The 72,089-nt window shown below is 35.9% G+C and overlaps 1 protein-coding gene and 1 pseudogene across 1 annotated transcript; one reads left to right on the top strand and one right to left on the bottom strand.

Moving 5' to 3' along the window:
* The first annotated feature begins 54,640 nt into the window (after positions 1-54,640).
* Positions 54,641-55,802, top strand: LOC149154362 (galactan beta-1,4-galactosyltransferase GALS1 pseudogene; annotated as a pseudogene).
* Positions 55,803-66,412: 10,610 nt separating this feature from the next.
* LOC149154361 (uncharacterized) lies at positions 66,413-67,095 on the bottom strand. Its single transcript, XM_089445685.1, has 2 exons — positions 66,662-67,095; positions 66,413-66,551 (listed from the first exon to the last, which is right to left on the bottom strand). Exons 1-2 carry the CDS (start codon positions 66,773-66,775, stop codon positions 66,429-66,431), a joined length of 237 nt encoding a protein of 78 aa, XP_089301811.1. The 5' UTR covers positions 66,776-67,095; the 3' UTR covers positions 66,413-66,428.
* Positions 67,096-72,089: the final 4,994 nt, after the last annotated feature.

The raw sequence follows: 72,089 nt of genomic DNA, 5'->3' as shown, positions 1-72,089 counted from the left end.
GGAAAATTGTTTTATTAGATAGGGTTTTATTAAAATATCTCTTAACATAATTTTATATATATATATATATATATATATATATATATATATGATTATATATTTTTTATTTTCTTAACTTAATATAATTATAAAAACATTTTGATATTTTGAAAGATTGATAAATATTTAGATTATAATGATAAATAACAAATTATATCAACTTAATTTATAAATGTAATAATTATTAATAAAATTTTAAAACCAAAACTATGACATATCCTCATCACTTTACAACATACATCATGTTTGAAAAAAAAATGATGTTACACTTAAATATTCTATGACAAGTGACCTTTATTAATCCTTTCACTTCATTGCTATTTTACTCTAAGCTCTATTGTGTTCACCTTTGTTGTAGGCTACAATGTGCCTCTCCTCAATAGCAATTTTGTTCCACCTTACTAATATAATACTTTACCTAGGTTTTTCTTTAAACCTATCCTATTCGTATTTCTATTGGTCCTTATTATCCCTACACCTTCATTCTAAGATTTACCTACTTTCTAATCTTCTCTATTCAATATTCACTAGTTTGGAGGCTTCTTATTGTCACTAAGTCTTCTTCTCTCTCTGCTTACACTTTTCTCTCCTTCTATTTCTATCATGGAATCTTCATATCTTTCACTTGCAATATTCTTCATGAATAGGTTTCTTCAAGTTGATCAAGGTCTAATAAGACACTTATAACTTTGATTTGTCAAAATTAATTGTTGCACCATTGTGGTGGCTTTCCTTTTGACTCTATAAATGCTTGAATTCTACTTCTCTTACCAGAAAATTATAATAACATAGTTACAAATCGAATGAGAAAATGACCTAGTACCCATTTTTTTGAGGTAGTAGAAAATCATTCGATTTTGACAAGTGGTGATTCAGAATAAAGAAATTTTTTTGGAGCATATTTTAGGCACTTTAAATTTTCTTATGTGTCAAGTATGAACTTTTTTTTTGAATGTTAGTGATTTTCATGCTGATTTTGAAAATTGTTGATATAGCTGTCACACGGAATAAGTCGATCTTGCGGACAAGATAGACCTTCCTAGAATCTAAAGAAGACCTAATGACAAGCAAACCAACCAGACACTATCTTTCTCTAAATATGCTTTGATAAACAATGGCAAACAAGTGTTTTTTAGGGCCTACCTTAGGTCCAACGCAAGCTTGTGGATGCCCTCGCTCCTTCGATCCAAATGAGCTCCTTTGTCACGAATCTGCAAACACAAACAAGGCAAACAAATTAAATAGCACCTGAAAAGCCAATTGCATAAAACATATTTAACATGAAAGTCAACAAGTCCATGAAACAAATAACATGAGATACTTGTTGAGAAAAATGAGTTTGATTGTATTAATTCAAAAGAAGAAGAACTTTACAACCTTTGCCTTGACGCTGTACAAGCTCCTCCCAGGGTCTAGCAAGAAGTCTCCTCTACTTTGACAAGTTTCACTCACTCCCCAATGAAGCCAAAAAGGTATGTGATATCTCCTCTTAAGCTCAACTAGGAAGTCTTGATTTCACCAGCATTTACCCTCAAAAATGTTCAGCTTCTAACCTCTCCAGCAACCAGCCCAATGCTTGTATTTATAGTGCAATGGAGGGAGGTTACTAGGTCCTCCTTCAAAGGGATAAAGCCCTCCTTCAAAGGGATAGCTCCTCTCATCAAGGTATTAGCTCCTTCTCTTTTGGGATGCATGAACCACCTCAGAGCGAACAATCCACGTCAAAATTCCTTCTAGAAACCTCTAGAATTAACATAAAGTGAGTTTTTTAAGATAAAACTTGCGCCTTTTGACTTTCACAGGGGCCACACCTACACCGTTAGGGACAGAGCGGGCAGGTCTGCAGCTTTTGTAAATAGAAGGTGCAGGATCGCAGGTGACAGTGAGAGAAAGTGTGGAACCAGAGTTACATTGATTTTTAATGTCTTTCTCTCATTTCCAAAGCTTGACTTGAAGAGCTGAGGTCTGAGACTTGCTTAGGAGGACAATACAAGTGATGATAGACCCATACTGACTGCAAATAATCATGGTGACGATATTTTTGTGTAACAGATTGCCCCCTAAAGTGTGAAGTTTGTAGTAGATGAGGATTTCATTGATCATTTAGGAAGAGTGAAGTACTTTATCATTTCGAGGATCATCTTGTGGACAGCCCGGTTGGAACCTGTAAAAACATTCAATGCAAGATATATATATGAGATCATATCATCGCTGAGGTAGGCATTCCCATACTCAGATCAAAACTAACTACTGCTCTGATACAGGAATGATCTTGTAATACATCACAAGTATAGACTAATGTGGACACAGTATGGATGCAACCATCTGTTTATGAATAGTCCATTGTATAATGAATACAAAATTCCTCGCAGCCTGGATTGTGGAAACTAGATCCAGGGTCTTCATTTCTACTTCCCGAAATAGTACGATTCTATCCATGCGAATGAATGTGTTGATGTCGAACATGGTAGAAACCACTTGATTACCAGTCAATGATGTAAACTGTTAACAAGTGTGAGAGAAACCACCAGTGATGTCAATGGCTCTCAAAGTACCCAGTACAATCCATGAGATGCGAATAAATGTGTTGATGTCGAACATGTCACGGAATCCTTTGATCGAAGGTCAATGATGCAACCTGTCGTCAAAGGCGAGAAACCTGCCATTGAGGCATGCAGATCTCAAGGTACTGACGATTTCTAGATCATCTTTCTAGATAATGAGCTGAAGTCGATAGAAAGCGATCTGTCGTAGGCAAGCCCACAACACGAAATCATAGATCAAGTTGAAGAAATTTAGTTGCAAGGACTGACTCAGGGATGGTCAAGATGGATGACAGATATTTTGCAGATGAATGGCTTATTGGCAGTGACCTCTTGAACACATAACGACACGACAGATGGCTTGGTGACAATTGACCCAAAGTTAATACCCAGAAACCGGTTGAAGACTTTCAATGTGGTTTGATGAACTGTTAGGCAAAGGATTTCCCAACCCAGGTGTATAAAAGTGTCGTGTTCAAGAGTGGTTACAAAGTATGACAAACAGACTCATTTCTCTCTCTTTTCCCCCACCATTTCTGGCAAGTACCTCTTTATTTTTGACAAGCTTGAGGAGGATAACATTTGCTTGATTATAAGCTCATCCTTTGGATGAGTCCAACTTAGTTTAAATTTGAACCCTAAGAAGGAGTGGTTCGTTCCTGTTTGTAATTGAACATGTCCTTTACTGTGAAATTTTAACGAGTCCAGTATAGGAGAAACTCAACGTTTTTCAATTTTAGAGAGTCTGAAAAACTTAAGAAGACTCCAAGGTTGACCTTTTTCGTAAATTTGTGTATCCCAAGCCCGAAAAAGTATAAAATAATACTTGAGAGAATCGCTTGATCTTTTACGACCAAGGAGTACTTTTTGTCATTAGTGCCCTTGATCTGAAAAAGTAAAAAAGCGATCAATGACACGTCGTTTTATAAACGATATCGAATTTGAAATGACAAAAATCCGGCAATCTTTTCATGTTTTTACGGTCAGAAAAGAGCTGTAAGTGGACCGTCTTTTAATTCCGTTTTAACGAGTTTAAAAGAAACACTCGACAATCTTTTCATGTTTCAGGAGTCAGAAAAGAGCTTAAAGGTGACTCTAAATGTTTTTTCATCGAAAATGATAGATTTCGCCTGAATAATCCGTTATCCTGCACAAAAACACAAACATTACTCACACCTGTTTGAAATAGATAAAAATGTCGCAAAAATACCTTTTCAAAGTGAAACATAAACAAATTTGCAAATTATTTACTCAAAAAACTTATAAAAAGGGCCTTTGTCAATTCATTTTTACTGTTTGAGTTTGGGTGAGAAAATAGTGCTTTTGCTCAAAAAACTTCCCGTGAAGATTGCGGAAAATCCAACCGTCGGAATCGAACACCGTCTTCTCAAGGTAATCCACATCATCCCACTCTTCATTTTTAACCATTTCATTCTTTGTTTTAGTCATTTATTTCATTTTTGGGAGGGTTTTTAGGCATAAAACCCGCGCGCGGGGGCCCGTAGGTTTACCACTGCTGGCCTGCGGACCCCGAATTTTTCTCCATTGGGAAAAAGCTTGGGGTTCGCACCTTCCATATAGACAAAGTGCGGTCCCACGCACTGTGTCTAACCCGGAGGGTGCAGTCCTCGTCGCAAGGGTTTTTAACCCAAAAATTCTCAAAAATGGACCAATCAAAATAATTTCTAGCAATTTAGTTTATCTTTATACTTGATGCAGAGAGTACATCATGCTAGATTGGCGTGCACGAGAGCATGAGGACGTGGATGCTGCCGCATGGAATCATCAACCTTCACTTGATGCTTTGAGGGCGTGCGGCTTGTACAAATTCTGGGCCATTCCTGGCATGAGGGCTCAAGTGGATTTCTTATAGTGGATGGTTGACAGATGGAGCGTACAGGACCAATGTTTCTTCATTGGTGGCCACCAACTCGAAATCAAGCTGGCGGACATATATTTCTTGACTGGTTTGCCTAAGAGAGGCGAAGACTTGACTCTATTTGGGGCTAGGGCAGGTGGCCAGTCTGTCGATAGCCTCAGGCTAGAGTACTGCAACAGCCAGGCTAGAGACAAAGGGATAGACATAAAGACCATATCCCGTCCTGAGCTCATGGTGATTGCGTTCACTGTCACCAGACTTTGCGGAGCTGCCGCATTACATATTGCCACCAGATCCCAAATGCGTATGGCAGTTGATTGCTTTCGAGGCACCATCTTCAACTGGTGTGATGCTATGTTGGCCAATGTGAAAGGCCAACTGACCAGGGCCAAGAACGGACGACTAAAGACCTTTGGTTATGGGGCTTTGGTCGTGAGTTTTGGCCTGGAGAGGGTTCCTATGCTGATCCCGCGGCACCTTACTGTGGGAGCTGGGCTTCCTCGAGAGCCCAAACTGATGCGATGGGTCGCAATTATGGCTCGTCACCCGGACGAGAGGACAGAGGTTGTTCGATTCAAACCTGAGTATTTCCAATGGCTGGAAAACCAGGTCTTTTCTATTCATGACTTCCCTTACACTGGGATAGATTTTCGTGGTGACCCAGACATGGTTCTTCCACCAGGAGAGCAGTGGGATGAGTAAGGTAAAATCCTTTTCAACATTTTTTCTATTTTAATTTTTTTTATTTTTCCATCGTCTCAAAACTGATAGTAAAAAATTTCAAATGCAGATGTGGGTCCACAGCGACCAGCCGCTCTCCGGCCTTACCAGAGGAAGCAATTAGTTGCACCCGCGCTAGCCCCACAGGACGAATCAGCAGAGGTTTTGGCCGAGTTGGAGGGTCATCTCGAGCGCTCGACAGGAGATATTCCTGAGACCACTATAGATGACATTCCTCGTCGACTTCAGCGCTATGTGATTGGGGTCCCGAGACCTTTTAGAAGGTTCCTTTGCAAGGTGGCCCGTGCAGTGGTTTCTTATAGAGATCATCACCAGTGATAGGATGATCGCCTATTGTGGGCACATGTGACATTTTTGTTTTTTGTACTTATCATTTTTCCCGATCATAAGGTGTTTTTCAACCTATGATCGAGGATGATGTATTTTTTGACACACTCCTATATATATATATCACTATTACCGGCTTATCTTGTAAATCATGTTATGGAATGGTTTTAAATTTACATGTATGATTATTGCAAATGTCTATTTAACATTCGAGAAGCAATTGCATCTGCTAATGTATTTAAAGATCTTGGAATATGTTGATATTCAATATAATCAAATTCACGTTCCAAGAGACGCACTCTCAAAAATAATCTTAATAACACTGGATTTCTAATGGCATACACTCTATTAAGATGTAATACAACGAGTTCAGAATCTAACCTCACTATCAAACTCCGAATCCCAAATGAAATAGATTCAGATAATAACTAAATCACTGCACTATACTCGGCAATGTTGTTCGTTGTTTGACCGAGGCTTACCCCATGCATAGATACTAACTCGTCAGAGGTCGAATAGATAACCCAAGCTGCGGAAGAGATGTTCCTTGTATTACGACAAGCACCATCAGCGAAACCAATGTATGTTTGGAGAGGCATCGACATCTGAAATATCAAGAGTAAAACCAAGATAAGCAGGAATAATGACGAAAAAAACTCTCTAAGCTAAGCACACTGTTTAAACTAAAACACACCAGCTAGAAAGAAAAACTATCCTAACTAAAAATCTCCATACCCATTGTTTTAAGCATAATACCTCTTCAAGTAAAGGCCATTTCGGGGTTTACCCAAAGAGTCCCCGTCAAAGTCTACCAATTCATAGGCCCCTTTGGCTAGCTTTCGCTTGACAACATAGGGACCATGCCACATAGGAACGAATTTTCCAGCGCCTAATTTATCATTAGCTTGATCATAAACTAAGACTAGATCTCCTTCCAAAAAATTTCGAGGGGTCACATTTCGGTCATATTGAGCTTTCATTCGTTTTGCGTGAGTCTCGGTCGCCAATGCAGCATCACGTCGATTCTCATCTAATTGAGCCAAGTATAACAAACGTTTTTCCTCTTCGGAAGTGGCTAGAAGTAACTTGATGGCCATTTGCAGTGACAGGATTTCGCATTCAATGGGTAACACAGCTTCCAAACCATAGACTAGTTGGAAAGGAGTGAACCCTGTTGATGATTTTACTGAAGTTCGGTACGCCCAAAGTGCTAAAAATAGCATGATGTGCCAATTCGACCGATGAATCCCAATGATTCGTCGGATCATGATAACTAAAACTTTGTTGATGGATTCAACCAGACCATTAGCTTGTGGATAATAAGGGGTTGAACTATTGTGACGTAAACCAAGCTGGCCTGTAAGTTCGGTCATCATAACGTTTCGAAAATGACGCCCATGATCAGTCATTATTGCTTGCGGGACACCAAACCTAGCAATTATATGATTGAACATGAAAATTGCAGCTGTCTTGCCATCTGCCTCAAATGTAGGCATCACCTCGGCCCACTTAGTAAAATAATCTACCGCAAGGATGATATACGCATGCCCCCAGGCCGAGTGAGGGTTACATGTAATAAAATCGATACCCCATTTGGCAAAAGGACCAACGGAAATTATAGGGTGGAGAGGAGCAGGTGGAGCACGCATCTTACGATAAAAAATTTGGCAGTTGTGGCATTTTAGGACCGTCGTAATACAATCTTTAAATAAAGACGGCCAGAAGTAGCCAGCGCGCAATATCTTTTGGGTTGTGGCAAACCCAGAAATATGACGGCCACATGCTCGAGAGTGACAGTCATTTAGAACCCTTTCATCTTCCTCGTGACTTAAGCAACGTCGAAAAACAGAGTCCGCCCCACGGCGATAAAGAGTATCTCCAATAATCCTGAATTGTTGGGACTTAAATTGAATTTTTCGACATTCTGACCTTGAAATTTCTGGCCGAAAGGATTGGGTCTGGAGATAAACGATGATATCCCCATACCACCGATCTAAAGTGCTGATTAGAAACAAGGATTCGTCCGCAATGGGCTCCTTCGCCACAGTTTCCGTGTCAGCACGCGGGAAGTCACACATTAATTCCGCAAAAACTAAAGATTTCTTAGACTTAGATTTCTCAAATTCCAAGTCGAACTCCTGCAGGATAACGATCCATTTAGAGTACTTGCCCCCTAGAAATTGCTTGGTCAAAATGTAGATCATAGGGTTGCAATCCGAAATTACCGTAGTTTTATGTAGTAAAATGTAGTGACGAAAACGTTGGATAGCTTGAATAGCTGCCAATGCCAATTTCTCCACATGTGAGTATTTTAGCTCAGTTGGATTTAAAGTTCGACTAAGGTAATATATCACATGTTAAGTTTCGAATTCATCTTCCTTAACTAAGATCATTCCAAAGGTGGAATGAGAGGCGGCGAGATACAAGAAGTAATCCTGGTTGTAGTTGGGAGGATGCAACAACGGTGCATGGGTCAATGCGTGTTTGAGTGCATCAAAATATTTCTCGGCTATCTCATCCCAATAGAATGGAGTATTTTGCTTCAACAAATGGGTGAAACCCTTTGTAACCTCAACGTAGTTAGGAATGAATCATCGTAAAAAGTTTGCTTTCCCCTGCAAACTTTGGAGTTGGCAAAGACTCGAAGGAGGAGGCAATTTGATGATAGCTTCGACCTTCGAGGGATCAACGTCAATGCCAGCTTTCGAAACTACAAACCCCAGCAATCGACCCATTTCTATACATAAGACACATTTGTGTGGGTTCAACCGAATACGATAGTGCCTACACCTCATAAAGATTGATCGTAAATGGACGAGGTGATCAACTCGATGTAATGAATGAGCAGGCAAGTCATCGAGATAGGGTTGCACAATGTGCTTGATGTCATGAAACGCATAAGACATCGCCCTTTGAAAAGTTGCTCCGGCATTCTTAAGCCCAAAAGGTAACTTGCAATAAGCAAATGTCCCCCATGGACAAATGAAAGTCGTTTTTGGTTGATCAGCAGGTAGAATATTGATTTGATTTTATCCGGAAAAACTGTCCATGAAGGAGAATATTTCGCTGCCGGCACAATCATCAATGATTTGATCGATATAGGGAGTTCGGTAATTGTCCTTTGGACAGGCTTGATTAATGTCCCTATAGTCGATGCATATTCTTATTGTTCCCTGTTTTTTGTTAACTGGAACAATATTCGATACCCAATCCGTTAACGGGGTCGGATAAATGAAACATGTTTTCAACAATTTTTCAACTTCTGCTTTAATTGCAGCAGCTTTTTGTGGGTGAATTTGACGCAAACGTTGCCGGACAGGTTTAGCGTTCGGGTAAGTCGTGATCTCATGAACAACAATCGCGGGAGCAATTCCTGGCATTTCCTCATAAGACCAGGCAAACACGTCGCGGAATTCTTGAAATAGGGCCTTATATAGCTGAATTTCGTCATATGTACACGAGGCACCTATATGAATGTTCTCAACAATTCCGGGCTTAATCGAAATGTAAATAGGAATAGCTCAAGAGATGTTTCCCAAATTTAACTCTGAATCGGGATGTTTCATTGGATTTTGAGGTTCCTTGACATATTCAGTTGTAAAAATTGATGAGAAATCATTTTCAAAACGATCATCCTCAGGTAAAAACGAAGATCTGTGATGGATATCTTCCCATGGTAAATCATCTACACATAGGATTTCACGAATTTGCTCATCAGAGTGAACAAGTTCAGAAAACATGGTTAAATCTGAGGTTGATGTGAAAAGTGATTCCTCACGGACCACATTCATTAAGTCATTTTTGGTTGAACATGGGTCGGTAAACGACTGCACGGCTTCATAGGCAATTTCATATGGACTCAAAGGCATGGCATTACCAAATGAGTCTCTCTCATATTCAGAAGGAACGATCCAAGGATCATCATAAACAATGGTGTATGATGTAATCATATGAATGGTTGCAAATGAAGATGATGCGTTGATCGGAGGAAAAGGAAAAGTTCCCAGTAAACCGACATCTTTAACTAGCCCTACTCCAACATCCTTATACGGGATAGTCATTTTACCGACATGCTGAATACTCTCTGAAGAGGCTAGGTCGGATGAAAAGTAAGCCAGCTGGTCTATTGTTACGATCTTTCCATTATGTGGAAACTTTATTACTCAAAAGACCGATGAAACGACCGCTGTCATAGCGTAAGACCAACTTCGACCCAAGAGAAGGTTGTAATCTAGAGGGGCATCAACCACCTCCACATCTAGACTAATGGTTTTTCCTTCAACCCCTATAGGAAAATCCTATAGAATGCCAAAAGGATGAAACCTACGGCCATCAAAGGCCTTTAGAATTGCCGGGGATTGATTTAGCGAAGGAGAACCAAGCGATCTCCAACACTGTATCGACATAATACACGTTGAGGCTCCCTCATCAATTACAGTCCGATGAATAGGCCTGTTTTTTGACTATCACTGGTATCTGGAAAGCCATTTGATGAGGCAAACACGGTGTACTATTTTCTAGATCGAAAATTATTAGGTTCGAGTCCTGAACATCAACAACTCCTATAGCCGACAAAAGTAATTTACGTTGTGCTGGACATGATTGCAGCACTTCCAAAGCCGACATTGCTGAGGGTGAAACAGCTAAATCCTCAACAATGTTATAATTCTGCGCCGCTCTTGCATGTGGATTGAAAGCTGACTTTCGAAGTATACCCTTGGCAGGCGGTTTGATTACCAAGTCTGGATTAGGTTTCTCGATCTGTAGTGGATCGGAACTGGGAGCTGAGGTTGATGGATTAGAATGAGAAGATTCTGCTTCTTTACCATCAACAAGAATTTTACTACCATAATCTTACGATCGAGTCGCAATCCTAACATGGGACATCATCAGTATGGGTTCTTCATTGGCATTCGAGGATGAACCTATCATCTTACTGTCTTGAGCCGGAAAAGGATCCTTCAAAACAGCAGGAGTTTGGGAACCCTTGACAATCTTCGCAACCTCTGCACGATGAGGGCAGTCTCTTGTAAAATGTTCATCGTCACAAATGAGACAAGGATAACGAGGTTTGCGCTTTTCATCATTGGATTCCGCCTTTTCGGGTTTCTCCTTTGAACTTTTGTCTGTTTGATTCTTCTTCTTTCCTTTCTTCTTCCCACCGGATTTTGTTTTGGCTGTAGATGACTCTACAACGTGAATATCGGCGGAAATCTCTACAGAAGAATCTCCTGTTGGGGAATCAGGCAAGGTTATGATAGGGGAAGAATTCTTGGAAGACTTCTTCTTACTTTTAGTGTTAACCGTGCCAATCATACCATCGACGGCATGAGATCCCGAAGGAGCTATAGTGATTTGATTTTGCTTGGGAAGATCGGGGATTTTTTCATGTAACGTACCTGACTGAGTATAGACCAAGTCAAGGTACTGTGCTTGAGGAATTACTTGCTCCTCAGTAACAACTCCGGCTTTAGCAACATCTTCAGTGATCTTTGGCAACAAGGATTTTACAAACCACTCGGCCAAGATTTGATCCGGAATAAATACCTTCAGTAAACGTCGTCGACATCTCCACTCATGAATATGATCTGAAATGTAAGTGGATGTCGATTGTTTTAGCAAAGTTAACAATTCTGTGCCATTGTCATATCGGACTGGCAACTGAAAATGAGTTAAAAACGAGGTAGCTAACTGACTAAAATTATAAAAAGTGCCTCGCGGTAACTCAATGTACCACTTGGCCGCGAGACCAATTAGAGTGCGCTGGAAAAGTCTAAGACGGATTGAATCATATGTAATGGATTTAGACGCACACCAGAGCTGGTAATTCATCACATGGTTCGACGGGTCCTCTCCTGATTTACCTTCGAACTTGGGAATGTCACTGGGCAACTTATTCGACATTGGCGGCTAAAACGGAAGATAATTAATGGGATCGTTCATTAGGCGCGACAAGTCAGGTAAGTCCAAAGTTGCGATAAACGGTAACTGCCGATTAGGATCCCTAAAACTCTGGGCCATAAGACCAGCCCCAGGAGGAGGATATCCAGGATAACTAGGAATAAGAATCGCGTTCGGGATATTGTATCCTCCCGGAAAACTAGGATTAACCGGACCGTACTGGGGTTGTTGAGGTTGTTGATAAGTGTACCCAGGGTATGGTTGATACTGATAGACTGGCTGCTGCACAGCAGGACCGAATTGGTACTGTCCCTAGTACGGTTGATAAGTAAATTGTGGTTGACTTGTGACAACCGTACTTGAACCAGTTTGTCCACAGGTATCTGAATCGAAGTTTGAATCGTAGATCCAGACAGTGGTAAAGATGTCTGAGGAGTAGAAACAGGAACAATAGAAACCAGAGCTGTTGATACTCCAGAAGTAGGTGGGGTAGATTGAACAGATGTTGCGACAGTTGTAGCAGTTGTTTGGGGCGGAGTACAAGGCGTACTAGGCCCAGGCTGAGAAACTACCAAAGATACAGAAGTTTGAATGTTAGACTGGAATGGTTGCTGGGGTGTACCAAAAACGAAGGGTTTTCCAATTTGAGATGACAACTGTACACTTGGCTGCAACACCTGTTGAGTTTGCGATGGATCCCACACTATATTCATCCCGGGGTACTAACCCATAATTGGTTGAGAATACTGAGGACCATAACCGGGTTGAGGGTAGGATTGATAATTGAAAGGTACATTTCTCGTTCCTTGTACATACGTTTGACCGGAGGGTGGTTGGAAACCGTGGTTCGAGTATTGACCTTGGGGTTGATACCCTTGAGGCACATACTGATACTGGGGTTGACCTTGAGGTATAAATTGATACTGGGGTTGACCTTGGGGTACATATTGAGTCTGGGGTTGACCTTGAGGAACGTACTGTCCCATAGGTATGTATTTTCCTTGAGGTTGCCCCTCAGATGTAAATTGTGTACCTTGAGGTTGCCCCCCAGGCGTTAATTGAGGCTGCCCCCCAGGTGCTAACTGGCCACCTTGAGGTTGAGGATTGGGAATAGAACCTGACATCATAAGAATGTCTTCTACGCTCAACGGCTTAGTACCATTGCTTCCAGTTAATAACCCTTGCTCAATGGGTTGAGGAGATGCTCCCGAAAAAGTACCAGAAAGTGACTGATACCCGGAGGGAACAGAAGGACCGTCGTACAAAAAGGATTCGGGCGATTGAGTAAACATGGATGACTGTCCTGACATATTTATGGGAGTATAAAAACCTCTAGGTGTTGGGTGACAAGGAGCGCGAGGTGGTGAAAAACTTAACCATGAGTTTTCTAAAAAATTAGTCAAAGAAAGATACCAAGAACTGCTCCTAGGTGGACTGTAAAAAATTGATTCACGCTCCCTTAGTTCAATAACAGGTTGATTTTCAGGGATAGGGATGCCTACCTCTTCTTCCGGAGCAAGTTCTTCAATAGCAATAAGTCCAGAAGGAATATCTTGGGTGATTACTCTTTCTACCCTAGGTGAACCAGGACCACTAGAAGTTGGAGAAACAAACCCCGATGTCAGAGTAGCAGCAAATTCACTTTCAGGCTTGGATATTTCAGGTTCCTCACCTATATCACTAGTAGACGAAAAGCTACCAGTAATTTCAGAAACAGACACTGATTGTGGATTATAATCTGCCACTAACGGTTGAAAATCAGGATGTATTATTAAAGAAGATTCTCCTTCCTCAAGTGACTCAACTCTACTGTCTCTAGGAGTTACGAGGACTTTCAAGCCTTCAAGCTGGCTCGGTACTTCCTCAGGAGGTTGGCCCCGAAGTCTACGGGACTTCCTCAGTAACTCAGCCACGTTTACAAACCCAGGAGACTGGCCCTGAAGTCTACGGGACTGCCTTGGTAATTCAGCCACAGTTGAAAACTTTTAACTACTTCACACGCAAACAAAGTAAAATCTCAATGAAAAGCACCTAAAGTCTCTAAAGAACCAAACAAATTTAAATCACACGCCTAAAGAATCTAGGAGATCAACACACACAAACAGTAACATTTCGTACTGAAAACACTAGTTGGTGATGAAATCCAACGTCATAGAGTTCAATACAGAAATGGCGGTTGGAACAGTTACCCTGGCAACCTGCTTAATGAATAGACTGGCACAAGTTCCTCCACTTAACCGTCTCGATTGAAGATAACTCCCCAGAAAATCCAAGTGAGTCTAGCCGATGTCTGCTCCAGGTGCAGTGGGATCTTCCCACCACTGTCACCTTAGGAAGAGTCCTAAAGAATATGGCCACTAAGTTTACCAACTGAGACAAATATACCTAGGGGAACAGTCTACGATCCGATACGCACGCAAGGGCAGAGTAGCAAGATCAATCCCCTTGAAGGATCCTTGACATAATCCAAGGTTTACCAACAAGTGACCCCAGGCTCCTCGACAATGGTTAATCCGAGGTTTACCGTTTTTAATACGTAAATATCTGGCGTCGTTCCCAATGACGAAGGATTGATTCCCACACTGGTTCGGACACGATCTCGTGCTTCTCCTTTAAGAGGAGATTTCCCAGAGCATAAATGCAACAATTGGATTTCTTACCTACCACAAGATACAACTACTTGTTTGTTTCTACTGTTTTGGAGAGTTAATTACTCTCCTACTCCAAGACACTGGCCTAAGCTAAGTTGGTGTATTAGAGCCCTAGAAATAAAAATATTACTAGATGAATTTTACTTTAAGCATTATTTTTTATTGGTTTTTGTTTAAGTCCAAAGGCATGGAGATGAAACTCGTGGTATGAAGACTCGACTCAAAATCACTAAAAATGCACCTAAGATGATTTAAACAATCTTTTTCTCTTCGATGAACTTCTAAACTAAGAAAGAGTTCGAGAATGCAAATACTTTGTAAACACAAATCTTTCTCAATCAAACAAACTAAAAAAAGAGTTTTTTGTCCTTTTCCAATGCACTCAAAACGAGACAACTAGTTATTTCACAAAAATTTCCTTTTTTGTTTCAAAGCACTCAATCACTACAAAACAAACTTTTTCCAAAAGAGATTTTTATATTTTTTAATAAAACACTCAAAACTATGAAAATGACTAACTTTGAGATCTACAAATTATAAAAACCTATTTGAAGTCAAAGCCCACTAAAAGTCTTTTTAAGGATGTTTTACTTAGCTAGATGTAAGCTAAGGACCAATTTATGCAGAATGACAAATAAGTCAAGAACAACCAATTTTGTTTTCTTTTTGAAAATGAAAATCCAAACTCTCAAACACAAGCTTTTCGAAGTTTTGTAAAGAGAAAACTCAAAGCGGATTTCTCAACAAGGGGAGATTTCATAAATGGTCAGACTCATAAGAAGGCTGGTAGACACTAAGGTGATATGAAGTCCCTACAGCTTCTAAGCTCAGAGCCACTACACAGCCAAAATGAAAAACAAACCCAACAAGCAAAACTCCTAGGAATTTCACTTAAAACCCTAACACTAACGAAATCAACCTAAGGAAAGCTTCTGACAAGTTATATGCAGGTCTGGGCAGTGGATAACAATTTCTAAACAAACACTAAGCTGACTAACAGAGGAAATCTTAGGCTTTTTCAAAATTTTGACAGGGTCCGCAGGCCCACAGTTGACACAGGTGCGGTCCCGTTCTATGCTAAAAGCCAAGCTGCGAGTATGTATGCACTGTCTCAAATGGCTAGGGTGCGGTCCTCTCCCAAAGCTATGAAAAACAAAAAATAACCCTGGATCTACAAACTCTACCCAATTTTACACACAACAAGCTAAAAACAGAAACAAAACACAGTTTCTCAGGTCAAAGTAAAAACAAGGAAAACAGTCAAGTCCCCAGTGGAGTCGCCATTTTGTCACATGGAATAAGTCGATCTTGTGGACAAGATAGACCTTCCTAGAATCTAAAGAAGACCTAATGACAAGCAAACCAACCGGACACTATCTTTCTCTAAATATGCTTTGATAAACAATGGCAAACAAGTGTTTTTTAGGGCCTACCTTAGGTCCAATGCAAGCTTGTGGATGCCCTCGCTCCTTCGATCCAAACGAGCTCCTTTGTCGCGAATCTGCAAACACAAACAAGGCAAACAAATTAAATAGCACCTGAAAATCCAATTGCATAAAACATATTTAACATGAAAGTCAACGAGTCCATGAAACAAATAACATGAGATACTTGTTGAGAAAAATGAGTTTGATTGTATTAATTCAAAAGAAGAAGAACTTTACAACCTTTGCCTTGACGCTGTACAAGCTCTTCCCAGGGTCCAGCAAGAAGTCTCCTCTACTTTGACAAGTTTCACTCACTCCCCAATGAAGCCAAAAAGGTATGTGATCTCTCCTCTTAAGTAGGAAGTCTTGATTTCACCAGCATTTACCCTCAAAAATGTTCAGCTTCTAACCTCTCCAGCAACCAGCCAAATGCCTATATTTATAGTGCAATGGAGGGAGGTTACTAGGTCCTCCTTCAAAGGGATAAAGCCCTCCTTCAAAGGGATAGCTCCTCTCATCAAGGGATTAGCTCCTTCTCTTTTGGGATGCATGAACCACCTCAGAGCGAACAATCCACGTCAAAATTCCTTCTAGAAACCTTTAGAATTAACCAAAAGTGAGTTTTTTAAGATAAAACTTGCGCCTTTTGACTTTCACAGGGGTCCGCACCTACACCATTAGGGACAGAGCGGGCAGGTCCGCAGCTTTTGTAAACAGAAGGTGCGGGACCGCAGGTGACAGTGAGAGAAAGTGCAGAACCAGAGTTACATTGATTTTTAATGTCTTTCTCTCATTTCCAAAGCTTGACTTGAAGAGCTGAGGTCTGATACTTGCTTAGGAGGACAGTACAAGTGATGATAGACCCATACTGACTGCAAATAATCATGGTGACGATATTTTTGTGTAACAATAGCATCAACACAAAATTTTTAGAGGGCTCTTTTTGACACTTTAAATTTATTTATGTATCTAGTATGAATATTTTTTTTTTGTTAGTGATTTTCATATTGATTTTGAAAAGTGTTGATGCAACATCAACACAAATTTTTTAGAGAACTTATTTTTGACACTTTAAATTTTTTTATGTATCTAGTATATATATATATATATAGTGATTTACATTTTGATTTTGAAAAGTGCAAATGCAATATCAACCCTTTTTGTTTAGAGGGCTTATTTTTTACACTTTAAATTTTCTAATATTTGAAGTGTGGATATTTTCTTTTTTAATGTTGGTGATTTTCATGTTGGTGAAAAACAAAAAAAAAATCAATTAATTAATTAACTTGTAAAAAAAAATGAAAAAAAAAATCAAAAATTCAAATATTCAAAAAAATAATAATAATAATAAAACACACAAAAAATAAAAAAAAACAAATATTAAAAAAAATAGAAACAATAAAAGAAAAACACAAAAAAATAATACAAGTAATAAAACATAAAATAAAAATAGAAACAATACAGAAATAATCAAATATATAAAATATATAAAAAGACAAAAAATTCTATAAAATGTCGAGAAAAAAAATATTAGTAGTAAAATTTAAAAATTTAAACAAAAATAAAATACAAAAATTAAAAAATTGGAAAATATTTAAAAAACACAACACAATTAAAAAAAACACACACACACAGATTTTTTTTGAAGTTAAAAAAATAAAATTAAAAAAAAAATTAACATTAAAAAAATAAATAAATAAAAAAAATATTAAAAATGAAACATTAGAATATAAATCATTTTAAAAAAATTAAAAAAATAAAAAATAAAAATAAAAAATGGAAAAAAAAAACAATAAAAAAGGCCTTGGGGTGGCAAGGGTCGATTCCGGGAATCGACCCCTACCACCTTATGACCTATTGGGTTGCAGAGGTGGGCGGAGAGGGAGATAGGCCATGGGGGTGGTAGGGACTGACTCTGCGGTGGTGCGTGGGGAAGGAGCTGAGTCGCGGGGGTGGTAGGGGCTGAATACGAAGTCAACCCCCACCACCCTTGGGCCGGTTGGGCCACAGGGAAAAAAACGAAAAGGAAAAAAAGAAAAGTCCCTGGGGTGGCAGGGGCCGATTCTGGGAATCAGCCCCTGCCACCCCAGGGCATTTTTTCGGTTTTTTTTCCAATTTTTATTTTAATTTTGTTTTTTTGTGTTTTTTTTTTTAAATCAAACCTTGGGGTGGCAAGGGCGCCCCTGCCACACGAGGGCATTTTTTTTTTTGGTTTGTTTGGTTTTGTTTTTTTTTCAATTTTATTTATTTTTTTATTTTTTTTTAAATTGGGCCTTGCGGTGGCAAGGGCTAATTTCAAGAATAGGGCCCTAGGGTGTGTCATGAACCTCATAACAAAAAAAAAATATCTTTTACATTTATAACCATAGTAAAGCACTGGTTTTACCATACAATACGATCTAAAGTTGATGTAATTGTTATTTCTATTTCTTTTTACAATATGAAATATCATATAGACATTATGTCCTTTTTTCTTATTCGGTACAACTTTTAATGATTTGGAAATTACAAAGGTTATTAGTTATGCAAACATTACTATAACAAATCCTTAAGGTACATTTATTGATTGCATCGAATCTGAATAAATCTATTGCCAATCAGTTGTATTGTAGATTTTATTGAAAGTTTAATAATGTTAATTAGGAGGTATAGGTGTTAACGCCATTTGTTGTCTGTTAGGCGGTTGACCGCCCTAGGTTACTGGACCCTCTCTGGAGTGTTCTCTCATGGCCTCCAATTGTACTCCGCTTGGCTTCGATCCCGGTGCGCGATTGACGGTGATGCTTAGCTCCTCCAATCAGATGCGGCTTTAGGCAGGACTAAACCCTGGGAAGAAGGGTTATCTCATCCTTTGTTACACTTTCCATTTCCTGGCTTTCTCTCTGTAAAGGGTATGACACTTCCTCCTTCCAGTGAGTTCCGAGTTAACTGTTATCGTTTGATGGGTTCAATACCCTGTACACCAATTATTATTGTAATCAAGGGTTTGCTGTTCATTTCTCAGGTCTGCAGTTATGTTTTCCCCTACTTCAAGTTGCTTCTTTCGGAGGGTTTCTCCATTGAACCAAGTAACAGTTTCCCTTATACACTATTCTTGGATAATGATGGTTGTCTTCCTTTTCCAATTCTCTTTAGTTGTGTTTTAAAGTTTTTCTTTGTTGATGTCTTATAGATTCATCAGGCTCGAAAGCTGAAGGGTTACTTGGTTCAGCTCTTCCTGTCAAAAGTTCGGACCTTGGCACCCTTAGCTGTTTGAGTATGCACAGGAGTTCTAAATTATTGTCCGAAAGGTGTAATGACCTCGATGAGAAACATTATGAACATAAACAATATTATCTTTTTGTTCGAATTTTAAGAATGTATTTAATGGGAACTCCTGGCCATGAGCTGTGCATCTTATCGACTGTTTTGATATTCTAATGGAGGTCATTCTCATTAAGCGACATGGATTTTTACTGTTTGTAAGGTCTAGACTTGTTCTTTGTTTTGGAAGAGGCTATAAAATATTGGGTTTATGTCATTGGTTTAGGGAAATTGCAAACCCTTGTAGCTTTAGCCATAAGCTTGAGTTTTTAATGGAGAAATCTTCGGTTCATTCTATTTATTTTCTAAATTATGCAGTAATGGTATCAAGCTTTTTTTTCGTTTATTGGTTGTTAAATATGAACTTGTATGTGGAAGTGTTCTGAACTTTAGTAGTCCTACTGTATATTATTTATGCCGGTAAGCACATTCATTGATGATTTGTTTCAACAGTCAGTTCTCGCAGGGTGTTGACTCCATAGCCCTAGATAATATGCATTCAAATAAATCATTTTCTTAACTAGTTGTTAGTTAATATGGTTTTCTCGTACTTGCATATCTCAAATTTATGTTTACAGTTCCTCGGCCTGGTTCTTTACTAGTGATGCCGAAAGGGTTCTATTCCTTTTCTTTTCTAATTTGGTGTTTTTCCTATTTTACAGAAAACTACTACGCATTCTTGCGTTGTTATACTTAGCTATCTTTTCAGTAGCTAGCTATATAGTTATTCTAGCTATACTTAATGATGGAATACCGCTGTAACTTTGCCGACAAAACTTTACATTTATTTATTTAATGTTTACCTATCTTAACCACTAGCATTATACACATTTATACTGATACTGTAATTTAACTTATTAAGCAGTAAACAAAGCATGCATTTATACCATTCAGCAATAAACAAACTCATTGACTAAGGTTCGAGTTCCAGATTATACTCATCTGGCTTGCTGAACTGGAAATATCTTTATCTATTAATTTTCCTCCCAACCTTGAGACTAGTGCGCCTTCGCTCTCTGTCTCCCCCCGAGCCACCCTACACAGGGTTTCTCTTCAAGAACCTGGTCTTGAGTAGTAATGACTATCTGGTCTTCACCAGACTTAGCCACTCCACATTGTCTGTCCTTACAACACAACAATGTTTTTCCTCAATCTTTCCCTCTATTCCTCACTGATCTCAGATGCCTCCCATCCTCTTGATCTTGGAATAAATTTCTCATGGAAGTAGTTAGGGTTGGGTAACTGCCCAGCCCAACTGTTTCTTGAGAATCAAAACTGTCATACTTCAAACAATTCATTTTAAATTAAGTAATTACTGCCCTTATTCTGGCATTCCACTTTTTCAGATATTTAAACCAAAATTAACTAATTATTTATAAACTTAATCAGTTTCCAATTTGTAAAATATGTAATAAATAAATATTTACACATATGAGGGACATCATAAGGTGGCAGGGGCCGATTCTGGGAATCGGGCCCTGGGGTGGCAAGGGACCCCTAGGCTTCTTTTTTTTTTGGCATATATATATATATATATATATATATATATTTATTTATATTATTTAATAATTTTAAATTTTTCTATTGTTTTTATATATTTTTTCATTTTTTAAAATTATTTTGTTTCTACTTTTTTATTTTTTTTACTTAAAAAAATGTTATTTGTTTTAGTTATTTTATTTTTCTTAAATTATGTTAAATTTTTGAATTTTTTTTTTTTTACTTTTGATTTTTTTTACAGTTTTTTTTTTTTTTTTTTTTAAGGTTTTATTACTCATTATTATTTTTTTTAAATTTTGTTTTTTATTTTTTTGCAACATTTCAAAATTTGTTTTCTTCTATTATTTTTTAATATGTAAATTATATATATATATATATATATATATATATATATATATATATATATATAGATATACAAGTTAATTTTGTGTTTTGTTTTAACTTTTTTATTGTTTTCATTTTTTTAAGGTTTTTTAGTCTTTTTTTTTGTTTCCATAATGCCATGTTTGAAATATTTTGAAAACTGAATTTTTTTTTTAGTCATAATCTTTGGTTCTAATTCCATGGTTGAAAAATTGTCAATATTTTAATGGTTTTCTAAGTCATGAATATTTTATCTTTAGTGCTATGGTTGAAAACAGTTATAAGTATTTTTTTGTCAAGTTCATGCTTGAAAATTGTTGGAAATTTAAAGATTTTCATAGTCATGATATTTTCTTTTTTAACGTCACTATTAAAAAATGTTGAAAATTAACCCTCAAAAAAAAAAAAAAAAAAAAAAAGGAAGAAAGTACTCCATTGGTTTTTACCACCATTTTAAAAAAAAATGTACTCCAAAAAAATTGTTATTTCAGCATCAACACTTTTAGTTTTCAACCTGTTTTTTTGGGTTTTTGGGCTAGAGTACCCGTTTTGAGGTAATAGTTCTCGTTTGATTGGTAACCATGTTTAGTGACTTGTTATAATTTATGGGGTGTCGAGTACCACTAATCATACACCTTATTACATACCAATAACTTCTTACTTGACTCCTTCAAATTTGACTTTGATGTAAAAAAAAGAGACTTTCAATGACTTTAATCTTTGTTTCCAAATCCCAACTTTTCTATCTGAATTTTTATTCCATTTAACAACATTATTGACAATTTATGTTTCCAAAAATGACATTAACTCGATTTGATTTTAACATGACCTCAACTCAAAATCTTAAAGCTCAAAGCTCAGGTACATAAACCACCATAGTATTCGGACTCCAAACTCAAAGTTTTTGAGCTTCGTATGTTCTTAAAAACCATGCATATAAGAATAAAAATACCCACTTACTTATAAATACAATTATCATTTAATTTTCCTTACAATTAATATTTCGATAAATTACCAAAACATTTTTGTGAATCACCAAAACTTCCTCGTATCCATTTATCTTCTAATTACAACTTTTTACTTTTCGTACCAAAATATCATGTTTAATGTTGAAAATATATTATCACTTTACTTATGCCATATATGTCATAAAGTCGCATCTTCAGCGATGCTTTTAAAATTATGCTTTATGAAATTCTTTATGTCAATTAAGTTGACCTTGAATGAGTGCACAACCATGTTATATGCGTACTAATATTTATTAGTATTTGCACATTATGGAGCAAAGGGACGGGAGTGGGATTACGGTTGACTTTTCAAAATTTCACGTGGAGGATCTTGTTGGCCTTCCAATCTCTACAGTGTTACCTCACAATAGAAAACACCTACGGCGTAATAATGATGAAGAAATAAAACAAAATTCAAAACATTACAATTATTCGCCTCAAAGGTGGGGTTCCAACTTTCAACTTCTCTCCCCGGCTTTCCTTCTGTGTCGTAAAATTTTGAGAGAAAAACTATTAATATTATTTTTGTATCTTCATTCCTCTTCTTCATTCTTATGATAACTTACTGCGCACCCAACCCTACGATAGAATACAAGAAGAAATCCTCCAGGAGGGAAGTGCATAGTAGTGGAAGAGAAACGAAACCCTACCTGCAAAGAATAAGGCATTGTCAATAGTAACTTTTGTTTGTTGCTTCATCACACATAGTCGGCGCGTGACCTGAACCAAATGTGGAGGTCCCGCTCATTTCGATCCAGAATAATCCAATCTAATCGTTCATGGCCGCAACTGATATTTGAATTTGATCCAGACTCTCGTGCAAATATTTCTGTGATGCTTCCAAAGGATGTAGAGCTATGTGTGATTCGAACCGGAGACAACGTGCAAGGTTAGGTTTTGGTTGCACATGAAAAATCTTGTCGGCGTACGAATCTCTAGAGTGTTACCTCACAATAGAAAAACACTTTTAGCGTAATAAAGATAATTCATGCTTACCATAACACTTCCTTGACCATGCCGAATAGAGAGCAATCATTGATGAGGATCATTGGAATGTGTAGATCACTTTATCGAATCCATCATCCCTTCTTTACACGGGCATCTCTGCATTAAAAAAATTGGATAGAAAAATGGTATGTGGATAGTAGCATACTTGTACATTAAAGCAAGGATTTTACATGTGCGTGAAAACAACAATGCCTGTTTAACCGATTAAAATATTCAAAGTGTAATTTTTTGGATTTTTTTTGAATCTGGTGGAATAATTTGAGGTGAAATTTTGATTTGTGTTATTTAGAATAGTTTTTTGACTATATATATTTGAGAAAAACTCCTAGGAGATTTGGATTGTGCAGAAATTACCCATAAAACTTGTGATTTGAATAAATTTCTACAGAAATTAAACTGGAAAAAACCAACAGAAAAACTTTCAAAATATCTCACTAAAAATAACTCCATTGTTATTATGATACATAAAAAGTTATGTTCAGAAGCCTGGGTAGCCGGATTGGATGGATCCCCTGCTAGTTCGTTGGCGCTCTGTCTTCGGGTTCGCTCGGGTTGGGCTTCGAAGTAAAACCTACTGGTGTGTGGCTAATACTTGCCATGGCACCATTTTCTTGAAAAAAAAAACCAAGTGATGGTCCCGTCAATCCACTATTTGACCACGCTCCATGTTCTGGTGACTATATTCCCACAATCCAATCCAGTCTTAAATAATGGTTTTTTCAAGGTTTTGTGAACCTTATTCAATTGCGAGAAAAATCAATGCACTAAATGACTCATATTTACCTACTTAAGTTTTCGTTGTCCAGGCGACTCCATGCAACTCCACAGAGTCTCGTGCTTTTCACACGATCAACCACAGAGTCTCGTGCTTTTCACACAATCAATAATACTTCATTTTGTCCTGAAGGAAGATAAACATCTGGGGATTCTTACATACTAACCGCTTTCTCGGCTCACAAATGATTTCATGGTTTCCTCTCCGATTTCTCCAGCATAGTCGCCAAAGCATCTGTGTGTAGTAGCCACTAAACTTACACAAGGATCTCTGTGTGGTAGCCACCAAACTTTCATTTCTAATCCTCTGGAGTAGAGCAAGAAGTCGAGAGCATAGCAGCCACGTTGTGGGCAAATACTTCGAACACAAATAGTATCGAATGCAAATCGTTGCAGAATGTTCTGCAAAGCCAACACACTTCCGCTCTCGCTAGTATGGTGTAGAATCAGAAACAAGGGGATTTGTGGCCTTTGCACCACCTTCATACCAAAATTTTGCAGAGAGCGGATCTGGCAGCCTTTCCCTTCACCCTCCAGGCATCGCCGTAGCAATTGAAGAATGGCGTATCCTCCCCTCAAACATCGGGCTGAACAGTTACTGTTATAGAAATTTCGTTTGGGAGGTTTTCAAGTTGAAACCGAAAATTCAAATTCTAATGAGTGTCACCCTCCAGGCATCGCCGTAGCAATTGAAGAATGGCGTATCCTCCCCTCAAACATCGGGCTGAACAGTTACTGTTATAGAAATTTCGTTTGGGAGGTTTTCAAGTTGAAACCGAAAATTCAAATTCTAATGAGTGTCCACTAAATGTCGTATTTTATATTCGTATACCCAGCATTTCGACAATCTTGTGGTGGCGGTGGCGATCAAGGCGGAGGGGTAGAAAATTCCTCCGTATTGCGATGCCCATCCATGGTGCCGCGGTATGATGACTGATGCATGAGGCTGCATTTAGATGGCCATCCATATCAAAAGACGGAGGGGGCAGAAAATTCCTCCGTATTGCGATGCCCATCCATGGTGCCTCGGTATGATGACTGACGCATGAGGCTGCATTTAGATGGCCATCAATATCAAAAGGAGACCATGGATGGTACTATCATGGTAAATAGTCTATAGCATGGTATATATTGCTTCCCGTCGCGGGTTAAATTTGATGGGTACTTTTACCTATGATGAAATTTTTTTATGACGGTTTTATTTTCTAATTGCTTTTCACATGACTTCTAATATTTATTTTTATAAGTTTTATAACTTTTGCAAATGATATTCATAACTGTTTTTATATGAAAAACAAAAAATAGTGTACTGTTCAAATATTGAAGTGAATTCAATTGAATTTCAAAGAGTTTAGGGTAAAAAATAGCATACGATTTCCAAAATAAGTTTCCTAAATTTTGTTTTTGGGGTTTTTTTCAATAGAAAAAATAAATTATTTCATTATCAAAACAAAACATGTTATATTAACCGAAGTCTTTCTCACTCATAATACTACCAAAAACAGAGAAAAGAATTGCAGCTAAATACAAAAATATCCAATGCTATATATAAGGGGAAAACCACCCAACAGAGGAGCAAGAAAACAAGAGAGAAAGTTTAGAGTTTGTCAAGTAAAAAAGAGACAACTATTATTAGCTCCTATCCCCAAATGCAAGCTGAATCATCATTATTATTCAAAAAAACCATGTGACATGGAATTACTAATGGGTGGTCTATCTTTCAATCCTATGAGATGCCTAAATCTCTTAGACAATTAACTTATTCACTTGTATGAAAAAAAGACAATTAACTTATTCACTTGTATAAAAAAAAGCCAAACTTTTAATCAATAAATATAATGATTATTATGCTATAAATATTTACATTATTTATTTTAAATTTTTGTTTACATTTCCCAACTTTTTATAAAAATTTCCTCTCATTTTTTTAAATCTAAAAAAAAGTCTAATAGATTTTATAAATTGGTATATTTTTTCCTTATTTTTGAGATTTCAAGTCAATATTTTTTTCCTTCTTAAAATGTAACAAGATTTAACTTGATTAAAAAGGTAGAGTGTCACTGCTAGAAAATCAATATGCGAGAAATAGGCACAGGTAACTCCTAATGAATGTCCAAGAAAGACTTGTTATAGTGCCACCATACATCACAAACACACACAGAATAACAGAAGCCATGTCGACCATAGCTTTGGTTTTTCTTTGAAACAGATTCTTTATTCCTACTATTATATGAACATTGAGTCTTATCAGATGCAAAAATTCCAATTTAAACAATAACCAGTGTATTTGTGATAATAAAACAATCCAAATCCTAAAATGTTTTGCAAATTATTGACATTGAACTTGCTAAGATAAATATCAAATAACAATCACAAAATCTTCAACATTGTAATAACAATCCAACATAAAATTAGGTTTACAAACTTGAAGGAAATCCACTAGCCTTTCAGATGCGTGACAACTCTTATTGCCCAGCTTTATAGGCGCATAATTTTTCAAACTTGTGACTTGGCCAACTCTGAACGTTAAATCACATTAAATACACTTGAATATAAAGTAGTATCAGACATGCATTAAATACACTTAAATATAAAGTAATATCAGACATGCATTGTACTTTAATTTTTCATGTGAAAAATAAAAATATGTATAAATATATTTTTGTACTCTAGTGCTATGGCAGATAAAATTAATATAGCTGCTTCTCAGCGATTCAGAGCATCCCACGGTAGTGAAACAAAGGCAGATGGATTGGTGGAAACAAGCCAGGAAAGCTTTTACAGTGCCTGTTGGTGTAAATAAATAAATAAACAAGGCAGATGGATTGGTGGAAACGGGCTAGGAAAGCATTTACCGTTGCGTGCCGGTTGTAAATAAATAAACATATAAATAATATAAAATTTGAAATTTCAACTTTTTTATATACCCGTGATTTTGACTTTTTGTAAAGTTATTTGCTAGTTAACCATGACGTTTTCATTTTAGAATTAACTGTATTTTACCGGTAAAAATGGAAAAAACTGGCATACCCGCGTCAATTTTAAAGCCTGCTTGCCGTATTGCCACAGCCAGGTCTGCCACATATAACGGCAACCAATATTTCCAATGCATACAATATGTAATGCACTTTTAAGAGCATGACAGGACCGCCTTTGTCGTTCTCGCAGATGCCAGATACCTCTTGACCTTTAATACATTGCTGCATGCGCATACATACATGACATACATAAAATTCTGATGACACAACAACCCCAGGAATTTCGTGTTGCCTCCGCCTCCTCCTTGATCGCCATCAGACCGTCGCAATGCTGTCATATACGATACAAGATATACAACGTATGTATTTAATGGCATACTTGTTTGAATTAAAAGTTTGAGTTTGAATTTGAAAATCTGCCCTCAAAATTTTAATTTAAAATTTCTATGACCGTGACTGCCGGGAGGGTGCAGCGAAAGGTTGCCAGTCCTGGTCTTGCGACGAAAGGTCATCGGTCTGGCGTTGGTGGCGATCATGGAAGAGGCGGAGGCGATGCCAAGGTCTCAAATCCTCAGCGCGGTGGCAGCACTGCTTTTGAGATGCAGAGGACGTGGGATGCTAGCATTGTGTTGTGAAGTGCCCATGGTTACAGGTTAGAGTTACATACAATTTGTCATCTTGTGTTGCGGGTCTGTCATTTATTTATTTACGGAGTTTAAAAGAATTTGTTGTAATTCAAAGAGCAATTTTCTTGGATAAATCAATGGCGGAGAAGGCAGTGGTGAGCATGCGGTGGATGGAAATTTCTCCGGAGAGGATAATATTATGTTCAGAGACTCTGCAGAACTCTCTGAGCTGAAAGAGGCTGGACACAATTGCGGAGGAACTCACTCTCACCAACGAGGAGCTCCTGGTTGACCTTCGGTCTGGGTTTTTTGATAATCCAGTAACCTGGAGGTCATGGACGGTAAAAATGGAACGATTACACAAAGAGAGCTTTAAATTTTTATTGAATCCCGATCTTATGGTTTTAGCTTTGTAAATAACTCGAAGCCAAGGCAGATTTGTACAAAATATGTGGCCACTACCAGACAATTTGTGTATATATTCGCAATTGCAGTACAATATATTTATTGTTTAGAAAAATCCAGTTTCCAATCTTTTTCCCGTTTTTAATGATGGAAAGGTGGAATAACTATCTTCTACTGTAATGAAATATTTAATTGGCAAATCATTTTGCAAAAATAATGTTGACTCAAGAGATAATGCTCTGCCAGAAACCCAAATCCAAATCCACAAATCTAAATTCAGTTTAGATGTAAAATAAAGTAGTTTAGTTTAAATATAAAGTAGTTTAGTTTAAATATTAATTTACAGGTGGTTGGATATATTCTTATGGTGATAGTGGCTAAATTGGATGTAAGCGTGGCTCAGATTATTCAGAGATATTACCATTTCACTTAGAATTAAATGTCAAAGTTCAACTGAGCTAGGCACAGTTTCAGTCATAACATTTCACTATTAAAACACTAAACTTTTGCGTAATTTGAATCATAAGATCCCATTATTAAACAGATCCTTTTTCCAAAATCATTAGATATCATAAAGAAATAAATAAAATATTATTTTAACCCATTTGTTTCCCAGTTACAATTCAGTGCCTCGATTTCAATGTGTTTCACCTGCAATCCAACATCCAACCTTCCTTGGGAGATTGTTTTAAAAATGATTCAATTTGGGAAAAATATTTCATATAACTTTGAACTATAACATGGAAAAAACTTTGTATACAAAACAAATTAACATGGTATGGTATGGTCTGCATATTCAACCATCGTATCTCTACCGCTTCCATTTCTGAATGTTGATTTTGTGCAGTGAAACATTCGGCCATGTTCAGGAATTTATGAGCTACAGTTCGGATCTATTTAGTCCAAACACTTCCAACATGGGTGAGCAAGTTTATGCTTGAGTTTTTTTCCTTCCATTTTTTGTTTTTAAAGTTATGTTTTAAGTTTTAATTTTAATCATTTTCCAAAGCTATGTTGTAAGATTCAACTTTAATCAATCGTAATTTTTTTTGAATAAATATTTATAATTTTCAAAACAATGATTTTTTTAATAGATTTGATTTAATCTAAATTTGAGAAATACAAAGGATTATTTAAATTTTCATTTTTATATTTTATAACAAAATCAACATAATTTTAATGAGTTAGATGATTAAAGTTTTAGAAATTGAAATGAAATTTAAATATAAGTATAATATTTTTAACTTTAAATATAATGTTTTTATCTTCAATCAACATATCTTTTCAACACATAAAATTATTTTTAATAAATTTATAAAATATATATTTTCAATAAAAAAATAAAATATAATTGTAAAATATAATTTAACTAAATTATATTAAAAACTATTTGCATATTTGTGAAATTCTTTTTATATATTTATAAATAATTTTTTTTTTTTTTGGATAAAATTAAGAATTTGGAGAATTATGAGGTTAAAAATAAATCAATTTTAAAATAATCAATAAGATTAAATTTAATGATGATGATGATGGTGGTTAACCTGAGACCAAACAATGGTCTATTAGACCTAAAGAAACAAATTATTTATTTTGATTTAAGATTTTATTCCTATGCTCAAAAAGCCTTGAGAGAAGCCTCCGGAGCTCACTTTAATTTTGACATTGTAAAAGGCTAGGAAGGTCAGTATTGTAACAAAGTATTGTAACAAAGATTGTGAAGCTGAGATCTAATGTGGTCTAATGTGGTTGTACGCGGGGCACTCTAAGAGGAAGTGGATTTCATCCTCAATGTTCCTATTCTCACATATATGGCAGATCCTTTCCATCCATGGCGTTTTAGGAACTGCCCAACAACCTGTTTCACTATGGAGCTCATGAGAATTCGTTCTAATCTTTGCTATATTAATTTTCTTCTTTGAGCTAGTTAAAATAAAGAGATATTTTTGATCTTCTAGGGTGGGGTTGATGACCTTCTCATAATAACTTAATTTTCTTTTAGCTACTAAATCTTTCTCTGAAAATAAGAAAAACCATATAAGGGGACTAGTTAAAAATATTATTAAAAAAAATAATTTTCTTTATTTTAATTATTATTTTATTATTTATTTTAAAACACTAATTTTAGATATCAAAATTATCATATATATATATATAAATAAATTCTTTTAAATGCCTAAACATTAAATAATTATCATAATTTGAAAAAACAATCATCAAAATGAAAAAAATGAAAAAAAAAAAAATCTAAAATCAATGTAACATTTAAATTTAATTTATTAAATAATTTAGTTATATATATATATAATATTTTTTTTAAATGTCCAAACATTAAATAATGGTTATAATTTGAAAAAAAATCATCATAATTAAACGAAGATGAAATTTCTAAAATCAAGTAATATTTAAATTTATTTTATTAAATGATTTAGTTATCGTATTATATATATATATATATATATATATATATATAATCAAAATTTTTCTTTTAAATGTCCAAACATTAAATAATTATCATAATTTGAAAAAACAATCATCATTATTATAAAAACAAAATAGGGAAAAATGAAATTTCTAAAATCAACCTAATATTTAAATTTACTTTATTAAATGATATATATATATATATATATATATATATATCAAAAATTTGTTTTTAAATGTCCAAACATTAAATAATTATCATAATTTGAAAAAACAATCATCATAATTACAAAAACAAAATGGAAAAAAATGAAATTTCTAAAATCAATGTAATATTTAAATTTACTTTATTAAATGATTTAGTTATTATGTTAATTCTAGGAAAAAAACTAGTTTTTGGGGGTTGGGATTAGCTTTTTTGGATAAGTGAACAATTTACTTATAATGGATGTTATAATAGGGATTGTGAATTAATTTCTTTAAAATTGATTTCCATTCCCACTCTCTCTTTATCAGGTTTGAACCTAAAACTTAGTGAATGACTAAACCTCACTCAAATTAACTCGTTTACACTTCATAGCTTAGTTTTTATTAATGTTAGGTCACTCATTTTTTTAATTTAACTTAAATATGCTAGATCTTAGACTTTTGTGATCTATATTGATAATGAGATTGTCTTTCAGATTAATCACATCATTAAGATTTGGTAGACGTTTAGAACCATCTAATGTGATTCATAACTTTTGTAGTGAGGATGAAACACATTAGATGGCACATTATATGGTTTGAAATGTCAACCAAATCTTAATGGACAATCTCATTATTAACTTAAATATTTTTTTCTCAAAAATAACTATTGGCTAAGAATATGTATTTTTTCTTTTCCAAGATTATAAGTTTAAATTTAGTATAGGGTAGAGTATATACACCTCCATAAACTTAAGATTCAAATAATTACATAAAAAATATGTTCACTATAACTTTAAAATTAGAATAATAATAATACTAATAATATATGGGTTAGCTCAATCAATTGAGTTTTCTAATGGGAATTCATGGGTCAATTCTCATAAACTCTCTTGAGCTAGGCTCCCAATAGAATCAGAAAATAATAATAATAAAATTTAAAAAATAAATAAATCATGTAATTTTTTTTTTATATATTAAAGTAATTTATTTTTATAAATAGTAAAAAACCTTATAATTATTGTAAAGCAATTAAACTAGTTATTATATAATTAATTAAGATTTATATAAATAATCAAAATTTAAATATTGTTGTCCCAAGGTGCAACAATGGGTAATCAAAGTAATGTGAAATATGTCAAAACTGAGAGATCGAAGTAATGTGAAATTTGTTAAAATTGAGAGATCCAAGGTTCAAATCCCCTTGTTTGCAATCTGGTTTATGGAGAGGACAGGTCATAGACCCCTAGAGGTTTACTAGTAGTTATGTGTCAACTATGTGTCAAACGGGCTGCTGGGTTCCTCTGGAATATATATATATATATATATATATATATATATATATATATATATATATATATATATATATATTATTTTTAAATTATAAAACTAAAAATGTCTATGTGTCAAACGGGTTGCTGGGTTTCTCTGGAATAAAAAAAATTAATAATATTAATTTTAAATTATAAAACTAAAATGAAAAATATAATATGTCTGTGTAGGTACTTTATACTACTTTTAAAAAGATGTACATATCAAATCTTCATTAGCTACTCGTTTGCAGCTTGAGAAACCAGACCACCTTTTTATCCAACCTATCCATTTTGTCTATCATTTCAATGATACACACAGAAATTTCTCGATGAGTATTCACAATTTTTAAGGACTCTACCATAATAATTTTGATGTGCCAATACAAGATGATAGTTTGCATGTATGAATATTGATGAGCCCAAGTGAAATTTCCTATTTCAAGGATCTAAATCTAATTCCTGTTAGCCTCATTAATCTATTTAAAATATATTTATGAGTATGATGAAATTAATTTTCTACCTCAAAGATAGTTTTGCAAACTTCCTTAGGGATAAATTCCATATATCTGACCATGGAACAATGTGTTGTAGCATGCACATGAGGTTGAATCGATTAGGTGAAAGGAGAGTTAGGGTTGGCAGGGGAAGTGAGTATTCCTTTTATGCACCATCTATGGTGAGTAGAAATCCCTGACTAAGCCATGGAGAGGAAAGAGCATGAGAGGAGGATATTAGAAGAAGAACCATAGAGAGATAAACATGAGCCAACATCTAGGGGAAAGAACCCAATAGAGATAGGAGAGGTCCTAAGGAATATACCAACCCACCACAGAAAATAAGAAACTTTGGAGAAATATATAGGATATTTTCATAGACTCAGAGAAAACCCCAATAAACAAGAGGGATTGGGAGCAGCATAATAGACAACTTTGAGGAGGTTGAATCGAGAAAAAATATTGAAAGAAAACTTGAATAAAACAAATAGACCAAAAGAAGGAAGTAAAACTTAAAGGATGATTAAAATAAGCTTCATGCAAATGAGAAAAATAAGGGAATTCACAGTTGAAAAGCTAGAAAACATTGAAAAAAACTAATAAACCAAACTTGAGACCCAATTGGAAAGTAGTCTAGGATCCAAAGACCATGAGGCTAAAGCTTTCTATCTTCCAACTGAGAGCCACCACCAAGCCTGAAAGTAGAGGAATTGTTATTGAGAGTCTTTAATCACTATTTGACCACCTCTCCCATCCATCCAGAGCTCCAAATAAAGGTAATGACTAGAAAGGAACCAAAAAACCTATAGAGAAGTTTCGCTAAACAAACAAAAAATTGTATGAAGACAATATATCAACCTAGCATACACATGCATTCGACAAGTTGGAGGCCAAACTATATCCTAGTTGTGCCATCCTATGTCATGATAAGCCACCATCACCCCAATAGTTTTCATTATTAATCTTGAAGCTAGTTTGAAGGTGGAAAATAAGACTAAGTGTCCTTCCCAGGGATCCCATGCAACAATCTCCATCATTTTTGTAGCCTCACGTGATTCAACCACATCCAACCTCAATTTTTTATGTACCTTCATGTATGCAAACCACCAAATGGGTATTGTACTGCCATTATGAATTATTTTCTCTACACACATATCAAGACATCGACACCCTCCATGGGAGAAAATGAAAAATATCATATTTAAATAAATTGAACTAATTAAAATAATGTACATTAGTTTTTAATTTATATATAGAAAAAACAAATTACATTATTTAAAACTATCATCAATTTATTATTAATAACATTAGCAAAGATTTACTATGATTTAAAAACCTTACACATAAAAAAGACATCATAAAAAATATCACAAATAACAAAAATCCACCTTAATTAAAATAATTTTTATATCAATTATCTCTCTCTCTTTGTATATTCCATACAAGGAATATATATGTTTTGAGGGATTGTTGAGACAATTAGGCTTGAGGCCATTACAAGAAATACCCATTATGAACTCAACATGTCACATTCAAGAATCTAATTATCCCTGGTCATAAAAATGTTGTTATCCTTGGTCATGGATTCAATTTGGTATGGTCATCACCCTTGACGGTTTAGAGGCTTGAGGTTTTTGTGACCCTTATATTTGTCCATGATATTTTTATGTAATCAAGTCTATTTGAACACATGATAACTCCATTGTAAGTTTCCTTACTTTTCTTATCCCGCTATCAATAATGATAACAACCCTAATTACACTTATTCTTAATCTTAATATGTTTTTACTACTCCCTTCATTAGGGCCATTGAACATTCTAATCCCACCATCTGCATTGCAACCCTTTCTACCATCATTGCTAGTAAATAGGGAGCTGAAATAGAGAAATAATAATTTCTATCCTACCATCCACACTCATACTTTTATATTTTCACTACTTATTCCTCAATAATGATGTTAACAAGAATAGAAATAACAGTAGAGATGGTAGGATCAAAAGGTTCAATAACCCCACAGATGGGAGCACCAACAACATATTTAGATCAATAATGACTATAATCAGTGTTGTTGTGATTATTGACAATGTGAAAAGTGGAGTTAAGAAAACTTGTTAGACTCTAGAAGAATAAAGAAAAACATAAATTCTTCATTCTTTTTGGGATGAAGCTAATGTTATAAGAAAACTGGTTGATCAAACCATTTGTGGAATAGATAGAACTATCATGCAATAATTTCCTCAAGTTATCATATTATAAGAACATATCAATAATGATAATAATTCAATGTGACCAACTCACGAGACTTGCATATTTACATGGAAAAGAATATTTCCAATGCTATATGATATTTAGTGCACTCTAAGAGCTTAAGGGGATAACCCTGGTTGTTCTCTCAGATGTCAGATACCCTCTCACCAATAGAGAATTGCATACATACATGGACATACGTAAGATTCCTATAATGCAACAACCCCGAGAATTTTGTGCTGCCTCCGCCTTGCCACTGCCACCACCAGATTGTAGAAATGCTGGCATATACGATACAAGATATACAATGTAATCATTTAATTGACATACCCATTTGAATTTGAATTTTGAGTTTGAATTTAAAAACTTGCCCTCAAAATTTTAATTTCTATAACCACGACCGCCTAGAGGGTGCAGTGAAAGGCTACCATTCCTGCTCTTTGGCTGGAAAGCATATGGGTTGAGATTGGTTGGGAGGGGGGAGGGTGTTTCTGCCATCACCCAAAGGACAGATGGAATGAACATCTTGCTCGAGTCTAGATACAAGTTGTAATAACAAAGTGGATCTTTATGCATTGTTCAAAGCGATCGAACTTGCCAAAACTCTACATATTTGCAAACTCATAATTCCAAGGGAATCTAATAATACCACATGACATTTGTACATGTACACTTCCCATATGGATCTGAAGCTCCAATCCATATTTAAGATAGTTCAAGCTAGAATATCTTCATTCCATGAAATTCAATCCTTCCATATGCTACACACTCATAATGGTTTATTAGACTCCTTGGCATCTCAAGTGCTACATAGAACATAAGGAACCTAACAAGTTAACAGTTCTACTCAAAGCCATTATATTCCAAAGTTTATTTAACTATGACACTTGGTTGCATCATCAATTGTCACTTGGGCACTTAGGTAGTCACCTCACAGATCTTATTCAACACAAGGCATGATGAAACTCTTTAAGAAGTTCATCATGGAAGGTTTTGGGATGTTTAATCTCACTAGTGCAGAAGAAATGGGGCGATATGCAGGCATTAACAGTACGTTGTGGGAATTGGTATGGGTTATGTGTTTAGCGCCTCTTTTCCCAAGGTTTTCCAAATTAATGGTCCATGCGTGAATCATTCTCTACATGTGATTTTTGTTTGTGACCTATTTATTGGTTTATGGATTAGTCCTATTGATGTTAGGCTTGCAACATTCAAATACTAACACTAGGTCAAAACAAGTAAATGGGGGTGGTAGAGATGAGGTTCCATTAACAATAAAAAAATATATACATCCACAAGATCCACATCTATAGAGTTATGTGATACCTCCACGCCCATTCTCCTTGTGGTTCAATTCTCTTAAATGGTCTTATATTCACTAACCCTCTTCTCTTTAAAACTCCATAAACTAATTGGTCCAATGGAAGGAAGGATGCACATTGGGAAGCCTTATTATTGTATAAACGAGAATCATAATAGCCAGTTGTTGGGTTGTCGATTTGTTACCATTATTATCATATCTAGACATCTATTTAATCCATTTTTCTTCCTCTTACTACTTTATCACCCCATTTACAAAAATATCTCATAAAACTACATATCATACTTAAGATTTAGTGATTAAGAAATTCTCATCTATAAATATGTCTGTGAGTTTCCTCGAATCATAAACTTAAGAGTGCCAAATCAGGGCACATATCCAAGAACAAAGAGTACAACACAAAGTAGCAAGGGTACATTTCTAATTTTAAAGAAAGGAAATGAAGCACAAGATGATAGTGTTGAAATCCAATCACCTGCTTCAAAGGGTTCACTTCACGGGCATGTCAGCATTGGAACTGTAAGGCAAAACTACACTATTCCATGACCCTTTTCTCTAGCTACTGACAAAAGGGCTTCTTTAGGAGTGCGACATTCTAATGGTGAAATAGATGGTGTTCAATCTAAGAGGTCAATTATGAATAATTTTCATATCTACATTCGTTGAATAACGATAGGTAATGGACTGCATGTTAACAATTAGATGTGGTTCTATCTTTCAGTTAATACAGATAATTATGGAATTTCGTGTAAAACTAGGATAAGGAAAACTAATCCCCAAAGAAATGGTTAGTCATTTGTTGGTTTCTATTTATTGGTATTAATGCCACATGGTATTTAGTTGATTGTGTTAGTTACTGGGGCACGTTCCCTACGCAATAAAATTACTCATGATTGATGATTTTCATTTGGATTATAATTGCTTGTATCAGTGACCAAATTTCATTAGGGGATTTTTGAGGTCTAAAATGGGCCTCCTAAGAAAAATGTACAACCAAAATAAACTTGATAAGAACCAATAGGATTCAAGATGATGATGTCAAACATATGGTATGATTCACCATTTTTGGAGTAAAAAAGTAAAAATAATAAAAAATAATAAAATAATAAAACTACTTTTTCAACTCGTATTTTCAACTTATCTCTCTAAGGTTTTACTCAAATTTTGAGCCAGAATACTCATTGGATGTAATATTTAATTCCTCATCCAAGGAGTACCCATGTTGCATACTTTTGATGCACCCTGCTACACGAAAAATGAGAGATACATGAAAAACATGATTGCAAAAATGAGAAATACATGAAAAATCGTGATTAGAATCACGTTTTCATGTATTTCTCATTTTTTGTCTAGAAGGGTCATTTAAAGTATGAAATATGGGTACTCCTTGGATGAGGAATCAAAATTTTCATCCAACAAGTGTTTCCACTCGAAATTTGAGTAAACCCATAAGGAGATGAGTTGAAAATACGAGTTGCAAAAATAGTTTATTCTTTTTTCCCTCTAAAATTTGATAATGTAATGTAATCTTATTTTATTATTTCCACTATTATTTTATAATTTCCTTACGAGGCACATTTTAGACCTCAAAATTCCCCTAATGGCTTCCTCATTGAAAGGGGATAGTTCCTCATTGAAAGTAGCATTACACTTGTATTTCCACAATGATCCAATAGTGGATAACCAAATCATGTGCCATAAAAAATTGCAGTTGTCCCTTATCATCCAAGTGTGAGAGGACCTTTCCAAACAAGTGGGAAGTAAAAATGTAGTTAAATTCAACCTAAGACGATTCCTAAAATATCCTGGCATACATGCACCTCCAAAATAAACGCTCAACATTTTCATTCATACAAGAAAACATGCATGCATCATTTGTTAAACCAACTCTGTGAAGTCTAGTCTTGACAACCAAGCCTTGTTGGAGTCACCCCCATCTTTTTCTTGAAAAAAATTAAGATTTCCAAATAGATTGGCACCTCAAAAAGACATGCTCAACCATTTAATTCCTACCAGAAAGTGTGTGTGCATCATTTGTTCATCAACTCTATGAGCCTAGTCTCAAAAACCAAGCCTTGTTAGACCTACACCAACACATTTTTCTTCAGAAAATATTAAAATTTCCAAATATATTGGCAGCGTCTTGGCCTCCATTATTCAATATCCTTCACCCCCCTCTTTTGTTAAAGCATGGAGAAACTTTGAAGGTCATAAATTTCCTTCCCACTACTCCACATACAATTCCTCTAGGTAGGACATAACCCATGGAGTTCCATCATAAAAAGGACAACTTAGGAAGGACTTTTGACTCTTGAGCTTGGTTAATATCATGCCAAGTATGCCTTTGTTTGTGTTCATGATTCTACAAAGAACTCCAATATAAAATTTCTTTTTTGGCCAATCTTTTACCAACAACCATAGTTGAGAGGAGAAGAGACAAGAGTAATAAATGTTCCTTGCTATGAGAATTCGATCAACAATTGTAACCTTCCTGGTAATCGAAAGATCAAGATTACTCCATGCTTGATATTTTCTTTCGAACTTGACCACTATCCTCTTGGATTGACTAGTAATAAAGAGATTCATATAAAAGGGAATGCCCAAATATTATATGATATCCCTAGCTTTTATAAACGTTGTTGTACAAAAATAGGGTTTGAACGTATGACATTCAGGATTATTCTTCTTGAGGCTCACAAAAACAAGTTTTCAATTAATGTTCGATAGAAAACGCCATACCACATGTTAAGTATGAATTTCCATTCAATCCTATCACAAGCCTTTTCAAAATAAATTTTCAGTAAAAGAGCAATTTGGCTTGTCACATGAGCTAATTCAGTTATAAGATCATATGGAATTAATCTTCCTTTAAGCATTTCAATTTACTCCTTTCTAATTATCATGGAAACCAACAACCTAGGATTTTGTAGGAGACATCAAGGAGAGTAACAAAATGATTCTTTGTTATTTCAAGAGGAAAGTTTGCTTGAAGAAGCACATGAAGATGAAGGAACTAAAAGTTATTTTGAAATCACTGAAGATAAAAAGGATGATTTAGAGCATGGTTTTGTATATTCATAGGATATATCTGAACCATCATATGAATCAACACTGGACTTAGTTAAATCTAGTAATATCAAGGATATTACCAACAATGTCATAGTATTGTCTGAATCTACAGTGATTGGGGCGGATGAGAGGATGCTTTTGGAAATTCTAGCAATGATGGTCTAACCATTGGGATTAGAGAAGGGAAAATTTCAGGTGAGTTTTTTTCCATTCAAGTTATCTGTGAGGAATCTCTTGATAAATTTCTTCCCTGTGCACCTTGTTGATTCTTTGTTCTATCTGCAATGCCTTCTGATTTGGAAGAGTATTTATGTTATTATTTATTTCTTTTGTTGTTCAAGAAAGGTTTTGTATGTAGTATCTAGGATTGTTTTTTCTGTATATGTGTTTGCTAATCCTTGTATTTTATGTTTTTTCTATTAGAACTTTGGTTAAAACTTTTAAATTTTCAGTTAGTCTTCCTAGATTGTAATTCTTGTAAAATGGATCTTAATTTCATTTAAGGCATGAATTGAGACAATAAATGTTATATCATGTTATGTAGCTCTCATCTAACTTAGTAGACATAATATTCCTACATATGGAAACAACTGGCATGCATTTTTCCCACACTAGATTCTTATGCAGTGCTTGAGACATTGTTTCTTTGTTTTGGAGTTGATTTTTTTAGAATAATAAAGATTTATATTTGAAAATCGGCTACTATAAGAATCTCCACACTTGATACATGGAGCATATGTTGTTAGTGGAGATATGATAGAAAGTGTATTGTAGAGATATCAATATACAGATGAGCACATCTACACCAGGAATTATAACACATCTACACTAGGGATTATAAATCAATCATTTCTTATACATATGTATTTAGGAAGAGCTTGGTGATATTATCACTACTATTAGGTGTTCCTGAATGCCCCTCTACATGATAATAGGAAACCAGGAAACCTCTTTTGGAGCATACGTTTTATATTCAGGGCCATAATGGGGGAGCATTCTTAGTTTCTGAAACATATCTAAATATGGCATCGACTATAAAAGGAAAAAAACTTTGTTTTTATGTTATGTATATGGCATATGCAGATATTGAGAGGCATAAAAAACACTTGTGCTGCATATTGGTGCATTTGAGCAGGGTCATATACAAGAGTGAGGTGTGTTCAACCTTAACATAGTTTAATTGTAAGGTTTCCTGGAGCCTGAAAGTGAGATGCAAATAGTTTAAGTTTGGTTTTATTTTGGCAATAAGTGTGATCCATTGAGGCCATTTCTATTCAATTGATTTTCATGACTTTAAAGGATTGAAATGAGAATCATTTTGAAGCAGATCAGGTTTGGGCTATATATGATGATGATGATGGAATGTTGCGCTTTTATGCTCATATTAAGAATGCTATTTCACAAAGCAAGTTCAAGATGAAGATTGTTTGGCTTGAGGCCGTCACCAACAAAGATAAAATTGTCACTAACTGGCTAGATGATGGATTTTAGTAAGGTTGTGGGAAATTTAAGCATGGAAAATCTGCCAATGACAACGTGCTAAAAGGGTGATGTTTGGGCCCTGTACAAAGAGTGAAATTCTTCTTGGAATGAAGACACTCCTCGAGAAGTTAAATGTAAGTATGAAATGGTAGAGATTGTAAATGAATTGTGGAAGAGGTTGGAGTGAGTGTGGTTCATATTGTCATGATTGATGGTTTTAAGTATATATATCAAAAGAAATAGGAGGTTAACTTGGTTCCTAGGAAGGAGATTCTTAGATTTTCTCATTAGGTTGCAACAAAGACACTAGACTTGTTCAATCATCTTATGTGAGCCCCTTGATGTTTTACATGTCATAAAAAGGTAAAAAAATGTCTAAGGATTGTGCTTGTTATCATTCCATCATATGTTTAGTGCTCTTATTTACCTAATATGATTATTATAAGTGTCTTTCCTGCTAGGCTAGGATTGTAAATCCAAATCAAATTGTGTTGTTCATTAAGGGAGAATATGAATATATTTAAGGAGAGTGAGACTATTGGGTTTCATCTCCTAAAGTCTCTTCGTCTTCTAACTTCATTTATTTTTTGCTATTTACAATATTTACATAAGTTTTCCTAATCCCAAAAATTAGGTGTCAACATCCCAGCCCCGTAATGTGAAGGGATGTTGGTGAGTCCAAGCATCATTATGAATCTTTCAAACTTTTCCCTTCCAAGTGCTTTGGTGAATATGCCTGCAATCTACTCATTTGTGGAACAAGGTCATAGGTGGATTGTTTTGGCCTCAACATGATGTCAAACTAGATGGTATTTTGTATTGATGTGCTTCATTCGATCATGCAACTATGGGTTCTTGTCCAACTTTATTGCAAAGATGTTGTCAATCATTAGATGAGTTGAATGTTCAATTTTAACAACTTGTATTCTAATGCATACCAATCCAACACATTCCAACATAGGGTTTGCATGTAGCAAATCAACGTTGTTACAGGAGAGCACACACCAGTTAAAGAACGAGTACAATTTATAGGAATTCCAGGCACAATTCAATGGTCCAAATGACCACACAGGGAATATACACTAGGGGCACAGGCTTGGGATAAGCACATATCTATATAGAGCGCGGAGGGATAGAATATGGAAGGAACTAATGGTAGGGAATATGTCAGTGAATAGGAGTTACAGGAGTAGAGAGTTGAATTGGGACCTGTTGCTCTGATACCATGTTAGACCAGGTTTGTAACTCCAAATCAAATTTTGTTTTGCATTAAAAGAGAATATGAATATATAAAAAGAGAGGGAGACTATTGGGTTTCATCTCCCAATGTATTTTCGTCTTCTATCTTCCTTTATTTTTGGCTATTTAGAATATTTACATAAGTTTTCCTAATCCCAAAGATTGGGTATCAACGTTTCCAATATAAAGTCTTTCTATTTATTTGCTTGTTGCGTGAGCACACTCATAATCCATAAGGGCTTCACTTTATTAATTATCGCATTCATTCATCAAGGGGACTTTAAAATTGCGAAAAATAGAGCCAGTATATTATAGATATTGGGGGTGGTGATTTTGGGTAGAGGGTTATAGGTTTGGGAGATATTAAAATGAGTATGTGGTAAAACAAGGGGATATCTACTAAAATAGGCATGGAGTAGTATTGACTATCTAGTAATAAAAATAAAAAGGTAATCTAAATCGTGAACACACTGATGGTTGTTTATCTCAGAGCTGGAAAGGATGTTACGAGTTCAAACAACCATATGATCTAGTTGCCATCCATGTTGGATCCAATTATTTCTCACTGATCAGACTGAGGTCATGTTTTTCATGCATACACAATATATCCTTGGTCATATTCCAAATTCTCAAAAATCCATGGGATTTTCCTTGTTAGGTCCAATTGACTTCATAATCTTTGGAAATGGAACATATGTAAAATCTAGAATTGCACGTGTTACATTATTCATTAGTTGGCATGCAACTTGGATAGATTAAGTAATTTGATAAGGAGGATGATTAAGTAAAAAATATCCAAGCTACATTGCAAAAATACTGATAATGTCTAGTGGAAGCAATGCAAGTTTCAACAAGCTAGGAAGCAACACAAGTTTCAACAAGCTAGGAATTCCCTTAGCATGAATGACACCTAGATGAGAAGAAATTCTAAGGTAGAGTGGTCAAGGATTCTTCTCAAATGGGACAATTACATTTCAAAAAAAATTATGGATCAAATCAATACAATTACCTTAATTGGAATGAGCCTTAGAGTCGTCAAGGCTTCGTCTCAAATGGGACAATTTACATTTCAATTTTTTTTATGGATCAAGGCAATACAATTCCCTTAACTGGAATGAGCTTTTTCCATCTGTTGAGTTTTCATATGAACCCATGTGAAGAAATATGGAATCAAATTTCATTTAAAAGCTAATGTTATGAACACTCCCACTCACCCCCTTCTCGTGTCGCCTTCCACCAACCCCCACCGTCACTCTCCACCGACCATGAGCAACCATATTCATCATGTCAATCTCGAGCTCTTAATTAATTTATTTATTGGTTATAGTTTCATTGTTTTCTATTTTGGAGTTTTTTGGGGTATATTTTCGATCAATTTGTTAAAAATTTAAAATATATTTAAAATATAAAAAGAAAAAAAAATCTTTTGAAAATTGATTTCACTAAATTCCTAATGAAAAAAAATTAAAACCTAAAATAATTAGAAAATAAAGATTTTACTTTTCAAAATCAAAAAATATTCATGATAAACATCCTAACATTGCAATTAAGAAAAAAAAAAGAAAAAAAAAGCTTAGATTATAGTTCTTTTGGTGGTTTCGAAGCATTTTATTTCTAGTGTTTTGTGGTTTTCTATTTTTTTTGAAGGGTTTTTTCTGGTTTTTATGGCTTTTGTATGATAGGGTTTTTTTTTTCAAATTAATTTATTTTATTTGCAAGAAAACTAAAATAAAAAAGACAAAAAAGAGAGGAAAACTACCTTGGCCCGAGCCTCTAAGACTTTAGCAGGGTCTTTGGCGAGGTTGGTTGGGTTGTTGCTCCATGGTTCAATCGCTCAATCAGACTTCAACACCCTCGATTGAGCCTTAATGTCTCAATCGAGCTCATGTTTGCTTAATGACCTACGCAAAACATCCGCGACCTCCTACTTGCCCGACGATCTACGAAAGTCATCCGCGACCGCGTGTTTTAATAGAAAATAGTGGCTCGATCAAGCCATAATGCTCGATTAAGGGTTTGTTTTAAACCCTTGATCAAACTATCTTTTTAGCGCTCAAGAATCTCGATCGAGTGCTTATAATGCTTGATCCAACTCTCTTTTTTTCCACCTAAACGCACCCTCCCTTGCCAAAAAATGTAACCCAACTCCATGCTTTTACCCTTTACATAATATGATGTGTCTTTCTATGATGGATGGATACCTATAGTGGAACAAGTTAGTAAAAAAAATGATGGTGAGCTTTGAAAAACATAGATGGTTGAGATGGATATTCTTCAAAAACTTTTGAAGAAGTAATAACTTGCAATAATATTAATGTGAATGTTAAAAAACACACTTCAAAATGCTTTGTGGGTAGAGTACTTTCACAAACATAAATATGGATATATTATGGTTTTTATTTAGTTTATTTATTTTCTAAATTATTTATATAGAATTGTAGTAAAGTATAAATTCAGATTGAGTTCTTACATTATAATAATAATGATGGTTATAGGCTATGTTTATAAAGTGATGCTTAATAAAATGTGTATATTCAAAGTGTAAGAGTTATTAGATTGTAATAGATGGCAATTTTAGTTGTGGCGTTTTCTTTCTTTCAATTCATCACACATTGTGCATGGTTTTTACTTTCAAGATTATGAAAACTACAAGAATCATTTTAATTGAAATAATAATGTACTATTATTGTGTTTGTATGATGGAGTGAATGAGAGAGATCATGAATCTCTTTTCATAAATAATCTCTACCTCAACAATTTTTATTTTTTTTAATTCATTTAGTATTAAAATCTTTTTTTTTTCTTTTTTTTTTTAAATTCAATTTACAAACTTTGTTTACTAAAGCTCTTATGATTTTGCAAGACCTTGATCTATATATGTTTGCACATGTTAAGTACAAGAATAAATAATTGAGTCCCTTAGGATCTATTTCAATAGGACCAATGTTTCATTAGTGTTAGCCTTCACATTAAGGATGATGAAGAGGATTACAAGTTTAGTGTTTGATTATTGATATTAGATTATTTAGATTGTTTATGTTGGAACGCAAAATGATAAGATTTGTTTTACTAGAAAATTTCCATTAAGTAATGAATGTTTAGAATATAAACCTTTTAGACATTTAGTACATGTATTACAAAGAGAGCATGTAACAAACATAGTTAGGATGAATGATCTAGATTGAACTCATGTTCATTGCATAGCCACAAATAGTCCATGACAATGTGAACATCCTATATTTCTTCATGAGAAAATTTTCAGTCAAGTAATGAATGGTTTAGATTTTATACCTTTAGACATTTAACACATCTATTACAAAGCAAGAATGTAATGAAGCATATTTAGGTTGAATGATCAAGACTAAACTCATGCTCAAAACATGGTTGCAGATGGTCCATGACAAAGTGAACACCCCAAATCTCTTGCATGGCTATTAATAAGAAAACTCATATAGGATGTTATAACTCATGTATTAATAATCAAGCTCATATGGGATGTTACTACTAGCATCTCCAAATCTCAATTAGGGAATGGCTTTGGTAGCTTTCACATTAATGTACTGAAGTGAATTGAGTCATTCACGTGGGGTAATCAGATTTAAATTAGAAGAAATTAGCTTGAGGAAACTATTGATAAAATAGTCTACTACTTAGGACAACATATCAATGAATTGAGTCATTCATGTGGGGTAATCAGATTTAAATTAAAATAAATTAGCTTGAGGAAACTATTATAAAATAGTCTATTATTTAGGACAACATATCAAAATGTAAATACTCATTTAAGCCATATTTGAAAAAAAAATGAAAATCTCAATTTTCGATTTTGCTCCAATTCATTGATTTGGAAAAATGGAAAAATGGAAAAAGAGAGATATTGAACTAGGATAAGCTAACTAGAGAATTAAATTAGCACAAGATATTGCTACATTTCTGACATAAAATTAAAAAGAAAACAAAAACAAAAAAGAAAACTCAAAAACTTATCATTGATTTTTGTGAAAGTGAGAGAAAAAAAAGACAACATAAAAAAATAAACTTAAATTATAATAAAATGAATAAATAATGCATAAATATTTTCAAAACCAAAACTTGAATTTGGAATTTTTTTAACGAGGAATTTTTTTAGAGATTAAAACCATAATTGAAAAAAATAAAGAAAGTGAGAAAAAAAAGGAAATGAAATCATAAAAATAAACCTAAATTATAATAAAATAAATAAATAATGTATAGAAATTTCATAAATTAAAACCATAATTATAATAGATAAATAATCCAATAAAAACTATAATTATAATAGAAAAATACTTCAAATAAAATTGAGATATGTCATTTTTTTTTTTTTTTGCTAAAGCAAGAGTGTTTCTTTCTCATTCAAAGGCTTAAAAAATTACAAAACTATATTACAAGTCCCGGACAAAGTCAATGGGAGTAGTCGGAGACCGCCAAACCTCAAAAATCAGGCATCATTTCCTCAAAAACCTACAAAATAACCAAACCCCCGTACACGAAAGGAAAATAAACTCAAAGCAAGGAATTTTTTGGGTCCGCCCAGGGGATAAAACCCGTGCAACTAAGACATCCGTCATCCAGGAGCCACCACGATGAACACGAGAAGCCCGGAGGATAACCCCTCGAAATAGCTCGATGAACTAAGGCTGTTGATCTTCACTCCCCGAATCCGACGGCTGAGGAGAATATCGGACGAGAAGAAGCACGAGGATAACCCGCCCGATATAGGTGGTTTTCTCTCTTCGTCCGCTGCCACATGGTGATAGAAGAATGGCATCGGAGGCAAACCATGAAAAACCGCTTGGGGGCTTGGATGCATTCGATAAACCACAAAACCGCTTGACCACTAAAATATTTGAGAACGAAAACCACTTTTGTTCCACCACCTGCCATCCAAAAGAGAGCTTCCGTCACGCCGAGTTCGGGAGCAAAAGCTAGCTGAACCCTAGTTCTCCATCCTCTTCATTGCCCAATTGCTGCTTCTCCCTCGTCTTGAGATAAAGCTCATTGTCTGCTCATGCCAGACTATGGCATTCCTCTCGCAAATTCCCTACAGGCATAAGTTCCCACCTGTAAAAATTGTAGTCATTCTTACAGAGCACCCCTTCATTTGCTAGCCGGTCTGCTAATCTGTTGGCATTTCTTCGCACATGAACAAAACTTAGGGTTCTCAGGATTCTCAGATGTGATTGAATATGCCAATAAACCTGCAAAAGTCTCCAGTGGTGCGAGATTTTCTCAGGATCAGAGCCATTAGCTATTTTTTTTATAGAATTGATTGTTAATTCAGAATCAACTTCTATTATGGAGTTCTTCATGTTGAGATCTCTTAGAATCTCTAAGCCCTGCTCTATGGCCATAATTTCCGCCATGTTGTTGGTGGCATTCCCTAAATGACTGTGGAAGATGGCAATTAAATTCCCCTTGTCATCTCGAATGGCACCTCCATACCCTGCCTCCCCCAGGTTACCTTTCGAGGCTCCGTCTATATTTAATTTTAAGTAACCAGGGGGGGTGTTGCCAGAAGTCCTGCCTCATTGAAGCATGTGTAGCAATCTGGATTGAGCCCCAGGGGACCAACTTCTGAAGGCCCAAAAGAAGAAGAATTCTAGCCTCCTATTGAGATGGAGGATTCGCAAGAGGTTGCTTCTGAATGGTATTAATAGTTTCTTTGAGTTGCCTTAGGAGTTGATTTATTATGATTTGGGGCGTGCTGGATTTGTCCTTGAAAATTTTGTTATTGTGTTCTTTCCAGACATTCCAGATTAGAAAGCCTGGAATCAATGTCCAGGCTATGTTGACAGTCTCATTCTCTGAGAGTTTTTTCCTCCAATTCTTTAAGGTATTGGAGATGTCGTTTTCATCTCTGTCAGTTTGTCTAAAGATAGAGGCAACCCAATTCCATAGGGTAGAGGTGAAAGTGCAAAGGCTGAGAAGGTGATCCCTCGTTTCTTCCTGTATACCACAAAGCTGGCATCTGGATGGTCCCGCAAAACCCTTTTTCCTAAGATTTTCCCAAGTCAAAATCTTTTTGTGAAGAACCATCCACATAAAGAGCTTGATTTTCATCCATTGAGGGTGCTTCCATAGGTTCTTCCAAGTTTTATCCGGGTTTGAAAAATTGTACCCGATGACCACTTCTTTGGCTTCTTTGAGATTGAAATTTCCCTCACTGCTTCTTCCCCATCTAAGTTGATCTGTGGACGTTGAGATCAAAATTTTCCTTTTTTCCAGGATTTTAGCAAGAGCTTCAACCTAGGTCTTCAGAGGAGACTCTTCACTATTAATTGGTACATTCCAAGTTCTCCACTTGTCACCATTCCTTGTCTTATTCCAAAATTCGCTGACCTTTTCTCCACTTAAGTTGGGTTCCTGCTGCTAGTTGTCCTCCTAGAACGAGGCAAGGTTTCCATTACCAATCTCCTAGAAGCTATGTTTCTGAACTAAAGCTCTGTTCTCCCAAGCATTATTCCAAATGTGGGAGCCCCTGATATGCCCTGTCATTCTGATCAGGTCCCATTCCCTCCAGTCCTATGCATATTTCTGCGTCCAGAGCTTAGCCCATGGGTTGCTAGATTCCTTCAGCCATCTCCACAAAAGTTTGGCCCCAAATTTTTTTTTAATAGTTTATGGGTCATGGAGACCAAGACCCCCATGAGGTTTGGGTGGGCAGATTTTGTCCCAAGCTACCAGCGCCCATTTCTTTTTTCCTCACCTTTTCCACATAGAAAGTCTCTTTGCATGTTCCTGATTTGATGCGCAACTCCTCCAGGAATAGGAGGTGCCGAAAAAATATATATTGGAAGAGACTGCATGATTGCCTTTGTGAGAATGAGCCTGCCAGCAAGATTTAAAGATCTACTTGTCCACTTGCAGATTTTGTCCTTTAGTTTGTTGATCAAAGTTTCCAAAACCTCCTTGCTCTGAGGTTTGTCAGTGAGAGGTATTCCCAAATATGTGGAGGGGAGTTGGTCTCTCTGAAATCTGAGAATTCTGGAGAGGTTTCTTTGAATGGCAATATTTGTATTGAAAAAAAAAAGCTTAGATTTTGAGAGACTTACCTCTGTACCAGCCGCCAAAGCAAAATCATGCAGGATTTGTTTGTAGGCTTTGGCTTCTTTGACCGTTGGTATGCCCTGTAACATAGTGTCATCTACAAATTGCTGATGAGTCAATGAGTCCCCTTCCTGTGTGAGCTTGAGACCCTGGATTGTTCCTTGCCTTTTGGTAGAAGTGATCGCTTTGCCTAAACCTTCCATCATAAGAATAAATAGAAATGGTGAAAGCGGATCTCCCTGCCTGAGGCCTCTGAGGGCCGAAAGGATTTGGAGGGAGAGCCGTTGAGAAGGATGGAAAATCTAGCTGAAGTTACCAAAGCCATAACCCATCTTATCCAATTCTGGTCAAAGCCATAAGTTGTTAGAACTTCTTTGATATATAGCCAGCTCAGTTTGTCATAAGATTTTGCTAAGTCCAGTTGAATGATCATCCCTGCTTGCTTATTTTTCTTGAGAGAGTGCACTATTTCATGTGCTTGAATGATGTTATTGAGAATTTGCCTTCCTTCCACATACCCAGTTTGCTCCTCCGAAACGAGAGTTGGTAGGAGGGGCTTGAGTCTGTTTGCAATAACTTTGGAGATGATTTTGTATATCACATTACAAAGGGCTATGGGTCTGAAACGATCTGGAGTCATTGCTTTATCCTATTTAGGAATGAGAGCAATGAAAGAGGCATTTAGCGCCTTTAGGATTGTTTTTGAAATCCTTGAGTCCTCCACCACCTCCAAAATGTCCTGTTTGACTATTTCCCAGCTTGCCTTGAAGAAGTCGACGTTAAATCCATCCGGTCCAAGCGCTTTCCCATTGTGCATCTCATTTATTACTTCCTTTACCTCTTCTTCTGACATTGGTCTGTTGAGATTGAAATTATCTTCCCTGGTCACCAGTTTCGGAATATGCTGCGTAAATTTTCTGATAGCTAGCAATCTGTTTAAGATAGGCTCCTCTGCTATATTTTGAAAATGTTGTACCAGAACGGACTCCATATCTTTGTGTGTGCTGAGCTCTCTCCCCAGCGGATCTATGAGCTTTGTGATTCGATTATGAGCTCAATGTTCCATGGTTGATTTGTGAAAAAACCTTGTGTTTCTTTCTCCTTCTTTAAGCCATTGTACTCTTGATTTCTGCTTCCAGAATATTTCCTCCTGCTGACATCTGGTGTCCCATTCTTGTTGTAGAGAGTCTGCTTGCAATTTCCTATCCTCAGTGAAGCCTTCCTTGATCATAGTTTGGTTGATATTCTGAAGCTTTTGTTCCACTTCTCTTTTGACTTTAAAAATATTTCCAAACTCGCTTTTGTTCCAATCTTTGAGTTTGACCTTGATATGCTTGAGTCTCTGTTGCAGAATGAACATTTTCGTGCCTTGAACAGGTAAATCTTCCTTCCACCACTTATCAATGTTGGATATGAAATTAGGGTGAGTAAGCCAAACATTCTCAAACCTGAAGGGTCTGTTTCTTGGAGTGCCAATAAAAGAAGCTTCTAGCTGAATTGGCCAGTGGTCCGACCCTCCAAAAGGTAGGATGAAAGCATTCAAGCTGGGCCCAGAGAGGAAGAGGTCCTCCGAGATGAGGAATCTATCTAGTTTTGAGGCAACTTGGGAAGCTCCTCCCCTCTTATTGTTCCATGTGAAGGTTCCATTTGCTGTTTCTAAGTCCACTAGCTTCAAGTTGATGAGGAAGTTCTGGAAGGCAATAGAGTCCTTTCCCATCAATCTAGTTCCTCCTTTTTTTTCTGTAAGAGATTTGATCATGTTGAAATCTCCACCCAGAATCCAGGGTATTACTGGGTGTCTCTCTCTAAGATCCTCAAGTGAGGTGAGAAGCTTGAGTTTATCTCCAGGATTTTGAGGACCATAGACATTTGTAACCATATAGATATCCTTGTCACCCAAAGGTTGGATAACCATTGAAAGATAGTTCCTGGATGCTTCTGCATCCAAAATGTCAAATTTCTGAGGATTCCAGAGAGTAAGAATCCCTCCCGCTGTATTATTGGCTTTTGACTTCTAGGTATTCATATTTACTGAGCCATTTGTTATGTATCTTCCGGACTTTGTCTATTGAACATTTTGTTTCCTGTATGAACACCATATCTGGGTTTTCTTCTTTTAATCTGTTGTTGAGATTCCTCTGTTTCCTTTTACTCCCTAGACCCCTGATATTCCATGATGTGAGCTTCATGATGGTGGGTTTTTGAATGAGTAACTAGTGAGGTCTTTCATCTTACCTGAGTTGATCATGAGCTTCCCACACTCTATGAGCAGTTCATTTTGTCTCTTTCTACCTCTTTTCCTGCCTGGGTTTTTGGCCGAGTGTCCTGATATTTCCTCCATTGATTTGACCCCTCCATGGTCCTGACTTTCATGGCTTCTTTTGTTTCCTGAAGTTTTTGTTTGAGATCTCCAGAGGAAAAGCTGTTGTACTCTATCAAACTCCTCTTGTGGCAGGGAATCTATCCTTTTGGTGGTTCCCTGGTTTAATAATTTCTCGAGATCAAGATTCTCTCTCTCAAGAATCTCATGTAGTTCTTGGTCCTCTGTCCCAACTTCACTAGCAGTCATCTCTTGGTCCTTGCTTAGTTCCATGCTGTTTGGTGTGGTTTCCTGTTGTTCGTTGTTTTCCTGTAATATTTCCATGTTGTCCTCCTTTTCTTTCTCTCCAGGATGGTTGTCCAGAGTAACACCCTTTTCACTGTTCCCCCCTTCTTCTTCTAAAATTTCAAAACTATTGTGACTTGCTAGTTTGTTATCACTCTATTTTTTTTGGTACTTTCTTCCTCCTCCTTTCCCTCTGCCCCCTATCTTGGTGAATCCTTCGGGATCTTTGCCTGTGTTGGTCCTCAGATTATCCTCCCTCTTGTTTTGTGGGCAATCTCTAAAAAGGTGTCCATGTTCATGACATTTCCAACATCTAAACGGGACATGCTCATAGTCCACTGTCTGTACCCATTCCTCATCATAAACTTCTAAGACCACTTCATCCGGGAGTGCTCCCGATAGATCCATTTCTACACATATTCGTGCAAAGGAAGTATATTTCCCTCGCAGAGTTGCCTCTGAGATTTTTAGAAAATGTCCTAATTTATTTCCTATAGCTTTCAAGGATTCAGGCAGCCAATAATCTAGAGGTAGGGAGTAAAGTCTTATCCATACCGGGACCGATGAGAATGTTTCTCACTCCGGGACAAAGTTCATTACCCAAGGTCGCATATATAGTCCTGCAACAGCATAGAAATAGGGTCCTCCTTCGAAAACTCTGTCTTTATCCTCTAGGCTGTTGAAAACCACTGTGAAGAAACCCTTGGACCCTAGATGTAGAGTTATATCCCCCTTTGGTTTCCAGTTGTTTCTAATCCAAATATACAGATTCTTCTCTGTGGGCCATATGCCCATAAACTTGCATATAATAGCATAAGCCATCATGTGATCTTTGTGCTCCTACAGTGCAGGATCATTCAAAACCACCCGGGGTTTGGTGGCAGTCTTGGGCTTACAGTGTCCTTCTGCTGAGTTGTACACATTTTTCTGACTGTTGTTCTCTGGTCTCTTCTCCCTTCTGACCGTCTTGTGAGTTTCTTCCTGTACATCTGCTTTGCTGCTTTCCAGTTCTTTTGAGTCTACAATTTTTTTCCCAGCCTCCAAGGGTTTCCTGAATCCGTTCAAACATGTTTCCCTGCTTCTGTTCGATACAACGTTGCTGTAGGAGGGAGTACAACTCCCTCCTCCTGGCACCTCCATTGTTGTCAGTTCACTCCTCCTGTTGCTTTCTGCTCCGAACCCTAGCCGTCCATTCCTCTCCTTTTTTCAATTTGAGATATGTCATTTAAGCATTAGGTTAAACAACTATTTCTCTATTCCAAGTGAATTTAAATATTTTTGGATCTCTCGATCATTGTAAGTTATGAAAAATAAAATATGTCATTTAACCACAAGCCTAAGACAACTATTTTTCTTATTCAAAATGAATTTAAATATTTTTGATTTATTTTTTGAATTTTTAAATAATTAGATAAATTTATTTTTTTAAATTTTTAATTAAAAAATTTACTAGAAAAATTTCTATCGCTATTAATTAATTCATCTAAAATTGAATATACATTAATATTAAAAAAAATAATACTCATAAATAGAGAAAAGCAACCGTCGAATTCTCACTTGAAAACCATGGTAAATTTGAATTTCAAATTTACTTAGATTTAAATGAGTAAAACAATAGTATATGTTTTCTCCTTACTTTTAAATAGGCAACACTACGTGGTCGTCGGACAACCTGAAAATTTACTCGTTGCACATTGCTGATCTCAACTTAAACAATGGCTGATCTCAACTTAAAACTAGACAATTTGCTATTGGCTGCCCATATTTAAGATGTTATTGACCCATTTTATAATATTTAGCTGTTATTGACCCATTTATATAAAATGAGTGACATTTTTTTCCATTTAGAATACTATTCCATTTATATAAAATAAGTGACATTTGTTTTCTGTTTGGAATACCATCTCCATGAATGCTTTCAATGTGAAATTCAAACTCAATTGCTTTCATTACAACTACTCAAAATATCCCACTGAGATAACACAACATTTAACCAAGACGCCACTTAGATAAAATATGAACATTCAAATCATATATGCTACAAACTGTTGTTATGATGACTATACGGGATTTTGAATAACGTATTTGAAAAATGTAAGGACAGATTTATTACTGTAGCATTTTTTTCTTCTTTCTCGTGAGTTCAAAAGTTATAATGTGGGACTAATGATAAGAAAACAAATCATGAAAGGTGCAAACTGCAACATATTCCATACAATTCAAAATCTCAGGAAGCTATTATCCATTGAAATATGTAAGGCAGTGAAATACGAATATCTTGTACACTGATCTCCACAATATTATACTGTGAGGAAAATAGAAATCTACTATTTTTAGAAACGAAACTTCAGAATATTATACTGTGAGGTAAATAAAAATCTCCTGCTCTTAGAAACGAAACTTCTAAGAAATAATAGCAGGCTATACAAGTAAGTGTAGCTACTAAGGAATTTCATAGAGTTAGCATACTCTTAGGCACCAATAATCATTAGTAATGTACCTCATCATACAAATATTTGGTCTAACCATTGGATTCTTCATTACATCTACACTTCTCTTCTTTTGCAGACACTTTGGGAGGACTGGTTTCGCCGGTTCTAGGTTTCTTCATTTGTTGCTGGTGTTTAGAAGATGTGAACTGAACAACGACTGTTGATCAGAATTGGGAAGCATGCAAAATCCTTGGAGAGGAGTTGGAGTACTTTTTTTCACTGGTATGCATATGGGTTTGCGTGGTGTGGGAGAACAAGAGAGCACCAGATGGGCAACCAATATTTCCTGCAGCTATAAAACCTGCTCAGTGAACCCTGGGATTTGCAAGCTGCAGAAACGTCAGTGAAGCCTGGGCGTTTGCAAGCTGCAGAAACGTCGGTACCGCTCAAATCACTTCTCCGACTTCCGATGACGTTCATGACCAATTCGGTCACCCCCAAAATAGCCTTCGATAGTTGAGCGCATGAACACAGCCGCTGCAAAAAACATGGGCTAAGCGGTTATATATATTCAAATTTCAAATTTCCAGCCGGGTTATCAAATTCAAATGAGCTTCCCATCTATGCGTACATTATATCGTATACCTTTGTATTCGTACGGTCTGGTGGCAGCAGGAAATCCCTTAGACATCGCTATCGGAAGGCGTTCACGTCTACCAAATTCAAATGAGCTTCCCATCTATGCGTACATTATATTGTATACCTTTGTATTCGTACGGTCTGGTGGCAGCAGGAAATCCCTTAGACATCGCTATCCGAAGGCCTTCACGTCTACCACGGTAATCTCCCAAGGTAACCCATGGGCATATGTATGGGGCAAGTGCTATTTCATGGACTATAGCATTATTAATGCTCCCTTACATCACTGTCATTCCGTGGGCATAGACGGTAGTACAATCACGCTGACACCCCGGATTATTTCTGGACAAGCGCTTTCCGGTAAATCATACCACGGATAACCACCATGTACAATACATAAAACCATACCATGCTATGCTATGCATCTGGACGGGGCATCTGAGATGTGACGCGCTGATACCATGCTATGCTATGCATCTGGACGGGGCATCTGAATGTTAACCGAACCATTCAAATTCAAATTCGAAATTTGAACTGGTGAATCCGCCCCGCCAAATTCGAAGTTTGAACTGGTGAACCCGCCCGGCCCAAATTCAAAATTTGAACATCGATAATTGCTATATCTCGCATTTCAAGTCGTCTGGCATCATGGTTCAGGGCGGGCACGAGACATATATCCGGAATTCCTTCCTGGGGCAGCGCATTACCGCCGGTGGAAGCCCGGACGAGAAGAAATTCAGCGGCGTGGGCATAAGCCTCATGGGCAACCACAACGCTGTAACGGACGTTGTCATCTTTTCGGCTGCTGTGGGGATTACAGTGACAGGTCAAGCCAATATCCTCACAGGAGTTCACTGTTATAACAAGGCCACAGGCTTCGGAGGAGTTGGAATCAAACTAATGCTCGGTGGATTGACTCAGATCTGAGGAACATCGGTTCTTATTTGGATTATAGCGCTCATTCTTCATGCACTCCATGGCAACAAATTTGGGAAAGCTGAGAGAATCGTTGCTCTCACAGAACAAAAAGGTACCTACAATGCCTCTGTTTACAGTCAGGCTCCCCCATATGATTACCTCTACTGTGGTTCCTCGCTGTACGGTGACCTGAATCCTCAGAGAATGAGAGAGTGGATGGCTTATCATGCCAAATTCTTTGGCCCTAGATCGCACTTTGTTTTTCACGATGCTGGTGGAGTCCATTCCCAAGTTAGAAAGGTGTTGGAGCCATGGATTCGAGCAGGTCGTGTGACGTTGCAGGATGTAACAGAGCAGGAACAATATGACGGGTATTACCATAATCAGTTCCTCATTGTGAACGATTGTTTGCACAGGTACAAATTCATGGCGAATTGGACTTTTTTCTTCGATGTAGATGAGTATCTCTATATTCCTCGGCGGAAAACACTGCAATATGTGTTGAATGAGCTCTCTGGCTATACCCAATTCACCATTGAGCAATATTCCATGTCTAACAAGCTCTGCTTGCAGAATAAACTGCACAGCATCTCGGCTAACAGTACTTATTCCAGGTAATAGTCATTATGGTTTCTATTAATCCGAAGAAAAAATTCGAATATGTTTTTGGGGTTTGAAATTCAATGTGATAATTCTGTTGCGCAGGGAATGGGGATTTGAAAAGTTATTATTCAGGGATGTGAAGAGATCCTCGCTTTCACCTCACCTCACTTTGTACTGTCTTTCACACCACGAGATCCTCGCTTTCAATACCATGCGTTTGGTGGATGACTGGAATCGGTTCATTTCCTTTTCTGTTCTACTATCAATAATAGTATTGCCAGAAATTTGACATTATATGTTACAAAAGTGGATTTCATTTCATTTTCTGTTCTACTATTAGTAGTATTGCCAGAATTGTTTTATAAATTGTTATGACATTATAGGTTACAAAAGCGGAATTTAAATTTAAACGGAAAAACTAATTTCCTTCGTACTTATTTGTATAATATTCTTTAACATATATGAAAACTCTCTCTTTTATATATATATAGTATTTTATAAAAATTAAAAAATATATAATTATCCACTAGTCACCGTAACACATTTTTTCACCTAATCGTCTACAACTCTGAAATTCAATTGCGTCATACAGCACGGGCATGTCTATGCATAAAATAGATTAATCATTCAGCCATGGTTAAAAACTGTTATCTTACAATCCTACCTCCATCCATTGGTTTAAAACGTCAACCCTTTGGATTTCAGTAAATAAAATTCACCTTTGGGACACCACCGAGGATATTAAACTTAGATTTGAGATACTATTGTATTGAATTTTACATTTACAATTTTATTGGTCAATGGTTTAAACGTTACAGTTTTATTTAAGTCTAATCTGTGTTATCATCATTTAACACATTTTAATTTATGATTCGAGAGGGTTTTAAAAATGGTTTGTTTGGTAAGGAAATAATTTAACAATTTAAAATCTAGAGGTATTTTATAAGAATAAAAAGTTATCTTTTTAAATAATGTTGATGAGTCACTCAGCATTTGTCAATAACAATGATTTTTAAATAATGTTGTTGAGTCATTTTACATTTGCCAATAACAATAAGTGCATAACAACCAATAACGGTTGTCTCAGTATTGGTTTGACAACTGAATTATGATAGGTTTACCTACTTTTCAAAAAAAAAAAAAATATAAGCATACACCAGTACATTTGAGGATAACAACCTGTGATCGTTGTCCCACTGCTGCTTTCACAACTGAGTTATTATAAGTTTTCCTACTATTAAAAAGATAATTAAAAAAAATCAATTTATGAATAAGTGTACTTGGAAGAAGGTTTTAAAATATTTAATGCATTTGAGGATAACAACCTGTGATGTGATCGTTGTCCCACTGCTGCTTTCACAACTGAGTTATTATAGGTTTTCCTACTATTAAAAAGATAATTAAAAAAAATCAATTTATGAATAAGTGTACTTGGAAGAAGGTTTTAAAATATTTAATGAGAACCGCTCATTAATAACCATTTTAGATCCATCTTAACTCCGAAACTACCAAGAATCTAGAGGGATCGAATTTCTTTGCACCTTAAGTAAATCTATGGGGTTCAAAGGTTTACTACCTCTCCTCCTTTCTGTAACTGGAACCTTGGATCTCTCATTTTCCACAGATTTCACATTATTTCCATCACCAATTGAGCTGCTCCCAAGACAAATAGATATATAACTTAGAAAAAAAAATATTAAATATATAATTTTTATATGCTTATTAATTAAATTTAAATCTAAAATTATGAAATATAATAATTATGAATTTGAATCATTATTTTAATTTATATGACCAAATAAAATTTAATAAATAACCATATATAATTAACATTTCAAAAAAATTAAACTAAAGCTATTTAAAAAAAACCTTATATTAATATGTAATTCTTTTAATGGGAAAAAATCAATAATCACATGAAATTAAATAATTATAAATTTAAGCTTTCTTATTAAAATTTAACACAGTTATAAATTAATTATTTATAATACTACATTCATATTTATTTTCAATTTCAAAAAAATATTTTAATAATTAAATCTCCATTTATAGATTCATGAAGTAGGGTCACAATTATTTTTTTTATTTGGACAACTTCTTAAATTTGATACCAAGATTATTTTGTAGTGTTTTTTATATTTGATAAATTATAGTCTACTATTAAAGATGATTACTAATCGTGTTAAGAGGTGTTTTCGAGTTTTATATGACAGATATTTGCAACAAAATTTTATTTAGACAATTTCTTAAATTTGATAATAAAATTATCTTGTAGTACTTTTTGTATTTGGTAAATTTTATTATTATATTATTAGAGTTGATTACTAATGGCTTTGAGAGGTTTTAAATTTGATAATAAAATTGTCTTGCAGTGCTTTTTATATTTGATAAATTATATTATATTATTAAAATTGATTATTATTTATGTTGAGAAGTGTTTTCAAGTTTTATATGAAATAGATATTTGTAATGTTATGTGATTTAAATATTAAGATTAGGTAAAATAAAAATTAAAAAGTAATTTTTGGGTTTAGGTTTTGAGAAGTCATGATTTTTCTTATAGTATTTGTTATGATGAAACAAAAGTTTGAAGAAATTTATTATGAAATGCAAGCATATTACTTTAGATCCATCTTAACTTTTAAATTGATACGTCAATACTTAATAAATTTAAATTTAAAATCAATTAAACTGGTTTTAAAGCTATAATAAAAACAACGATATTACCCATCGATAAATGTGGGTGATATCAAAGATTCCATCAAAAATTGTTTTTTTGGTACATTGTCATAAAAAGGCATTAATAAACGATTAAATTGTACATCGGTAGAGTCAATAAATTAACTTGGTTCAGTGAAGCTGATTTAGCCCCTTACGGTATTTTTCATCCTGGGCACGCACTTCCCTTTCATCCAATGCATTGCGGGGGAGGAACATACATACGAGGTCTGCTAGTCTGCTCTTTCGAAAAGTTAGTCTGCTCCTCCGTCGATTTATATGATCCAATCCAGCTTATTTTTATCCCCTTCCCCCAGTATTGGTTTGGTCTAACTTGGGGAGATACGGCTAATGAATCACTATAAATAAAGTACCTAATACGCCTATCCCAACACGCCTATTGCAATAAGTTGTGGTTAGCTCAGCAATTTCCCTCTCACTCATTACTGAAAGTTGACGGAATGTGATTAAACGAATCTTTGGTTTAAGCACCTTTCCCCGTTCATTATTGAGAAGGGCTGGTTAATTAACTGATTTAAAGTGAACTGCTTCTTTCTAAAAGTTCCTCTCCTCATGGTGAGACCCCAATGGGTCTTGAACTGATGGACAAATAAAGCTAGGAGGTGTATTTGACTAGCAATTGTCTCAAAATGTGCAAACATAGGTCGATAGGTTTTTTAAATTGGAAAAATGATATGAGGAACGCATTTGCATAATATGTATTGGAAAATTTAAATTTTATATAGATATTGTAAAAGATAATATTTTAGTTTTATGGATCCTGGAGTTCGAAAGCATACCAGTGAAGTTCTTAGACTATCTTGTTCTTGAAGGGCAACACGGACACCAGATTCGACCTCTAGAAACTCAGATCAATGTCATAGCTCAAACCTGAGAGAATAACAAGGATACTTTTAAATTCAAGTGAGTTAGAAACTACCTCCTCAATTTTGGGAAGAAAAGAGTTATAAATTAAATGTAGTCTTCAACAAATGTGAAACTTATAATATTTAAAAAACAAATAAAAAATAAAGAAACTTATGCAAATAGTTACATGCATCCATTGCAAAGTACATCCATCACACAAAAAAAAATCCATCATACACCACTAAATAACAAAAAACCAAATTTATAAAAAATATTAATAATATTCAAATTATAAAGTGAATTGACTTTAGAAAATTGCTAGATTCAACTCTCTTGCTCGTGAATTTGGCGTGTTCATATAATGATAACGGAACAATAAATGTAAGTCAAAATGTGACAAATTTATAAAATAAAATAAATTTTATTTTACCAAAATCACAACGGTCAAATTCAATATTCAAGCTTCCATACATGAGAATTGTAGATTTTTCCTTGGCCAACACACAAATTATGAAGGGCAGATTGTCTACAACTAAATTTCCTATATCGGCTTGCAGCTGGAAAGTTCCAAGAAAACTAAAAATCTTCTGAACCACAAGACTAAATTCATTGCATGCTCAAGTATATCATGCTCCATGAATAATAACTAGGCATACCATATACAAATCTACAACTCTTTTCTAGTGTCCTGAATAAGTATGAAAGGATTTACAGTTACCTGTGCTAGTTCTAACATTGTAAATTCCCCAGGATTCCCAAGATTGAAAGGACCAACATGCCTCCATAAGTCACATAAGGCATTCAACCTTCGGGGTTTCCAAGGAAGTGTTTGTAGTTAATTTTTATTTGAGAAGTGAAAGAAAACAGTACCATATTACTTCCAACAACACGGAGCGATAAACAATGGACCAATATTTCTGCTGCAATTGTCAACTTACCAGATCATAAACGAACTAGAATCTCTGTGTATGTTTCCCATCTCCATAGAATGTCAAAGGCTCCTTGCACAAAGGCTATACATAATAATAAGGAATTTATCAAAATTATCTTAGACAAGAAAAAGGAATAAATCCCAAATTAACTCACTATAGAAAGAAAAGATTAAGCACAAAGGAACTAGAAAATAATTAAGGCACATAATCAAAAGGTTATACAAAGGCCCTAAGTGAATAGAAAAGCATAATTCAAAAAGATAAATGATTATAATCATTTGGGGAAATCATCAAAGCAGTGGAAAAAAAATTGTCTTAAGCAAAAGCACCATTAAGTGCAATAATACAATATTACAAACATAAGAAATCCAAATACTTCCCAAAGTTCCATAATACCTGCCAAAGTTCCTTAAATACATGCTTCTTCTTACTGAACCATATAAGATGTTTTTTAATTACCCTGTGAATGACTTATTACTTCATATAATTTTCGGGTAAATATAATTTTCAAAGATTTCTATTAGAATAATTAGGTTTCTATTCGGTATTTTGTGGTACCTATCAAACTACTAAAGGATTGCTAACCTTTATTGGACTATGTCTTGCAATAAAAAATCTCTAGGCCTTTTGAAAAACACACCAAATAGTACGACACTTTTGAATAGGAACCAAGCTAAAAAGAAAAATCAAAGTACCAATAAACAGATAATGTAGCTCTAGATTTTTCTTCAAGGAGAATCATCGTATGGTCTACAACTACACAACCTATGTAACACCAACATTCAATGCATAATACAACTACAAAGTTATGAGATCATAGCCTTGAGAGTCTGGGAAGAAAATCAATAACTTACCTGAGCAACAAAATTACTTACAATCTGACCATCATCAAGGCACATTCGCAGACTGTATGTATTGAAAATTTGAGAAATATGAACTTGAAAGCACGATATCAAATAAGTATCTTGGCAAGTGTGATGTGAAATAAGGTTTAATATATTTAGATTTAATACAGATATTAAGACAAACTCAGATTCACAATACACCTCAACATTTGCTCCCCTGTGATAATCCATTGTTAGAGTTTCGGTTGTTTTCTTACCCTCATCATAGCAACTGCGGACTCTTGAATATCACCATGAAAACGATAATTCTTTTAGTTTTCAATACAAGGAAAACATCGAACAATAATTGAAAATAAAACATGGTGACTGCCTTCATCCAAGGTAAGTCCGATAAGAAACTAATCGATGGGATTAACATTGCTCCAATATGCTTCAGTTTGAGGATGTTCAAGAGGATCTCCATAAAACTCACTTGTACTTGTAAGCAAAAAGCATGCCCCAACATGCTTGGAAAGTCCGAGCATGTTCAAGGTTCCCAGAACATTAGTTTTGTAAATCTCGAGTTAAGGATTCAGAGCAAAACATAACAATTTTATAATAAAAAAATACTGAATAGAAACCTCCATTGTGAAAAATAGCAAGATCTACAGAAATTTACTTAAAAAGCATAGATTCATTTCATATTTCGATGAGTAAAGGATATGATAGTATTCACATGATTATGTTTGTAATGCACAGGGGAAGCATCACAAGCCAAATGGTAGATTTTATCAACCTCCAACAATAAGGATTCCAGAACATCATGCCTTATCAGTTCAAACCTTAGATTGCCAAAATGATGCAAAACATTCTCCTTTCTTCATGTAAAGAAATCGTCAACAATAATAACATTGTCACCTCTTTTCATGAGCCTGTCAACTAGGTGACTTCCAACAAAGCCAACTCCTCCCATCACGACAACTCCCAGGGACTTTATTTTCAAACCTAGGGGCAATTATTTATTTTTTAGATGGAAATTAGATTGAACACGAAGTAGCAATAGTCGATGTGATTGCTTGGTATCGTAGATATTGAGTTTAGAAATGCCTATGGTTTTTGTAGTCGAGGTTGTATCTTGTGTCCATGCCCAAAAAGCTGCAGTATCTATGGTATAACATGATTCCACCCCATTCTTGGTTGCTTATTGTGCCTGTGTCGTATTCCAACCTGTCGTTTATGATATTAGTAAACATTCCATATCCCGCGACTTTGTCGGCGACAGTATCGACGTATCAAAAAATGTCATCTTTTTCTTTGTCATGAAGTCATGCACCATAAAACTCATGTTTAGTGCCATAAACTCCATGAAGAATTCAAACGGACTCTCCTGGAACTCTAGTGTAAAAATGGTGTGCACAGATGTCTCTGGGTGGCATAAAAATCTATGTACAGATGTCAGATAGACATGAGAAGTGTAGACTAAGACAAGAGGTGCACTGATTCAAAAGAGAGGCCTATCAACCTAAAGATAAGCAGTCAAATTACTTCATTCCCTCTCCTTGACTTATGGATGTATTTTTTCCATTTGGTATGTCGAGGAATTGAACCCTGAATGGTATCTTTGTTTGTTCATGCCATTTTTTGAGAAAGAGAAATGGCTTAGCCAGCCAGATGAAGGAATGGATTTCAAAGCTGATGCCGGAGAACTTGATCCTTTCTCGACTTATGGATGTTGCGCATTATCGATCGAAAAAAACCCTTTCGATTTGATGAGAGGTCGAGTGATTTGATGATGTTTCAATTGTTGAAAATGGCAACAAGAAATGCTAAAAATAGAAGTGCTAAAAATAACACTGCTATAAATCGCAGTTCGGGTACTAGTGTTGGACATAGCAACAAGGAATGAAAAACGGAAGTGTTAAAAATAGCATTTCAGGATGGATTCCAATTTTAGTTAGTCCCTCAACTAAAATTGAGAAGTAAAATTCGAATTTGATCTTAGCAGCTATTTGTAAAATAATTAATTAATTCACCATGAGTTAATTAGTTGAGGAAAATCAAACATGAAGTCTATGTGGGGACATGCAACAGTTGTCCATTAATTGAGGAATTTATCCATCAATTAAAGAGATAAGGATGAGTTGTAATACTGAGTTGTAATTAGTTGGCTCAGTTAACTGAGTCAAGTCCAATTAGATTAATTCAAACAGTTTGTTGAATTAATTGTGAGTTTAGTTAGTTAATGCATGCATGCATGTAACTGCTGCACTTCAGATAACTGAATATTCTCTCATAAATAACTCATGCATGTCAGTTCAGACAGAGTCCCAGTTGAGATTAGATGGAGGGACAATGTACTATCAGTTGGAGGATTTTTTCTATAAAGGAAACTCATCCATGCAGAAGGAATTATCTCCTTCAGGTTTGGGCAGTTACTTCTTCAGGTTTTGTGAGTGTGATGAGGCTAATTCACACATGTGGCATCATTGGAGCCCAAGAAAAACTGTGCAGGGAAATAGGAGGCTTGGAGGGCTTGAGGAGGACATATACTGTGTCTTTTCAGTCTGTGAGTTGTATTGTTTGATTGAAGAGAGAGCATGATAGCTTGAGAGCTTTGTATAGGCTGAAGCAAGCACCTCGTGCTTGTTACACCAGGATCAACAGCTATTTCACCGGGTTGGGCTTCACAAAGAGTGAAGCAGATGCGAACCTTTACCACATCATGGTAGAAGGTAAGCCATTGATCATTGTTCTTTATGTTGATGATCTGATATTGACAGGTGATGATTAGTTGATCAAGTCTTTCAAGGAGGACCTTCTTCCGTATATGCCCAGTTTCCGTATATGCGCACATCTTCCGTATATGCCCAGTTTCCGTATATGCACACATCTTCCGTATATGCCCAGTTTCCGTATATGCACACATCTTCCGTATATGCCCAGTTTCCGTATATGCGCACATCTTCCGTATATGCCCACATCTTCCGTATATGCCCAGTTTCCGTATATGCGCACATCTTCCGTATATGCCCAGTTTCCGTATATGGACACATCTTCCGTATATGCCCAGTTTCCGTATATGCACACATCTTTCGTATATGCCCAGTTTCTGTATACGCCCAGTTTTCGTATATGCACACATCTTCCGTATATGCCCAGTTTCTGTATATGTGCACATCTTCCGTATATGCCCAGTTTCCGTATATGCGCACATCTTCCATATATGCCCAGTTTCCGTATATGCACACATCTTCCGTATATGCCCAGTTTTCGTATATGCGCACATCTTCCGTATATGCCTAGTTGCCATATATGCCCAGTTTCCGTATATGCACACATCTTCCGTATATGCCCAGTTTCCGTATATGCGCACATCTTCCGTATATGCCCAGTTTCCGTATATGCCCAGTTTCCGTATATGCACACACCTTCCGTATATGCCCAGTTTCCGTATATGCACACATCTTCCGTATATGCCCAGTTTCCGTATATGCGCACATCTTCCGTATATGCCCAGTTTCCGTATATGCGCACATCTTCCGTATATGCCCAGTTTCCGTATATGCGCACATCTTCCGTATATGCCCAGTTTCCGTATATGCACACATCTTCCGTATATGCCCAGTTTCCGTATATGCGCACATCTTCCGTATATGCCCAGTTTCCGTATATGCCCAGTTTCCGTATATGCGCACATCTTCCGTATATGCCCAGTTTCCGTATATGCGCACATCTTCCGTATATGCCCAGTTTCCGTATATGCTCACATCTTCCGTATATGCCCAGTTTCCGTATATGCACACATCTTCCGTATATGCCCAGTTTCTGTATATGCGCACATCTTCCGTATATGCCGATTAGTAGGTCATGTACCAAGACAACGTAAGAAGCAACGCCACAATCACCAGAATGAAGAGCAAGTGAAACGAAAGCTGCCACTGGTACCACTTATCTCTCTTCTATGGGGTAAGAAATAGGAGTTCCCCGACACTTAGTCTTCCTCTTTCCAACACTTTGCTCCCTAGTACTTCGTCCTTCTTCTGGCAACTGATAGTAGTCCTTGTTATGTTTCTTCTATAATAGATATTCCTCTTTGCTCCTTGGTAGATTCCTTTACATATGAAGAGTACTTTATCCTTCCTCCAACCGAGCTCTTTCTTGAGATATAGTTGCAGGTTTGATATGACAATAGTGTATCACTATTTCTTCACGCGTGTGAGGGGATTCCTTCAAGACTCTTATGTGGAGGTCCTATTTTATTCTTCACTTGAGTGAGCTTCCTTTTCGCTTGAGTGAGAGGCCTTATAGGCCTACTTTACTAGCCCAACCAATGAGATATGTATGACTGTGGTGGAGGGCTTCTATGGCAACAGAGATACCTTCTTTATCTTCGCATGTGTGACTGCATATTATTTTTTCATAGTTATTAAAAAAGATTCATGAAGGAATTGTCCATGACAAGGAATCGAGAATTTTTTAATTTTTATTTTAACTTTATTGTTACTGTTTTTCTAGTCATACAAAAAAACAAAATCATATTTTTTATTTTTAGTTTAATTTTATTGTTACGGTTTTTCTGGTTATAGAAAAATAGAATCATGGAGGTGTTGAGAATGAGATTTTAATTTTAATTTTATTGTTAATTTGGTTTAGCTATAAGAATTTAGAGTAAATTGTAGAATGTAGTTAATTGGTAGAGGATTTGTTTAGAGTAAATTGTTAATTTTAATTTTATTGTTAATTTGGTTTAGCTATAAGAATTTAGAGTAAATTGTAGAATGTAGTTAATTGGTAGAGGATTTGTTTAGAGTAAATTGTAGAATGTAGTTAATTGGTAGAGGATTTGTTTGGTGGTATAATTTTTATTAAAAATTTAATTATGGAACAGTTAAGTGTAAATTTTTATTAAAAATTATAATTATTAAAATGTATAAATGAATTCAATTTTTTTAAAAATTTCAATAACTCCTTAAAACACTTCCATTCTCCAACTCCAAATTATTCTAGATATTATAAAGTTGGGAAAATATCCTATCAAAACACTTCAATTATCCAAATTATATACAGAATTATGCATATTATACCGCCGGGAAAATATCATCCCATCAAATGTGGGACACAATTGAGAAAAAAAAAATGATAAAAAAACCAAAAACATTGAACATTTCAATTCTGCAAATTATATACCGAATTCTGCATATTATACCGCTGGGGAAAAATTGTGAAAAAAATGCACAAAAAATAAAAAACATTTTAAAATACAAACTACCAGCATTGCGACTCCATGATACAGATTCTGTGCTGTAAAGGTTTTAAATGGCCCTCTGAATTTGTGTCATTAGAATCCACGATTTTGGGCGATTTTAGCATAATTCGAATGCCCAAATTTTGGCGAGCTAAAACTGTGGGATAATCATTAAAAAATAATCGGAAGAATTAAATTAAAGAAATTATTCAGGAAATACAAAGAAGGGAAAGTCGTCCAAAAATATAATTTAAATGAATATATTTTACATAATTTATCACATCAGTGAAATTCAATTTGCTGGCAGGTTAAGTTCATCCTCACAGCAATCAGAACCTAACCAACGTCTCATAGCAGTGGAGACCGTCAAATTCAGGGGCAAACTTTACTGTCGTCCGTTCCTCCTTTGCTTTTCTATTTAATTCACCGCCCTGCCGACTGTAACTCTGATCCTGTGAACCCAAAAACCACCATAATTAGAAACCTTAACCCCAAGAAACAGTAACCCCTCCCCTCTTTGTAGAACCCAAAATGATGAAGAAGCAATTTTTCATATACTTACATGATGGCCATCCGTATTTGATGTTGATGGAAGGCGATGAGATTCGAACCTGCAGAAAGCCCCAATTGCGGCAACCGCAGCTGCTATTGTGAACACAGGCGTATTCACTGCCATTTTTTTGACTTCTTTATCTGCTGATTTGCCACAAATTTGTATGAATCGCCGAAACAGAGATTGATACTCCCTTCAGTTGACACCGAATTCTGAGTACAGTGTGAAAATTGCAGAGATTCGGACAGAAATTCCCGATTTCAAAAGCATTCAGACGATATTGACTGATAAAGCAGGGAGGAAGTGGAGGGCAGTAAATAGGAGAGAAAGGCGCGAGTCAGTATTTAGGCGGGTTTCCAAATTCAAAATGAGTGATGTATGGATGGTATGCGGGCGATGGTATGACATGGGACGGCGGGTTTCCAAATTCAAAATGAGTGATGTATGGATGGTATGCGGGTGGATGAATGCGAATGAGAATACATACGGAATCAGAATTCGTTCGCCGGAGAAATGATGCACACCGCTGACCGCCAAAGTCGATGTCAGAACCCGCTTCCCAACACTGTACTTAAGGTCTCTTAAGAGTGCATTTATAATGCTATAGTCCATGAAATAGCATATACGGAAGATGTGCGCATGTCTTCCGTATATGCCCAATTTCCGTATATGCGCACATCTTCCGTATACGCACAGTTTCCGTATATGCGCAGTTTCTGTATATGGAAATTGTACATGTCTTCGTTTATGTATCTGCGCATATACGGAAACTGTGCATATACGGAAGATGTGCGTATACTACGGATGCTACGGTGAAGGCTTTGTGGGACAAGTTAGGGACTTTTTACCAATCTAAGTCTGGTGAATAAACTATTCCTATGGAAAAAGCTGTATGAGAAGGGAAAATTTCTTTTGATAGAACATAAATATACAAGAGGTTAAATATGAGTTGAAGAGTTGCAAGGAAGAAAATAAAAGGCTCAATAGAAGATAAGAAGAGCAAGAAAGACTAAACACAATGCTTCTATAGAGCTTAGAATACATACAGTGGGTGTTGCAACTTGCATCAACCTCTAGAGATAAAGAAGAGTGCCATACTAACAAGACTAGAAATAAACCTTATAAGGTTGGAGAAAAAATAAAACCATTGATAAACTTGAACTACGGAGAGGAAAAGTTGAGAAGAGACTACCCAAACAAGCAACAAAGAAAAGCTCATGCAAAAAGCAGGCACCTGACTTAGCAACCTGTAATGCAAAAAGAGATGAGAGAGCATCCCCTCAAGCGATCTGTAATTATGAAAAGTATCTTCTTGAATTATTTAGAGGGATGTTGGAGTTTTGAGGTTGCCACAAACCTCGGGAAGGACTCTAACACAAAACTTGTGCATGTGTTGGTGATGGACAACTTGAACACCAAAACTCAAGGGATTGGGTTTATTAAGAACTAATGGATTATCTATAGAGGGGATGTTTTGCATGCTTTGGTTGTTATCATTGGCTTCATATTTTCTTCTTGTTTTTGTTTGTTGACTTTGTGTTAGAGTCTTATATTGTTGTTGTGGCCTTTTCATTGTTTTCATTATTTCTCTTGCCTTCCTCATTTGGCCTTTATTTGATTGTTGGGTGTGAGAAAAGGGAAGTATAGGAGCTCATGGAGAAGAGCTAAATAAAACCCAAAAAGAAGTGCAAGACCTTGGTTAAACCATGTGTATAAGATAAATGGCAATAGAGGGAAAATTAAGATAACATTAAAACTAGGTTAACCTGGCTGAGTCCACATGAAAGAAATAGATAGTGACAAGGACAAATATGAAAATAACATAAGAAGGAAGTTTTCGTAACCTTAATATTGTTTGGCATATATATGTTCTACATTTGATGAATATGTTAATAATGAAACAAATGTATATGATGTCATTTCATTTGACAAGTTATTTGTTGAGAATCATCACATTGGTGGGATGACTAATTAATGTTATTAAAAATCTGATGACTATGTCAATGGTATGTTTGGGATAACATGATAAGGTTATCCAATAAAAATCCCTTTCATATACGAGATCCATTGAGCAAGTGTCCAAGAATGAAATCATGCTATTAACTATCGTTATACTCATGTGTTTATGACATTTTTGTGTTCATGCTTATACTATGCTTATGACAAGGAATTGTTGAACATTGTACCAATGAGTATATTAAATTAGAGAAATTTTAAGGTCTAAAATGAGCCTCAAAACAAAAAATGTACAACCAAAATAAATTTTATAAGAACCAATAGGATTCAAGATGATGATGTCAACCATGAGGGATGATTCACATTTTTTGAGTAAAAAATATAAATAAAATAAAATAAAAAACTACTTTTTCAACTCGTATTTTCAACTTATCTTTCTTCGGTTTTACACAAATTTCGAGTAGGAGCACTCGTTGGATGTAAAGTTTAATTTTTCATCAAAGGAGTATCCATGTTGCATAATTTTGATGGATCTAACTACATGAAAAAACGTGATTGCAATCACATTTTTCATGTATTTCTCATTTTTCATGTAGCAGAGTCCATCGAAAGTATGCAACATGGGTAATCCTTGGATGAAGAATTGAATTCTACATCCAACGAGTTCTCCTGCTCGAAATTCAAGTAAAACCGTAGGTAGATAAGTCGAAAATACGAGATGAAAAAATAATTTTTCCTTTTTTCCCTCTAAAATTTGATGATGTAATTTAATCTTATTTTATTTTTCAAATATTATTTTATAATATTGCTTAGGAGGCCCATTTTAGAACTAAAAATTTCTATAATGCTTCTAACTGGATTTCTTGGTGAAATCATGAAGTACATACACCAGTAAATGTTAACTTGGGCTAAGAAACCACTCAGTGCTTACAATTTGCCTATTATGACCTCTAAGTGCAAGCTTGTGAGTTAAATACCCAGTCGAACAATAATCCCTGGCCTTGGTGGCAGGTGATATGAAAACTATGATGATAATGAAGACGTGATGATATTGGAGGTGTGATGATAATGTGGTGGTAAATAATATTATTGTTAGATATCATTTTTGGGATTCAACTGCGTTAAGTAAGTCATTCAAAGTATGACCATTTCCATGAGAGGTAGTCGTAAAGTGACTAATTTCTCATGATTTTTGAATAGTTCACTTAGCACTCATTGCATCGGGTGATGCTCACAGGGGTGAAGAAGTGGGATTGAAACTAGTGAAATGTGGAGAACGAATCACATAGCATCAATCATCACTTCCGGGGCTTGCACCCGGTAACCAGGACTTCCCAGGAGGTCACCCATCCCAGAACTCCTCTGGCTCAAGCGCGCTTAACTGTGGAGTTTTTCCCCACAATCAAGCCCACTTAGCTTGCTACCCCATTTGCAAAACCTTAGCAAGTATTGTGCCTCATGAACCATTCAGGTAGAGATCCCTTGACTCTTTTTGAATTTAAGTATGGGGGATTTTCGCAGTGCATTATATTAGATATCATTTTTGGGATTCAACTGCGTTAAGTAAGTCATTCAAAGTATGACCATTTCCATGAGAGGTAGTCGTAAAGTGACTAATTTCTCATGATTTTTGAATAGTTCACTTAGCACTCATTGCATCGGGTGATGCTCACAGGGGTGAAGAAGTGGGATTGAAACTAGTGAAATGTGGAGAACGAATCACATAGCATCAATCATCACTTCCGGGGCTTGCACCCGGTAACCAGGACTTCCCAGGAGGTCACCCATCCCAGAACTCCTCTGGCTCAAGCGCGCTTAACTGTGGAGTTTTTCCCCACAATCAAGCCCACTTAGCTTGCTACCCCATTTGCAAAACCTTAGCAAGTATTGTGCCTCATGAACCATTCAGCACTGCGAAAATCCCAGTGAACCATTAGATATCTAATATAATGCACTGCGAAAATCCCCCATACTTAAATTCAAAAAGAGTCAAGGGATCTCTACCTGAATGGTTCATGAGGCACAATACTTGCTAAGGTTTTGCAAATGGGGTAGCAAGCTAAGTGGGCTTGATTGTGGGGAAAAACTCCACAGTTAAGCGCGCTTGAGCCAGAGGAGTTCTGGGATGGGTGACCTCCTGGGAAGTCCTGGTTACCGGGTGCAAGCCCCGGAAGTGATGATTGATGCTATGTGATTCGTTCTCCACATTTCACTAGTTTCAATCCCACTTCTTCACCCCTGTGAGCATCACCCGATGCAATGAGTGCTAAGTGAACTATTCAAAAATCATGAGAAATTAGTCACTTTACGACTACCTCTCATGGAAATGGTCATACTTTGAATGACTTACTTAACGCAGTTGAATCCCAAAAATGATATCTAATATAATGCACTGCGAAAATCCCCCATACTTAAATTCAAAAAGAGTCAAGGGATCTCTACCTGAATGGTTCATGAGGCACAATACTTGCTAAGGTTTTGCAAATGGGGTAGCAAGCTAAGTGGGCTTGATTGTGGGGAAAAACTCCACAGTTAAGCGCGCTTGAGCCAGAGGAGTTCTGGGATGGGTGACCTCCTGGGAAGTCCTGGTTACCGGTGCAAGCCCCGGAAGTGATGATTGATGCTATGTGATTCGTTCTCCACATTTCACTAGTTTCAATCCCACTTCTTCACCCCTGTGAGCATCACCCGATGCAATGAGTGCTAAGTGAACTATTCAAAAATCATGAGAAATTAGTCACTTTACGACTACCTCTCATGGAAATGGTCATACTTTGAATGACTTACTTAACGCAGTTGAATCCCAAAAATGATATCTAATATAATGCACTGCGAAAATCCCCCATACTTAAATTCAAAAAGAGTCAAGGGATCTCTACCTGAATGGTTCATGAGGCACAATACTTGCTAAGGTTTTGCAAATGGGGTAGCAAGCTAAGTGGGCTTGATTGTGGGGAAAAACTCCACAGTTAAGCGCGCTTGAGCCAGAGGAGTTCTGGGATGGGTGACCTCCTGGGAAGTCCTGGTTACCGGGTGCAAGCCCCGGAAGTGATGATTGATGCTATGTGATTCGTTCTCCACATTTCACTAGTTTCAATCCCACTTCTTCACCCCTGTGAGCATCACCCGATGCAATGAGTGCTAAGTGAACTATTCAAAAATCATGAGAAATTAGTCACTTTACGACTACCTCTCATGGAAATGGTCATACTTTGAATGACTTACTTAACGCAGTTGAATCCCAAAAATGATATCTAATATAATGCACTGCGAAAATCCCCCATACTTAAATATTATTGTTGACAGATGACTACCTTAATGGTAGATTGCCCATGCTCAATAGGAGGTGAGCGAGAGGGGGAGGCATATTGGGACTTGTACGAAAAGGTTCCATGGAGCAGTATATCCACTACTTAGTACTTTCCTTGATGGTGAAACTACTTAGTGAGCTAGAATCGAGGATGGAGTTGTACAAAAACGC

The sequence above is a fragment of the Pinus tabuliformis genome, chromosome 9, assembly GCF_031772625.1.
Source record: "Pinus tabuliformis cultivar Carrire ecotype Pingquan chromosome 9, CPIR1, whole genome shotgun sequence".
NCBI classification, from domain to species: domain Eukaryota; kingdom Viridiplantae; phylum Streptophyta; class Pinopsida; order Pinales; family Pinaceae; genus Pinus; species Pinus tabuliformis.
The sequence above is the reverse complement of the archived record's forward strand: the minus strand, read 5'-3'. Positions and strand labels throughout refer to the sequence as shown.

Excerpts from the sequence above, each read along its gene's own strand:
- LOC149154361 (XM_089445685.1), bottom strand. The coding sequence starts at position 66,775 with ATGGCAGTGAATACGCCTGTGTTCACAATAGCAGCTGCGGTTGCCGCA. Across the intron at positions 66,552-66,661 it reads CAAATACGGATGGCCATCAT|GATCAGAGTTACAGTCGGCA; the intron begins GTAAGTATATGA and ends TTGGGTTCACAG.